This window comes from Scomber japonicus, chromosome 1 (genome assembly GCF_027409825.1).
Source record: "Scomber japonicus isolate fScoJap1 chromosome 1, fScoJap1.pri, whole genome shotgun sequence".
Lineage (NCBI taxonomy): Eukaryota > Metazoa > Chordata > Actinopteri > Scombriformes > Scombridae > Scomber > Scomber japonicus.
The window spans coordinates 43,318,664-43,390,752 of record NC_070578.1 but is presented as its reverse complement, the minus strand read 5'-3'; the positions used below and the strand labels follow the sequence as shown (position 1 = coordinate 43,390,752).

General features: G+C 43.7%; 1 protein-coding gene across 1 annotated transcript; it reads left to right on the top strand.

Moving 5' to 3' along the window:
- Window positions 1-14,663: 14,663 nt before the first annotated feature.
- On the top strand, window positions 14,664-50,202 carry LOC128372965 (NLR family CARD domain-containing protein 3-like; the record flags this gene model as incomplete). The annotated part of the gene is made up of 15 exons (XM_053333214.1): window positions 14,664-14,762; window positions 15,114-15,224; window positions 16,200-16,278; window positions 16,470-16,698; window positions 16,949-18,749; window positions 18,848-19,021; window positions 19,296-19,387; window positions 35,492-35,582; window positions 35,683-35,856; window positions 35,952-36,125; window positions 36,944-37,117; window positions 37,574-37,620; window positions 38,263-38,456; window positions 39,390-39,477; window positions 50,045-50,202. Coding segments are annotated over exons 1-15 (3,675 nt in total), but the record flags the coding sequence as incomplete, so codon positions are not given.
- Between the last annotated feature and the right edge of the window lie 21,887 nt (window positions 50,203-72,089).

Sequence of the window (72,089 nt, the reverse complement as noted above, 5' to 3'; positions counted from 1 at the left end):
CCTTGTCTACCCAAATACTTATTTCCTCATTATGCTAAGTTGACACATGGGGGATCATGTGTCAAAAGGGGGAATGATGAGTGAAATACAGAGGTATTGGTTCACAAAGGGTTTCTCTAATTTCTCCCAAAAATTTTGTCAAAGTTGTGTGATCTGTGCTACTAACAATGCAGGCAGAGGCGTCCAGGTGCAACAGAGTGCGCATCCACCACCACAAAAACCTTTTGATCACTTACAAATGGATTTCATTGAGCTAACGCCTAGTGAGGGAAAGAAATACTGTTTGGTTTTTGTTGACATGTTTTCCAAATGGGTAGAAGCTTTTCCCACTTCTAAGCAGGACTCAGCAGCAGTAGCCAAGGCTCTAATCAGAGAAATAATTCCCAGATGGGGAATTCCAGGTAAAATCTCATCCGACAATGGTACACCTTTCGTGAGCGCAGTCCTTAAGAGCGTGGGTGAGTATTTTGGCATTGAAATGAAGCAACATTGTGCTTATCACCCAGCCAGTGGGGGGGCTGTTGAAAGAGAGAATGGTACATTGAAAGGAAAATTGGCTAAATGTTGTGAGGAAACTGGTTTAACTTGGACAAAAGCACTACCGATTGTTTTGATGCACATGAGAGCTAGGGTCAGAAGCAGAAATGGCCTTAGCCCATTTGAAATCCTCTTTGCACGACCTATGAATACAGGAATTGGACCGGTCAAAAGGCAACTCCCCCACACCAGCCAGTGTGAGGATGAAATGTTATGTTATTGTGCAAACCTGTCCTCTGTGCTTACTGATATTCACAAACAGGCTAAGGACAACCTACCAACTGCCACGGAGCGAAAACTACATGACCTGGAATATGGAGACTGGGTCGTAGTGAGGGATCTGAGGAGAAAGAGCTGGAAAGCACGCAGGTGGAACGGACCTTTCCAAATCCTCCTCACCACGGAAACAGCAGTGAAGGTCGCAGAACGGGTCACCTGGATACACGCCAGCCACTGCAAACGGGTTCCTGAACCCACGGAGGAGACACCATCAAGCGTGCAGAGCATCAGTAAGTGAACCAACACTTTCCCCCGCCTTGTACTGACCAACAGGAGGGGTGTGGTTTAAAGTAGGACCACACGTCTCTAGTACACTGATTACGGGGGTAAGCTGAGGCACCACGGCTGATGCAATGACGCCAACGAATATACAGTGGCGCTGGAGGGGTGACAGATGTAGAGGAATTTGCAGCATATTCCTGCTCACTGTCATCATCGTCCTGCTACTGCTCCTGCAACAAGACACATCTCAGCCTGAACAACAACAGGGGGGAAAAAACTCAAACAGCAGCTGCAGAGCATCCAACTGCAGAAAGAGGAGAGAATTGCTGCCTGAGTTTACTCATCCCCTACTGAAGCCTGAGGAAAATTCTTGGTACGCTGTAGTACTATCGACAGCCAGAAGGATTACAAATGACAGCTGCTATGTCTGCACACAACTTCCTCACAGGGTGGGAGACGCTATACCTGTGACGCCAACCCCATTGAATGTTTCGGAGACACTAGGCGTCATGGTAGCTTTCACCCTGGGGTTTCCCTGGAGGACCGGACTGTGAAGGACATGGCTGAGAACATCGACATGTGCAACATCAGCATCGTCAACTACGGGGGTTCAACGGCGAGATTCTGGAACATGACACAGGTGAAACAACCAGGAGTTCACCAATCTGTCATGACTGCAAACCCCACCCAATAACAAGGAACTGTTTGTTTCACTAGGAAGTGCTTCACTGAACAAGAGCACTTCCTGGGGATATCACCGTGCAAGCAGGTGGTTACGGCTACCTGTGGGACATTACGGACAATATGACTCATATTGTCTCACACCTGAATGACCTGTTGTATGAACAAAAGATCAAAGACTCTGTGAATCAAAATCCATGGTTATGGCTGACCCAGGGAGGATGGAAAATTACATTACTGAGAACATTGACACCTTTGCTTGTTACCCTGACAGTGTTTATGGTTGTGATCTGTTGTGCTATACCTTGCATTAAAGCTTTGGTCACTTCATTGGTTAAAACCCCTGTTGGGCAATTCATGATTCAATCTGAAGGTGGTTCCTCTCTGAACTGGGTTCCACCCTATGCTGACTTACATGATTTTGACAGTACTGTTTAATCTAGTATTGCTCAATCTAGCAATATTGTTTGCTTTGATTACTTGAGAAAAAAAAAAGATGTTGTTAATCAGATTTTTTTGATCATTAGTTTTGAATTTCAATGATTAATGTTTGTTTGATTAATGTTAATTTGTGAGCGTAATACGCTCAAATGGGGGAATGTAATGGAAATTCTTATTATTCATCTTGTCTGAGCAAATGAGTAGTTATGTTATTTGATTAGACATATGTGTGTGTGTCATAATCTGTTGACCATGCCATGAAATGCTGATTTAAGGAATATCATTGACCTTTGATGGAACATCATGTATGTTATAGTCTACTGATTAACTATTGTCCTGATTGTATACACGTGATGACGTGCCTATTGTGATGACATTGGTCTGTTGATAGAACAATGTCTCCCTTTCTATGATAATGTATTGTATATAATCTGACTGTTTTCTCTGCTCCGGGCTCGCTTTTTCATCTCACGCCTGAGACAGAAGGAGTCCGTCTGCAGACGACTGAATAAACTAGAGAAAGACAACGTTACCGGCTTTGTGCTTATTGATAAATAAATATTGCCAGAACAGGATGAGGAGGTGTTGGACGGTGAGGAGGAAGAGCAGAGGAAGAGCAGCAGAGACGCATTTCTGAAGATCACACTGTACTTCCTGAGGAGAATGAATCAGGAGGAGCTGGCTGACTGTCTGCAGAGCAGTAAGAGGATTTTAACAGATTTAACATGATGGAGAGGAAATGGAGGCAACATGGGAGAGGTTTATATTTCAAACTGTGCTGTAAATATACTGCACACATCTGCATCAGATCAGAGGCTGTTTGTCCTCCACTGATGAGCTGAATAAAACTGATGGAGGAGGACAAACTACAGAGACACACTTACATGTTCAGATTTCTAGACTTTCTGTAGGATCCACTCACTGATTTCATTTGTTGTTTGTTCATTCAGGAACTGGTGCTGCAAAGTGTCGACGTAAACTCAAGTCTAACCTGGAGAAGAAGTTCCAGTGTGTGTTTGAGGGGATCGCTAAAGCAGGAAACCCAACCCTTCTGAATCAGATCTACACACCGCTCTACATCACAGAGGGAGGGACTGCAGAGGTCAATGATGAACATGAGGTCAGACAGATTGAAACAGCATCCAGGAAACCAGACAGACCAGAAACAACAATCAGACAAGAAGACATCTTTAAAGCCTCATCTGGAAGAGATGAACCAATCAGAACAGTGATGACAAAGGGAGTGGCTGGCATTGGGAAAACAGTCTTAACACAGAAGTTCACTCTGGACTGGGCTGAAGACAAAGCCAACCAGGACATACACTTCACATTTCCATTCACTTTCAGAGAGCTGAATGTGGTGAAAGAGAAAAAGTACAGCTTGGTGGAACTTGTTCATCACTTCTTTACTGAAACCAAAGAAGCAGGAATCTGCAGGTTTGAAGAGTTCCAGGTTGTGTTCATCTTTGACGGTCTGGATGAGTGTCGACTTCCTCTGGACTTCCACAACACTGAGATCCTGACTGATGTTACAGAGTCCACCTCAGTGGATGTGCTGCTGACAAATCTCATCAGGGGGAAACTGCTTCCCTCTGCTCGCCTCTGGATAACCACACGACCTGCAGCAGCCAATCAGATCCCTCCTTGGTGTGTTGACATGGTGACAGAGGTCAGAGGGTTCACTGACCCACAGAAGGAGGAGTACTTCAGGAAGAGATTCAGAGATGAGGAGCAGGCCAGCACCATCATCTCCCACATCAAGACATCACGAAGCCTCCACATCATGTGCCACATCCCAGTCTTCTGCTGGATCACTGCTACAGTTCTGGAGCATGTGTTGAAAAGCAGAGAGAGAGGAGAGCTGCCCAAGACACTGACTGAGATGTACATCCACTTCCTGGTGGTTCAGTCCAAACTGAAGAAGGTCAAGTATGATGGAGGAGCTGAGACTGATCCACATTGGAGTCCAGAGAGCTGGAAGATGATTAAGTCCCTGGGAAAACTGGCTTTTGAGCAGCTGCAGAAAGGCAACCTGATCTTCTATGAATCAGACCTGACAGAGTGTGGCATTGATATCAGAGCAGCCTCAGTGTACTCAGGAGTGTTCACACAGGTCTTTAAAGAGGAGAGAGGGCTGTACCAGGACAAGGTATTCTGCTTCGTCCATCTGAGTGTTCAGGAGTTTCTGGCTGCTCTTCATGTCCATCTGACATTCATCAAGTCTGGAGTCAATCTGCTGGCAGCAAAACAAACAACATCACAGCGGTCTGAAGTGATCAGAGGCAAATCAACACGTTTCTACCAGAGTGCTGTGGACGAGGCCTTAAAGAGTCCAAATGGACACCTGGACTTGTTCCTCCGCTTCCTCCTGGGTCTTTCACTGCAGACCACTAAGACTTTTCTACAAGGTCTGATGACACAGACAGGAAGTAGCTCAAAGACCAATCCAAAAGCAGTCGAGTACATTAAGGAGAAGATCAGTGAGAATGTGTCTGCAGAGAGAAGCATCAATCTGTTCCACTGTCTGAATGAACTGAATGATCGTTCTCTAGTGGAGGAGATCCAACAGTCCCTGAGATCAGGAAGTCTCTCCACAGATAAACTGTCTCCTGCTCAGTGGTCAGCTCTGGTCTTCATCTTGATGTCATCACGAAAAGATCTGGACGTGTTTGACCTGAAGAAATACTCTGCTTCAGAGGAGGCTCTCGTGAGGCTGCTGCCAGTGGTCAAAGCCTCCAACAAAGCTCTGTAGGTGCACACAGAACTATCCAGATTAATGGAGTTTCATCTTTGCTCAATGAAGAAAAGCAATGTTTGCAATTCTTTTGTTCTGCTGATTCTTCTCCAGGTTGACTGACTGTAACCTCTCAGAGAGAAGCTGTACAGCTCTGTCCTCAGTTCTCAGCTCCCAGTCCTCTAGTCTGAGAGATCTGGACCTGAGTAACAACAACCTGCAGGATTCAGGAGTGAAGCAGCTTTCTGCTGGACTGGAGAGTCCACACTGCGGACTGGAAACTCTCAGGTCAGTTTTATTTACAAGTATAGAGTTTCACTAACTCTTTTGACATGTGAGTCAGGATATATGTTTGGAGACAATAAAGTATCTATCTATCTATCTATCTATCTATCTATCTATCTATAAAAGTCTAGTATAATGGAAAGAATAACAGAAAATATACAATATATATCCTCCAGCAGCAACATGTGCTTTCTCTCCTTCTACTAACGTAAAATGTATCTGCATGACACCAACATACAGCAAGGGGGGCTCAGTGTCAACATAAAGGCCTGAAGAACAAAATCCTGTTTATTGAGTTGAGAATGTTTTTAAACTCATTAGATGAAGTGTTGTGTGTGTTCAGTCTGTCAGGATGTCTGATCACAGAGGAAGGCTGTGCTTCCCTGGCCTCAGCTCTGAGCTACAACCCCTCCCATCTGAGAGAGCTGGACCTGAGCTTCAATCATCCAGGAGACTCAGGAAAGAAGATCCTGTCTGCTGGACTGGAGGATCCACACTGGAGACTGGACACTCTCAGGTATGGACAGACAGGTGGACACTCTCAGGTATGGACAGACAGGTGGACACTCTCAGGTATGGACAGACAGGTGGACACTCTCAGGTATGGACAGACAGGTGGACACTCTCAGGTATGGACAGATGGACACTCTCAGGTATGGACAGACAGATGGACACTCTCAGGTATGGATAGACAGGTGGACACTCTCAGGTATGGACAGACAGATGGACATTCTCAGTCATGGACAGACAGGTGGACACTCTCAGGTATGGACAGACAGGTGGACACTCTCAGGTATGGACAGACAGATGGACACTCTCAGGTATGGACAGATGGACACTCAGGTACGGACAGACAGATGGACACTCTCAGGTGTGGACACTCTCAGGTATGGACAGACTGGTGGACACTCTCAGGTATGGAGAGACAGATGGACACTCTCAGGTAAGGACAGATGGACAGACACTCTGACTAACTGAGGGACTGTGGTTCATGTTTAATGGTGGATATGAGTGAAGGTGTATGAAGCTGATTGTGTCTTTGTCTCTTCCTCCAGGATGGACCATGGTGGACCGCAGAGGCTGAAACCTGGTGTGAGGAAGTGTGAGTGTGTTTTCAGTTTGATTCATGAGAACTTTGAGAAAAACTGGATGAAATATGTAAAAGAAGTGAAAAAAGATCAAAATGATGGAAAATGTGTTTAGTCAGAAATGGGCGTGGCCTAAACTGACATTTATCTGGAACCAATGAATCCATGAAACAGAAGTTTCCTTCTGTTGTTCACAGTTCAGGAGTTAAAAGAGAAATGTTTTATAAATGTCCACATGGTGGCGCTACCTGCTCCAAAATGTCCCTCATGTCTCTCCTGCAGATAAAGTTCATTCATTCATACTGACTTCAGCTGTTTGGAGCATTTGGACTAAAATGTGTTTGTAACAGACGACAGTTTGAGATGAAAATAACAGACTTGATGTGCAAAGACCTTCACTTTACACCAAACCTGATGAACAAACATGAATATTACTGAATATCACTGTCATGTTGACTGTTCATGTTCTAACTGAACTGTTAAAGGTTCACTTACTCTGTATGTCCAAAGCTTTCAGTCACATCTCATGGTCTTCCTCAGTGATGGAGTGTCTCAGTTGTCATGGAGATGGTTTAAGTTTAAATGGTTTCAGTAAAGTAGTTAACAAATCAACAGATGATAAACTGCAGCTGTATTGTGTCTCGTTCTCTCCATCAGATGCCTGTGAACTGGAACTGGATCCAAACACAATGAACACAAACCTCAAACTGTCTGATAACAACAGGACGGTGACACATGTGGGGGAGGTTCAGTCATATCCTGATCATCCAGACAGATTTGACTACTTGACTCAGCTGTTGTGTAGAAATGTTCTGACTGGTCGCTGTTACTGGGAGGTCGAGTGGAGAGGAAGAGTTGATATATCAGTGAGTTACAGAAGAATCAGCAGGAAAGGATACAGTTATGACTGTGAGTTTGGAAGGAATGATCAGTCCTGGAGTCTGATCTGCTCTGATGATGATGGTCGTTACTATGTCCGTCACAATAAGAGAGGAACATCCATCTCCTCCTCCTCCTCCTCCTCCTCCTCCTCCTCCTCTGACTCTAACAGAGTAGCAGTGTATGTGGACTGTCCTGCTGGCACTCTGTCCTTCTACAGAGTCTCCTCTGACACACTGATCCACCTCCACACCTTCAACACCACATTCACTCAACCTCTGTATGCTGGGTTTAGAGTCAGGCGTGGTGCCTCAGTCTCTCTGGTTCCTCTGTAGGAGGGAGAGTCTCTCTGTGTCCTCTGTAGGAGGGAGAGTCTCTCTGGTTCCTCTGTAGGAGGGAGAGTCTCTCTGGTTCCTCTGTAGGAGGGAGAGTCTCTCTCTGATTCCTCTGTAGGAGGGAGAGTGTCTCTGGTTCCTCTGTAGGAGGGAGAGTGTCTCTGGTTCCTCTGTAGGAGGGAGAGTCTCTCTGGTTCCTCTGTAGGAGGGAGAGTCTCTCTGTGTCCTCTGTAGGAGGGAGAGTCTCTCTGGTTCCTCTGTAGGAGGGAGCGTCTCTCTGTGTCCTCTGTAGGAGGGAGAGTCTCTCTGTGTCCTCTGTAGGAGGGAGAGTCTCTCTCTGTCCTCTGTAGGAGGGAGAGTCTCTCTGGTTCCTCTGTAGGAGGGAGAGTCTCTCTGTCCTCTGTAGGAGGGAGAGTCTCTCTGTCCTCTGTAGGAGGGAGAGTCTCTCTGTGTAGCAAACCCATTTTGTTTTTGTGCTTGCTGTTTCTTGTTTTATCCACCAGAGGGCAGCTTGCATTGTTTGCAGGTTTATTGGGAAAAACAAATATCTGCTTTAGATGTTTTTTGACATGATTTATCAATCTTTACATTTAATGATTTGTGTTCTAAGAAAATGTAATTTCATCCGCTTTTATTTGTATATTTTGCTCATTTTAGAGATAATGGTTCTGTTTTTAAATAGTAAGATTTTATTTTGAAAACCACTACTTCCTACTTCCTTCCTGTGTTGTATGGCCAAACAAAACAAAAAGTTAAAGCTAAAGCTAAAGGTAAAACATAAAAAGGTTAAGGTAACTAAAGGAAAATAAGGCAAAAAGCAGAAAACGGCAACTTAAGGATGTGAACATCTAAGGCTAATGTATTTGGCAACCCCCCGAGGAGGCACAAGGTTGGTGTGTTATACTTACAGTGGTTATTTGATTGTTATTATTTGATTGAAAACATGCTAACTCTTTTCCCGCCTGTCTATTGAATTAGCAATATATTGCTTGGCTGAGTTGTATAAGGAAATTCTGTGATCATTAGTTATTTATTATGGACAGAAGTGGTGACTGCTTTGTTTTCTTTATTTTGTCAGTTCTCACATTGGTTTATGGAGCTGATTTTGTTTACCGCATATTGAAACCATCAGTCGAGTCTTACCATCTTTCGGAGGGTATGCTACACTCTGGTTCCTCTGTAGGTTGATTGATTGATTTTTATTTACGTGTCTTGCACCAGAAGTGCTCAGCCCAAATGGGCTTACCAGACACTGAAACAAAAGCAGAAACTCAAAGCACAACTAAACATATAGATTGTCCTGATGCTTTTTCCAGGCTTCAGTTACATATTTAGCCAACTTAAAAATATTAGAGTTAAACAACCAGTCCATTTGGATATAATCACGGCCCCAAAACATTTCAGGGTTTTTAACAGACATTTCAGTAAATAAAGGAGTTCTCAGTTCATCATACAGAGGACAGTATAAAAGAAAATGTGATTCATTTTCAACTTCATTGAGTTCACATAATTCACATAACCTTTCATCTTCCAACATATTTTTAAATCTACCGACTTCAAGTTTCAGAGGGAGGATTCCTGTTCTCAGCTGAGCCATAAAGGACCTTTGATTTCTTGATAAGTTTGCTTTAACATCAGGTTCAGGGCCATAATTATGCTTAATTTGGATATATGTTCGTAATTTGGGCTTTAGTGAAATATCATTTAACCATTTTGTCTCAAATAAAGCAAATAGTTTCTCACTAAATGAGGCTATTGAACAAGTTAAATTCTTACTATACATAAACTGTAAATCAACCTCTTCAAATAAAGCTAATATTTCTTTAGCCCACAGAGAGCCGTTTAATTCACTCCAAATAAAAACTTTCTTATTGACCCTGTCTTCTGACATATTGAGTAAACGATTCCATAATCTAATCACCTCACATTTACATCTTATAGAACCAGGAAGCCAGCCCATGTCCCCTTGAACAGCCAAAATCAGAGCAAACTTATGAAAATCTAAAAAGCAGCGAGCAGCTCTGCTCTCTATAGAATCTGCAGTTTTAGATTCCTTAAATCCCCCCAGACCCCTGACCTGTCTGTCTGACCTCTGACCACTGAACCATCATTTAATATAGGAGAAACACAAGCATCATAAAGTTCTGAATAGGTAGAATATCCAAGAGTTTTACTACTGAATTTACTACTATATTACTGAATTTGCTAACAACTTAATTCCTACTTCCATCATCATGAACTCATCAAAAGTAAATCCTAAATATTTATATGTAGATGTATATTCCAATCTTACTTCCCCAAAGGTAATCTTTTTATTACTTCTTGGAGTGCCTTTTTTCCTAAAATGAATAATCTGGGGTTTACTTTGGTTTATTACTAATCTCCATCTGTGACATCATGTCATGAGAAGATTCAACATTTTCTGTAAATCATCCTCTGATTCAGCGAGGAGAGCAATATCATCTGCATACAACAGAATTCCAACAGTTAGATTGTCCATGTGTATACCCAGATCTGATTCTTTGATGTTGTGGGCCAAATCATTAACATAAATAGCAAATAGATTAGGAGAAAGAATATCACCCTGTTTAACACCAAATGGGGTACTAAACCAACCTGTCTGCATATTATTTATCTCTATACAAGCAACAGGACAACTAGAATGAAACTCATTAGAATGAAAACGGCCTTCCTTCTTCTTCTGTTGATTCATGACCAAAAAAAAAGAAAGAATAACAGCCTGTACTAAACCAACCTGTCTGCATATTATTTATCTATTATTTTATAGCATAAATATATTATTTACAGGCAACAGGACAACTTTACTGCAGTACTTTTACTGTAATACTGCATACTACATCACTATAATACTGCAGTACTTTTACTGTAATACTGCATACTACATCACTATAATACTGCAGTACTTTTACTGTGATACTGCATACTACATCACTATAATACTGCAGTACTTTTACTGTGATACTGCATACTACATCACTATAATACTGTAGTACTTTTACTGTAATACTACATACTACATCACTATAATACTGTAGTACTTTTACTGTAATACTACATACTACATCACTATAATACTGCAGTACTTTTACTGTAATACTACATACTACATCACCCATAATACTGCAGTACTAATGATGGTGGTGATAGTGATGGTGATGATGGTGATGATGGTGAAGATGGTGGTGATGATGATGATGATGGTGATGGTGATGAAGATGGTGGTGATGATGATGATGAAGATGGTGGTGATGATGATGATGGTGGTGATGGTGATGATGATGATGGTGATGAAGATGGTGGTGATGATGATGATGAAGATGGTGGTGATGATGATGATGGTGGTGATGGTGATGAAGATGGTGATGATGATGATGGTGATGGTGATGATGACAACGTTGATGACGATGAAGATGATGACGAAGATGACGACGGTGATCCACAACAAATCTCACATCAGTTGCTTTTTTTAAATTGAAAGATCATAAAACCACAGTATAAGTACAGCACACATCACTGACCTGCTCCAATAAATCAGCCTGTTGGAAAGTGTCTGCAGCTGGTAGACAACAAGTTATCTGAACATGTAAAAGACTGATCTCTGAACAGTTTAGCTGTTCATGTGTGAACTCTGTCATACTATTAATTTTAATGGACAACATGTAGAGGTGAAGATTTAATGGACAGAGTACCCATCATCATGTTTTTACACATTTAAATCTATTAGCAGCTAATGACTCTAATGATGTAATGTCTGATGTCTTCAGTCACACTAAGATCGACCAATGAGGGCAGAGTGTTAATCTGCAGTGTGTTTGATGACAGTGAGGTTTTAGCGGCATTAAAGAGGACAGTATGTTTATGAGGACACATGATTCAATCAATCAATCTTTATTTGTATAGCGCCAAATCACAACAAGGCTCTTTCCACATAGAGCAGTTCTAATCCGAACTCTTCAGGTGTTAACTTTAAAGAGACCCAACATTCCCACATGAGCAACAGCTGATAAATATTTATCCTGTCTGTTAACGTTTGACTTCAGTTGTTCCAAAGTTCAGAGCTGCTGTTCTGTGATCAGATTTCCTTAAAGAAGACTTCAGATTAAAGATGAACACAGAGAGATGAGACTGTTTGTGAATCAACAGACCTTAAAAACCTCCTGCTGTGAGTTACATGTTTCTTCTTCTTCTGCTTGTTTAAATGTTGATGGCGCTATCGCTGGCTGGTTGAAGCTGCTGATATATTTCACACAGCTGTTACGTTGCTTTGTTTACTCACTGCTGGAAGAAATGAGAAAAGCTTCATTTTGCCAAAGCTGGAATTCAACCTGAAGCGCCAGAAAAATGGAAACACCAGCGTGATGCAACTCAACTCTGCTGTTTGTTTAATTACAGGATGTGTTCATATTGAGGCTCTGCTGTCTACCTATACATGAAAACATAGAATAAATTACATCCATAAAATAATACAAACTATTAGAAACATCTGTACAATGAAATTCACAGCAGGACATCAACACTGTGAACCTAAAACAATACCTTAAAACAGTTTTTAAACATGTTATATTTATTACAGGACTGTTTTTTTCTGTCACTTTATTTAACTTAAGAAATAATAATGTGCATTGATATTAATATAACTACTGTACTCCTCATTGTTCCACTATGACTTTCACTGACTGCTAATACTATAAACTGAGTTATATGAGTATGAACATGGAATATACAGCCAACACCTGAACCTGGCTGTTTAAGGCTTTGTGTACGATGACATTCATTGTACTAAACTTTAGATAAACAGGCTAAAGTGACTGTTGGTTTTTTTCACAAAATATTAATAAGTAATATAATTAATAAATAATCCACAGTTTCCACAAAGAGACTTTGTTTCACAGGTGGGTGAGTGATTAACAGCCATGACAGCAAACAGCAGCAGAGGTGGAGCTGATCCTCGGTACAGACAGACGGGTGGAGCTGATCCTCGTACAGACAGACAGGTGGAGCTGATCCTCGTACAGACAGACAGACAGACAGGTGGAGCTCATCCTCCGTACAGACAGACAGGTGGAGCTGATCCTCGGTACAGACAGACAGGTGGAGCTGATCCTCATACAGACAGACAGGTGGAGCTGATCCTCCGTACAGACAGACAGGTGGAGCTGATCCTCCGTACAGACAGACACACAGGTGGAGCTGATCCTCGTACAGACAGACAGGTGGAGCTGATCCTCCGTACAGACAGACAGGTGGAGCTGATCCTCGTACAGACAGACAGGTGGAGCTGATCCTCGTACAGACAGACAGACAGGTGGAGCTGATCCTCCGTACAGACAGACAGACAGGTGGAGCTGATCCTCTCTACAGACAGACAGGTGGAGCTGATCCTCCGTAAAGACAGACAGACAGGTGGAGCTGATCCTCCAACAGACAGACAGGCGGAGCTGATCCTCGTACAGACAGACAGGTGGAGCTGATCCTCGTACAGACAGACAGGTGGAGCTGATCCTCTTACAGACAGACAGGTGGAGCTGATCCTCGTACAGACAGACAGGTGGAGCTGATCCTCCGTACAGACAGACAGGCGGAGCTGATCCTCCGTACAGACAGACAGGTGGAGCTGATCCTCGTACAGACAGACAGGTGGAGCTGATTCTCCGTACAGACAGACAGGCGGAGCTGATCCTCCGTACAGACAGACAGGTGGAGCTGATCCTCGTACAGACAGACAGGTGGAGCTGATCCTCGTACAGACAGACAGACAGGTGGAGCTGATCCTCCGTACAGACAGACAGACAGGTGGAGCTGATCCTCTCTACAGACAGACAGGCGGAGCTGATCCTCCGTAAAGACAGACAGACAGGTGGAGCTGATCCTCCGTACAGACAGACAGACAGGTGGAGCTGATCCTCGTACAGACAGACAGACAGGTGGAGCTGATCCTCCGTACAGACAGACAGACAGGTGGAGCTGATCCTCTCTACAGACAGACAGGTGGAGCTGATCCTCCGTACAGACAGACAGACAGGTGGAGCTGATCCTCCGTACAGACAGACAGACAGGTGGAGCTGATCCTCGTACAGACAGACAGGTGGAGCTGATCCTCCGTACAGACAGACAGACAGGTGGAGCTGATCCTCTCTACAGACAGACAGGTGGAGCTGATCCTCCGTACAGACAGACAGACAGGTGGAGCTGATCCTCGTACAGACAGACAGGTGGAGCTGATCCTCCGTACAGACAGACAGACAGGTGGAGCTGATCCTCCGTACAGACAGACAGACAGGTGGAGCTGATCCTCTCTACAGACAGACAGGTGGAGCTGATCCTCCGTACAGACAGACAGACAGGTGGAGCTGATCCTCCGTACAGACAGACAGACAGGTGGAGCTGATCCTCCGTACAGACAGACAGGTGGAGCTGATCCTCCGTACAGACAGACAGACAGGTGGAGCTGATCCTCTTACAGACAGACAGGTGGAGCTGTTCCTCCGTACAGACAGACAGGCGGAGCTGTTCCTCCGTACAGACAGACAGGTGGAACTGATCCTCCGTACAGACAGACAGGTGGAGCTGATCCTCCGTACAGACAGACAGACAGGTGGAGCTGATCCTCCATACAGACAGACAGACAGGTGGAGCTGATCCTCGTACAGACAGACAGGTGGACTTAATGAAACCTCAGTAATAAACATAAAGTAGAATTATCTCTTTTTTGACAATGTTAACAAAAACTGAAAAAAGTAGGATTTATTGTATTGCACTATATCTATACCGTGTTCTGCTCATGCCAAAAATAGAAAAGGATTTCTTTAATTATCCTGACTCTCACACACCCAGGTGAACATTATATACAAAGATTAACACACAGCTTGTTCATCACCACATTCCTGCTCTTCAGCTGAATCTCTCTTGGTATTCTCTGGTCTTGGTCTTGACTACAACATGATATTCAGTTATTTAATCAGGCAAATGAAAAGTCAGTGGAACATTCAGAAACTAAGTTATTAAACATTAAAGCTGAGTGAAAGTCTTTAAATAGTTTGTTACTGTGGCTCCATCTGGTGGTGGAATGAATAATGACAGGATGTTAGACAGCAGTGCAGACCTGTGTGATGTGCAGCTGGTTGTAATGAATGAGCATGTTGTTGTGTTTGTGTGAAGGTGTTTCTCTGCTATGGATCAGTGTGAGGACAGAGAGGAGGGAGTCCCTCCCTCTAAAAGCTCTCTGTGTGGGGAACATGACAGCCAGACCAAAGCTCAGAGGTGAGATGAGGATCTCTAACTGTCCATCACTGTTCTCCACTCACATCACTCCACCATCATTATTCACACTCACTGTCACATCTGACACTCAACTACTGAATAATAAGTCACAATAACTCAGAATGAACTACTAACTTTGTGAGTTAACAAAGAGCTCAACCACTGATTAGTCAACTAATCAACTAAGATGAGACAGCATCTTTCATCAGATGACATTTTGATGAACAGGAGAACGTTTCTCATCCACTGTCTTCTTACTGATTTTCATTCTGCTTCTAAAACTTCAGCTGCTGACAGTCTGCTCAAAATTCATCTTTTTAAACTCTTTGATTTGTTCATTGTTTGTGTCAGGATGCAGCAGCAGAGAGCAGACTCTCCTGAACCCAGCTGTGTGTCCATGAAAAGTGACCGGTCTAAGCATCGTCCTATTTGGTTTAAAGACGGACAACCTGCTGATGGAAGGTAAGAATTTAAAAATGGTTGGTTGGCTGTTTGGGCTGAATAACCCTCCTGTGTTATGTGGGGTGGAGCAGGTGAACCAGGCACAAACACCACAGACAGGTTCAATGGAAACAGCTTTAATGCTCAGAAACCAACAGACAGGCTTACAGACCATAAAGGGAAAGCAGTTCAAATAAGGTTGAAACCAGCAAGAACAGGAAACAAGAGGAACAGGAACAGACAAGAACAGCATCACAATCTAGTGTCTAGAATGAAACACCTTTTTTCATTTCTTCTTCTTCTTCCAACTCTCTTCTAAAAAAATACAAAAATAAATTGTCCCATTAAATTCAGAAAATGTTTTTAATGTTATGATCAGAATCTTTATGGATCAGATGGGAAAATGGACAGAAGATAATTCTCATAATTTACAGAAAGTCTGTCTTTTACAGAGTTAAAGCTGCTGTGTTGAAGGTGAACTGGGATGTTTATACTTCCATCTTTAGTTATTGAGGTTAACACAGATTGTTACTGAGCCAAAGAACTGCTGTAGAACATCCTCACTTCCTTCTTCTTCTGTTGACTCATGACCAAGTCGCTGCCATCCTCTTTTCATCACTGCAGCAATATGAACTCATCAGTCACTCTGTTCTGAAACATTTCTTCTATTTAATCTGACATTTAAACTGATGATTCATCCTTCATTTCTTTGGTTTTAAACTTCATGCTTTTGTCTGTTTTATTAGTATCAGGATGCAGCAGCAGAAAGCAGGCTCTCCTGAACCCAGCTGTGTGTCCATGAAGAGTGACTGGTCTATGGGTCGTGTTATTAAGTTTAAAGATGGACAAACTGTTGTTAGAAGGTAAGAATTTAACATCCAGTAATCAGAGCAGCATTTACAGGAGTTCATTTAGTCATCATGACAGAACATCTCTAATAAGCTGAGTGCAGATTTGAGTCATTAAATGTCCTTAAACGTGATGTTTTCTCCACAGAGTTCAGCAGCAGAGCTCAGAGGTTCCCAGTGATCAGTCTGCACAGCAGCATCAAACACAGCTGGACTCCATATTTATGGTGTGTACATGTACAAACACACCTTTTACTATTAACTCCATCAACCACAGATGAAATACTAAAGTAGCATTCAGGTCCTAACAGTGTCCATGCTGCTCTGTTTAGACCAGCAGGCCTTCAGACTGACACATGAATCACATGTTGTGTTCTACCAGTTTAAATGAAATGTTCACTTTATCTTTCTGTTCCAGCTGCTGGAGGAGAACATCGTCACTTTTGTGAAGAACGAGCTGAAGAGAGTCCAGAGGGGTCTGAGTCCAGATGACCCAGAATGCTTAGAGAGTCAGAGTGAGGATGAGGAGGTGTTGGACGGTGAGGAGGAAGAGCAGAGGAGGAGCAGCAGAGAGGCATTTCTGAAGATCACACTGCACTTCCTGAGGAGAATGAAGCAGGAGGAGCTGGCTGAGCGTCTGCAGATCAGTAAGAGGATTTTAACAGATTTAACATGATGGAGAGGAAATGGAGGCAACATGGGAGAGGTTTATATTTCAAACTCTGCTGTAAATATGCTGCACACATCTGCATCAGATCAGAGGCTGTTTGTCCTCCACTGATGAGCTGAATAAAACTGATGGAGGAGGAAAAACTACACAGACACACTTACATGTTCAGATTTCTAGACTTTCTGTAGGACCCACTCACTGATTTCATTTGTTGTTTGTTCATTCAGGAGCTCGTGCTGCAAAGTGTCGACGTAAACTCAAGTCTAACCTGCAGAAGAAGTTCCAGTGTGTGTTTGAGGGGATCGCAAAAGCAGGAAACCCAACCCTTCTGAATCAGATCTACACACCGCTCTACATCACAGAGGGAGGGACTGCAGAGGTCAATGATGAACATGAGGTCAGACAGATTGAAACAGCATCCAGGAAACCAGACAGACCAGAAACAACAATCAGACAAGAAGACATCTTTAAAGCCTCACCTGGAAGAGATGAACCAATCAGAACAGTGATGACAAAGGGAGTGGCTGGCATTGGGAAAACAGTCTTAACACAGAAGTTCACTCTGGACTGGGCTGAAGACAAAGCCAACCAGGACATACACTTCACATTTCCATTCACTTTCAGACATCTGAATGTGCTGAAAGAGAAAAAGTACAGCTTGGTGGAACTTGTGCATCACTTCTTTACTGAAACCAAAGAAGCAGGAATCTGCAGGTTTGAAGAGTTCCAGGTTGTGTTCATCTTTGACGGTCTGGATGAGTGTCGACTTCCTTTGGACTTCCACAACACTGAGATCCTGACTGATGTTACAGAGTCCACCTCAGTGGATGTGCTGCTGACAAACCTCATCAGGGGGAAACTGCTTCCCTCTGCTCGCCTCTGGATAACCACACGACCTGCAGCAGCCAATCAGATCCCTCCTGAGTGTGTTGGCATGCTGACAGAGGTCAGAGGGTTCACTGACCCACAGAAGGAGGAGTACTTCAGGAAGAGATTCAGAGATAAGAAGCAGGCCAGCACCATCATCTCCCACATCAAGACATCCCGAAGCCTCCACATCATGTGCCACATCCCAGTCTTCTGCTGGATCACTGCTACAGTTCTGAAGACCATGAAAAGCAGAGAGAGACGAGAGCTGCCCAAGACCCTGACTGAGATGTACATCCACTTCCTGGTGGTTCAGTCCAAACTGAAGAACATCAAGTATGATGGAGGAGTTGAGACAGATCCACACTGGAGTCCAGAGAGCTGGAAGATGATTGAGTCTCTGGGAAAACTGGCTTTTGAGCAGCTGCAGAAAGGCAACCTGATCTTCTATGAATCAGACCTGACAGAGTGTGGCATCGATATCAGAGCAGCCTCAGTGTACTCAGGAGTGTTCACACAGGTCTTTAAAGAGGAGAGAGGGCTGTACCAGGACAAGGTGTTCTGCTTCGTCCATCTGAGTGTTCAGGAGTTCCTGGCTGCTCTTCATGTCCATCTGACATTCATCAAGTCTGGAGTCAATCTGCTGAAAGCAAAACAAACAACTTCCTGGTGGTCTGAAGTGTTCAAAGAGAAACCTAAACTAAAACAACTCTACCAGAGTGCTGTGGACGAGGCCTTAAAGAGTCCAAATGGACACCTGGACTTGTTCCTCCGCTTCCTCCTGGGTCTTTCACTGCAGACCAATCAGACTCTCCTACGAGGTCTGCTGGCACAGACAGGAAGTAGCTCACAGACCTATCAGAAAACAGTCGAGTACATCAAGAAGAAGATCAGTGAGAATGTGTCTGCAGAGAGAAGCATCAATCTGTTCCACTGTCTGAATGAACTGAATGATCGTTCTCTAGTGGAGGAGATCCAACAGTACCTGAGATCAGGAAGTCTCTCCACAGATAAACTGTCTCCTGCTCAGTGGTCAGCTCTGGGATTCATCTTACTGTCATCAGAAAAAGATCTGGACGTGTTTGACCTGAAGAAATACTCTGCTTCAGAGGAGGCTCTTCTGAGGCTGCTGCCAGTGGTCAAAGCCTCCAACAAAGCTCTGTAGGTGCACACAGAACTATCCAGATTAATGTAGTGTCATCTTTGCTCAATGAAGAAAAGTAATGTTTGCAATTCTTTTATTCTAATCAACTCTTCAGGTTGACTGACTGTAACCTCTCAGAGAGAAGCTGTGCAGCTCTGTCCTCAGTTCTCAGCTCCCGGTCCTCTAGTCTGAGAGATCTGGACCTGAGTAACAACAACTTGCAGGATTCAGGAGTGAAGCAGCTTTCTGCTGGACTGGAGAGTCCACACTGTGGACTGGAAACTCTCAGGTCAGATTTTTTTTTAGATATGCTGATAAAGCTTCAAAGTTATTTCTTCTGTCAAAGTAAAAACAGAATCAGATTAAACTCTGAGCTTCAGCAGTTGCAGCCTACAGCAGCAACATGTGCTTTCTCTCCTTCTACTAACCTAAAATGTATCTGCATGACACCAACATACAGCAGGGGGTGCTGAGTGTCAACATAAAGGCCTGAAGGACAAAATCCTGTTTATTGAGTTGAGAATGTTTTTAAGCTCATTAGATGAAGTGTTGTGTGTTTTCAGTCTGTCAGCATGTCTGATCACAGAGGAAGGCTGTGCTTCTCTGGCCTCAGCTCTGAGGTGCAACCCCTCCCATCTGAGAGAGCTGGACCTGAGCTACAATCATCCAGGAGACTCAGGAGGGGAGTTACTGTATGCTGGACTGGAGGATCCACACTGGAGACTGGACACTCTCAGGTATGGACAGACAGGTGGACACTCTCAGGTATGGACAGATAGATGGACACTCTCAGGTATGGACAGACAGACAGACACTCTCAGGTATGGACAGACAGGTGGACACTCTCAGGTATGGACAGACAGGTGGACACTCTCAGGTCAGGTATGGACAGATGGACAGACACTCACTAACTGAGGGACTGTGGTTCATGTTTAATGGTGGATATGAGTGAAGGTGTATGAAGCTGATTGTGTCTTTGTCTCTTCCTCCAGGATGGACCATGGTGGACCGCAGAGACTGAAACCTGGTCTGAGGAAGTGTGAGTGTGTTTTCAGTTTGATTCATGAGAACTTTGAGAAAAACTGGATGAAATATGTAAAAGAAGTGAAAAAAGTTCAAAATGATGGAAAATGTGTTTAGTCAGAAATGGGCGTGGCCTAAACTGACATTTATCTTGAACCAATGAATCCATGAAACAGAAATTTCCTTCTGTTGGTCACAGTTCAGGAGTTAAAAGAGAAATGTTTTATAAATGTCCACATGGTGGCGCTACCTGCTCCAAAATGTCCCTCATGTCTCTCCTGCAGATAAAGTTCATTCATTCATACTGACTTCAGCTGTTTGGAGCATTTGGACTAAAATGTGTTTGTAACAGACGACAGTTTGAGATGAAAATAACAGACTTGATGTGCAAAGACCTTCAATTTACACCAAACCTGATGAACAAACATGAATATTACTGAATATCACTGTCATGTTGACTGTTCATGTTCTAACTGAACTGTTAAAGGTTCACTTACTCTGTATGTCCAAAGCTTTCAGTCAAATCTCATGGTCTTCCTCAGTGATGGAGTGTCTCAGTTGTCATGGAGATGGTTTAAGTTTGAATGGTTTCAGTAAAGTAGTTAATAAATCAACAGATGATAAACTGCAGCTGTATTGTGTCTCGTTCTCTCCATCAGATGCCTGTGAACTGGAACTGGATCCAAACTCAATGAATAGAAACCTCAAACTGTCTGACAACAACAGGAAGGTGACAGATGTGTATGAGGTTCAGTCATATCCTGATCATCCAGACAGATTTGAATCCTGTCCTCAGCTGCTGTGTAGAAATGTTCTGACTGGTCGCTGTTACTGGGAGGTTGAGAGGAGAGGAGACATTTATATATCAGTGAGTTACAGAAGAATCAAAAGGAGAGGAAACAGTTATGACTGTGAGTTTGGAATGAATGATCAGTCCTGGAGTCTGAAGTGCTCTGATGATGGTTACTCTGTCTGTCACAATAACATAGCAACACCCATCACTTCCTCCTCCTCCTCCTCCTCTGTCTCTAACAGAGTAGCAGTGTATGTGGACTGTCCTGCTGGCACTCTGTCCTTCTACAGAGTCTCCTCTGACACACTGATCCACCTCCACACCTTCAACACCACATTCACTGAACCTCTGTATGCTGGGTTTGGGCTCTGGTCTGGTTCAGTCTCTCTGGTTCCTCTGTAGGAGGGAGAGTCTCTCTGGTTCCTCTGTAGGAGGGAGAGTCTCTCTGGTTTCTCTGTAGGAGGGAGAGTCTCTCTGGTTCCTCTGTAGGAGGGAGAGTCTCTCTGGTTCCTCTGTAGGAGGGAGAGTCTCTCTGGTTCCTGTGTAGGAGGGAGAGTCTCTGGTTCCTCTGTAGGAGGGAGAGTCTCTCTGGTTCCTGTGTAGGAGGGAGAGTCTCTGGTTCCTCTGTAGGAGGGAGAGTCTCTGGTTCCTCTGTAGGAGGGAGAGTCTCTCTGTGTCCTCTGTAGGAGGGAGAGTCTCTGTGTCCTCTGTAGGAGGGAGAGTCTCTCTGTGTCCTCTGTAGGAGGGAGAGTCTCTGTGTCCTCTGTAGGAGGGAGAGTCTCTCCTGTGGACAGAAACTCTGCTGACTGAAGATCAGCTGCTGAAATCAAACATCACACACTCTGCACTGTGAAGCAGATCTGTCTCAGACTCAAACACTCAGTTATTTTTCCTTCTACATGATTCATTGATTAGTCTCAGTTGACTCTGCTGTTGTTACTGTCAGGATCCAATGGGCAGCATGCAGCTCTATTCATGTTTCAATCTAATAACATCTGTCCACAGTGTTTTTGTGCTTCTCACATGTATTTGATCTGATCATCAATAAAAACTATTCATGACATTATTGTTGAAAGCATCCTCACTTTACTGACATAATATATATATATATATATATATATATATATATATATATATATATATATATACTCCTGAAATGATGTAATTCCAACTTGGTCATGTGCGTTTGTCCATTTGATGTTGGATAGCCTTCATTGTCACCAAGATTTCCTTCATGATTGTAAACTGACCAGTAGTCACAGGATCAGAATGGTGCAGAATGCTGGAAGACCACAGAAAGCGACATACGCAAACTATCCACCTTCCACACATCATGCCTGCGAAAAATCCTGCATATATTCTGGCCCAACACCATCTCAAACAATAAACTTCTCAACATTACCAAACAAGACAACATGTACAATATGATCACAAAGCGAAGATGGTCCTGGATTGGCCACGTCCTCAGGATGGACACCGACGCTATCCCAAGAATCGCACTCCATTGGACCCCAGAAGGCAAAAGAAAGAAAGGGAGGCCTAAAACGACGTGGCGTAGGACCATAGAGAAGGAACTCCAACAGCACCACCAGAGCTGGGGAACCATTTCAAAGACAGCTAAAGACAGACAGAAGTGGAGGGACTTTGTTGCTGCCCTATGCGCCAACCGGCGCGATGGGGATAAGTAAGTAAGTAAGTAAGTCACAGGATCATCAAATTCAATCATGTCCTCTTCTTTTTATTGTCATCCACACGTCCATCACCCTTTAACCCATGTATATCTGTATGTTTGGCGTGCAGCATCTCTAATTCCAGGATATTGGACTTCATAATCTTTCAGATGAGGAGGGGGTCAGGTTTCCCTTCTAATGTCTGTGAATCCATGACAATAGTCAGCTCGAGCTCGAAGGACCAAGTTAAGTAGGAGGTTCAGAAAAGGTTGATTATCATGATGAGTATCTGTCAGGATGTGGTGCTACAATAAATGGAGGGGAAAAAAAGGCACACACTTGTCTCCAAGTCTGAAAGAAACAACTGGTCCAGTCTAAGAGAGGAGTACAGTGCTCCAAAGTAAGGTAGGAAATGACATTGACTGATATGTCGCCCAAACAGTTGCTACCACGGTAACTGGAAGTAAGTGGACCCCAGCTGTTGCTATCCAGCAGGCAAAGGCAGCCCTCAAGCATCAGAACATTTTTGGTCAGGTTCAGCAAGGGAGAGGAGGCCTTGACCTCGGAGAGAGCCGACCATCTTGGCACAAAGCAACCCCATCGCAGCACTGAGGTCTGGTGGTTGTAGCGGTACACCAACAAAAGCAGGCTATGAGGCGTGCAAAGGTGGTTTCTCAGAGCAGAGCAGGGCCAGTGGATGTGATGGGAGGAGGTTGAGAAGAGAAAGTTCTCTTGGAAGGAGTTGTGCGATATGAAATCACATCGAACCTGCTTCGTCATTCGAGCCACCTATGACATCCTGCCTCAACCAGTGGTACAGAGAACCCTCTTCATGCCCCTTTTGTGAATCTCCAGCCAGCTTGAAGCACATTCTGGTGGACAAGCCTGATGATGCCATACCTCCTCTCGCATCCCATCCCATAGGTGCAATGGCGTTCATCTGAGGGCAGTGTGTATGATGATAGTGAGGTTTTTGCAGCATTAATGAAGACAGTATGTTTATGAGGACACATGTTAGTCTTTTCATTAGTTTAACAAAAAAGTAAAAAAGTAAAAGTAGAAAACCAAACCATCATACAGACATCTGATAAACTACTCATCATACAGCTGAGCATATTTATTCAGATTATATCAATGATCATTTATTATTTTCAGCTGCTCCACTAAATGAATAATAATAATATTAAAACTACATAAGCTAGTGTTGAGAAAAGCTCCCAGTAGAACCAGTGTGTGAAATAAAGTGGTGGAACTGGAGGAAAATCACCAACATTTGTGCGGTGAGTCTTCCAGTCTGCCATCTTCCCACTTTTTGTGTTGTTGGAATATAAAAGACACAACTAATAAAACTATGATTAGACTTTATGGTTCAGCTGATAAATATTTATCCTGTCTGTTAATATATGACTTCAGTTGTTCCAAAGTTCAGAGCTGCTGTTCTGTGCTCAGATTTCCTTAAAGAAGATTTCAGATTAAAGATGAACACAGAGAGATGAGACTGTTTGTGAATCAACAGACCTTAAAAACCTCCTGCTGTGAGTTACATGTTTCTTCTTCTTCTGCTTGTTTAAATGTTGATGGCACTATCGCTGGCTGGTTGAAGCTGCTGATATATTTCACCTTCACTCAGCTTCATTCAGATGATTTTCAGCATCTAAAGGAAACGTAGCCGACAGTTTTCATCATGTTTGTGTCAGCAGCTGTTAAAATGATCTGATAACAGTAGAGATGGTAGTTATAGTGATATATATATATGTAATGATGAAATGAGTTATATGAGTATGAACATGTAATATACAGTATGTACTCCATATAATATAAAGATTAGACTCATCTGTTATGGTTCAGCACCCTGCCAACAACTGAACCTGGCTGTTAAAGGGTTTGGGTACGATGACATTCATTGTACTAAACTTTAGATAAATAGACTAAAGTGACTGACTGTTGTTTTTGTAAAACTGTTTCTTGAAGTCAGTAATTGTGTGTTTGACTCATTTAATTGGTCGTATCAAAGGTCACCTCATTGCGGCTGTGGCTCAGGAGGTAGAGCGGTTCGATTACCGGCTCCTCCAATCTAAACTGCATTGAATGTGTGTGACTGATTAGTTTCCTCCTGATGAGCAGCTCCCTGTGTGGTAGCTCCTCTCATCAGTGTGTGAATATGTGAATGATACATGTAGTGTAAAAACGCTTTGAGTGGTACTAACTACTAGAAAATCACTAGATAAGTACAGTACAGTCTATTACCTCTGTCATTCACTTTGAACCTGACAAACATTATGACAGTTATTGTAATAATTAATCCACAGTTACAACAGTCCACAGTCCAACAAAAAGAGTTTGTTTCACAGGTGGGACGGTTAATGATGAACAGGTAATAAAAGCCATATAATAATATAAAGTATGATTAATGATATTCAGTTATTTAATCAGGCAAATGAAAAGTCAGTGGAACATTCAGAAACTAAGTTATTAAACATTAAAGCTGAGTGAAAGTCTTTAAATAGTTTGTTACTTTGGCTCCATCTGGTGGTGGAATGAATAATGACAGGATGTTAGACAGCAGTGCAGACCTGTGTGATGTGCAGCTGGTTGTAATGAATGAGCATGTTGTTGTGTTTGTGTGAAGGTGTTTCTCTGCTATGGATCAGTGTGAGGACAGAGAGGAGAGAGTCCCTCCCTCTAAAAGCTCTCTGTGTGGGGAACATGACAGCCAGACCAAAGCTCAGAGGTGAGATGAGGATCTCTAACTGTCCATCACTGTTCTCCACTCACATCACTCCACCATCATTATTCACACTCACTGTCACATCTGACACTCAACTACTGAATAATAAGTCACAATAACTCAGAATGAACTACTAACTTTGTGAGTTAACAAAGAGCTCAACCACTGATTAGTCAACTAATCAACTAAGATGAGACAGCATCTTTCATCAGATGACATTTTGATGAACAGGAGAACGTTTCTCATCCACTGTCTTCTTACTGATTTTCATTCTGCTTCTAAAACTTCAGCTGCTGACAGTCTGCTCAAAATTCATCTTTTTAAACTCTTTGATTTGTTGTTTGTTTGTATCAGGATGCAGCAGCAGAGAGCAGACTCTCCTGAACCCAGCTGTGTGTCCATGAAGAGTGACCGGTCTATGTCTCGTCATATTGTGTTTAAAGATGGACAACCTGCTGATGGAAGGTAAGAAGTTAAAAATGGTTGGTTGGCTGTTTGGGCTGAATAAACCTCCTGTGTTATGTGGGGCGGAGCAGGTGAACCAGGCACAAACACCACAGACAGGTTAAATGGAAACAGCTTTAATGCTCAGAAACCAACAGACAGGCTTACAGACCATAAAGGGAAAGCAGTTCAAATAAGGTTGAAACCAACAGGAACAGGTAACAAGAGGAACAGGAACAGACAGGAACTGCATCACAATCTAGTGTCTAGAATGAAAGAAAATGAGTGAGAGCAATATATGAAGTGAGGAGCTGATGAGGGAATTACACAGTGGCAGCAGGTGAGCAGGTGGGTTTGAAACTGAAGGCAGGGACAGAAACAGACAGGGCAACACAAACAGAGCTTAAACAGGAATCATGACAGTCGCCCCTCAAGGGACAGCTCCCAAATGTCCCTCCAGGCTGGTCAGGAGGGAGAAAACAAAGAGGAGAAAGAAGGCAGGACAGATGGACAGGACCACTCTGGAGGCTGGAAGAGCTGCTCAGGACAGAAACTTTGGAGACCAAGGTGTCAACAAAACCACGTAGAAAGGGGGTCAAGATGCACGAGGACCTCAGCAGAGGGGCTGATGTTTTGGGAGCTGGCTGTGTGTCTGTGGAGGCACTGGGCAGCAGAGAAAATCAGGATCGTGGCTAAGCCTGACCCGGTATGAGATTCTGATGGTATGATAACCTTAGGCAAAAATATCACGGTTTTATGATTACAGCTATAAAATGTGATATTTTGAAATGTCTGTATTTAAAAAAACAAAACAAACCCTTTTCCATTGAACAGTCTTTTATTTTTAAACAATATATAGACCATGATGGAACATTAGTAAATATGTATTTGAAGTAAATAATGATAAAAAATGAATTATTTCTAAATAATAAAATAATAAAAAAATAAGTGCAATCCTTAATGCAGTCCTTTAACTGAGGCTAAACCTGCAGCTCAAGTCACGACATAAATTCATTATTTTCAGTGAAAAGAAAACAACACAAAATGCAAATACATGCAATCACTTAACCTGCGTCTCAAGATCAGAACATAAATAATTGAAAACTTCTAAGATAAATATAAATAAATAAATGCAGGCAGGAGCTTAAAACTGAATCTCAACAGTTTTTGGAGACTTGCTCTCGATCATATTGGATGTATTTCCTCCTCGGACCTTCTTCCTCCGAGCCGCGGCCGTCTGTCTTTTTACGGTAGCCCAAGTATAAATACAGCCGACTTGGTCCTTTTAGACGGGGGGAAAAGTTCGGGGGGCTCGCGTCCTTCAGCCATCATACAGCCTGCAGAGCTACCTGCATGTAACAGCAACCGGAGTACGGGAGGGGTTGGACTTTACGCTGCAGCTGCACATGACCTGAGGGACCTCCACTCTCTCTCTGACCAGACGTCACATTGAGAACCCACTCATACCGCAGGAACGGTGTGACGGAACATTTTAGTGGTTTTGAAACCGTGACTTTTTCATACCGTGGTATACCTTGAAACCGGTAACCGGCCCATGTCTAATTGTGGCTGTCCTCAGTTAATAATTTAGGGGTTTAGGCTGCTTTCTCCTCCATTAGACCAAATCTGTCTCTTCACTTTGATTCTGATGATTCAACTGGTGGTCAGCAGTTCTTTGATGTTAACGACATGCTTTTTATCACTCCTTCATTAGTATCAGGACGCAGCAGAAGAGAGCAGACTCTCCAGAACCCAGCTGTGTGTCCATGAAGAGTGACCGGTCTATGCCTCGTCATATTGTGTTTAAAGATGGACAACCTGCTGATGGAAGGTAAGAAGTTAAAAATGGTTGGTTGGCTCTTTGGGCTGAATAAACCTCCTGTGTTATGTGGGGTGCAGCATGTGAACCAGGCACAAACACCACAGACAGGTTAAATGGAAACAGATTTAATGCTCAGAAACCAACAGACAGGCTTACAGACCATAAAGAGAAAGCAGTTCAAATAAGGTTGAAACCAACAGGAACAGGTAACAAGAGGAACAGGAACAGACAGGAACAGCATCACAATCTAGTGTCTAGAATGAAAGAAAATGAGTGAGAGCAGTAAATGTAGTGAGGAGCTGATGAGGGAATTACACAGCAGGTGACAGGTGAGCAGGTGGGTTTGAAACTGAAGGCAGGGACAGAAACAGACAGGACAACACAAACAGAGCTTAAACAGGAATCATGACAGTCGCCCCTCAAGGGACAGCTCCCAAATGTCCCTCCAGGCTGGTCAGGAGGGAGAAGACAAAGAGGAGAAAGAAGGCAGGACAGATGGACAGGACCACTCTGGAGGCTGAAAGAGCTGCTCAGGACAGAAACTTTGGAGACCAAGGTGTCAAAACCACGTAGAAAGGGGGTCAAGATGCACGAGGACCTCAGCAGGGGGACTGATGTTTTGGGAGCTGGCTGTGTGTCTGTGGAGGCACTGGGCAGCAGAGAAAATCAGGATCGTGGCTAAGCCTGACCCGGTATGAGATTCTGACGGTATGATAACCTTAGGCAAAAATATCACGGTTTTATGATTACAGCTATAAAATGTGATATTTTGAAATGTCTGTATTTAAAAAACAAAAACCCTTTTCCATTGAACAGTCTTTTATTTTTAAACAATATATAGACCATGATGGAACATTAGTAAATATTTATTTGAAGTAAATAATAATAAAAAATGAATTCTTTCTAAATAATAAAATAATAAAAAAATAAGTGCAATCCTTAATGCAGTCCTTTAACTGAGGCTAAACCTGCAGCTCAAGTCACGACATAAATTCATTATTTTCAGTGAAAAGAAAACAACACAAAATGCAAATACATGCAATCACTTAACCTGCGTCTCAAGATCAGAACATAAATAATTGAAAACTTCTAAGATAAATATAAATAAATAAATGCAGCAGGAGCTTAAAACTGAATCTCAACAGTTTTTGGAGACTTGCTCTCGATCATATTGGATGTATTTCCTCCTCGGACCTTCTTCCTCCGAGCCGCGGCCGTCTGTCTTTTTACGGTAGCCCAAGTATAAATACAGCCGACTTGGTCCTTTTAGACGGGGGGAAAAGTTCGGGGGGCTCGCGTCCTTCAGCCATCATACAGCCTGCAGAGCTACCTGCTTGTAACAGCAACCGGAGTACGGGAGGGGTTGGACTTTACGCTGCAGCTGCACATGACCTGAGGGACCTCCACTCTCTCTCTGACGAGACGTCACATTAAAAAAGAACCCGCTCATACCGCAAGAACGGTGTGACGGAACATTTTAGTGGTTTTGAAACTGTGACTTTTTCATACCGTGGTATACCTTGAAACCGGTAACCGGCCCATGTCTAATTGTGGCTGTCCTCAGTTAATAATTTAGGGGTTTAGGCTGCTTTCTCCTCCATTAGACCAAATCTGTCTCTTCACTTTGATTCTGATGATTCAACTGGTGGTCAGCAGTTCTTTGATGTTAACGACATGCTTTTTATCACTCCTTCATTAGTATCAGGACGCAGCAGAAGAGAACAGACTCTCCAGAACCCAGCTGTGTGTCCATGAAGAGTGACCGGTCTATGCCTCGTCATATTGTGTTTAAAGATGGACAACCTGCTGATGGAAGGTAAGAAGTTAAAAATGGTTGGTTGGCTGTTTGGGCTGAATAAACCTCCTGTGTTATGTGGGGCGGAGCAGGTGAACCAGGCACAAACACCACAGACAGGTTAAATGGAAACAGCTTTAATGCTCAGAAACCAACAGACAGGCTTACAGACCATAAAGGGAAAGCAGTTCAAATAAGGTTGAAACCAACAGGAACAGGTAACAAGAGGAACAGGAACAGACAGGAACAGCATCACAATCTAGTGTCTAGAATGAAAGAAAATGAGTGAGAGCAGTATATGTAGTGAGGAGCTGATGAGGGAATTACACAGTGGCAGCAGGTGGGTTTGAAACTGAAGGCAGGGACAGAAACAGACAGGACAACACAAACAGAGCTTAAACAGGAATCATGACAGTCGCCCCCTCAAGGGACAGCTCCCAAATGTCCCTCCAGGCTGGTCAGGAGGGAGAAAACAAAGAGGAGAAAGAAGGCAGGACAGATGGACAGGACCACTCTGGAGGCTGGAAGAGCTGCTCAGGACAGAAACTTTGGAGACCAAGGTGTCAACAAAACCACGTAGGAAGGGGGTCAAGATGTACGAGGACCTAGGGAGGGGGACTGATGTTTTGGGAGCTGGCTGTGTGTCTGTGGAGGCACTGGGCAGCAGAGAAAGTCAGGATCATGGCTAAGCCTGACCCGGTATGAGATTCTGATGGTATGATAACCTTAGGCAAAAATATCACGGTTTTATGATTACAGCTATAAAATGTGATATTTTGAAATGTCTGTATTTAAAAAAACAAAACAAACCCTTTTCCATTGAACAGTCTTTTATTTTTAAACAATATATAGACCATGATGGAACATTAGTAAATATTTATTTGAAGTAAATAATAATAAAAAATGAATTCTTTCTAAATAATAAAATAATAAAAAAATAAGTGCAGTCCTTAATGCAGTCCTTTAACTGAGGCTAAACCTGCAGCTCAAGTCACGACATAAATTCATTATTTTCAGTGAAAAGAAAACAACACAAAATGCAAATACATGCAATCACTTAACCTGCGTCTCAAGATCAGAACATAAATAATTGAAAACTTCTAAGATAAATATAAATAAATAAATGCAGGCAGGAGCTTAAAAGTGAATCTCAACAGTTTTTGGAGACTTGCTCTCGATCATATTGGATGTATTTCCTCCTCGGACCTTCTTCCTCCGAGCCGCGGCCGTCTGTCTTTTTACGGTAGCCCAAGTATAAATACAGCCGACCTGGTCCTTTTAGACGAGGGGAAAAGTTCGGGGGGCTCGCGTCCTTCAGCCATCATACAGCCTGCAGAGCTACCTGCATGTAACAGCAACCGGAGTACGGGAGGGGTTGGACTTTACGCTGCAGCTGCACATGACCTGAGGGACCTCCACTCTCTCTCTGACCAGACGTCACATTGAGAACCCGCTCATACCGCAGGAACGTTGTGACGGAACATTTTAGTGGTTTTGAAACCGTGACTTTTTCATACCGTGGTATACCTTGAAACCGGTAACCGGCCCATGTCTAATTGTGGCTGTCCTCAGTTAATAATTTAGGGGTTTAGGCTGCTTTCTCCTCCATTAGACCAAATCTGTCTCTTCACTTTGATTCTGATGATTCAACTGGTGGTCAGCAGTTCTTTGATGTTAACGACATGCTTTTTATCACTCCTTCATTAGTATCAGGACGCAGCAGCAGAGAGCAGACTCTCCAGAACCCAGCTGTGTGTCCATGAAGAGTGACCGGTCTATGCCTCGTCATATTGTGTTTAAAGATGGACCACCTGCTGATGGAAGGTAAGAAGTTAAAAATGGTTGGTTGGCTGTTTGGGCTGAATAAACCTCCTGTGTTATGTGGGGCGGAGCAGGTGAACCAGGCACAAACACCACAGACAGGTTAAATGGAAACAGCTTTAATGCTCAGAAACCAACAGACAGGCTTACAGACCATAAAGGGAAAGCAGTTCAAATAAGGTTGAAACCAGCAGGAACAGGTAACAAGAGGAACAGGAACAGACAGGAACAGCATCACAATCTAGTGTCTAGAATGAAAGACAATGAGTGAGAGCAGTATATGTAGTGAGGAGCTGATGAGGGAATTACACAGTGGCAGCAGGTGAGCAGGTGGGTTTGAAACTGAAGGCAGGGACAGAAACAGACAGGACAACACAAACAGAGCTTAAACAGGAATCATGACAGTCACCCCTCAAGGGACAGCTCCCAAATGTCCCTCCAGGCTGGTCAGGAGGGAGAAAACAAAGAGGAGAAAGAAGGCAGGACAGATGGACAGGACCACTCTGGAGGCTGAAAGAGCTGCTCAGGACAGAAACTTTGGGGATCAAGGTGTCAACAAAACGACGTAGAAAGGGGGTCAAGATGCACGAGGACCTCAGCAGAGGGGCTGATGTTTTGGGAGCTGGCTGGGTGTCTGTGGAGGCACTGGGCAGCAGAGAAAGTCAGGATCATGGCTAAGCCTGACCCGGTATGAGATTCTGATGGTATGATAACCTTAGGCAAAAATATCACGGTTTTATGATTACAGCTATAAAATGTGATATTTTGAAATGTCTGTATTTAAAAAAAAAAAACAAACCCTTTTCCATTGAACAGTCTTTTATTTTTAAACAATATATAGACCATGATGGAACATTAGTAAATATTTATTTGAAGTAAATAATAATAAAAAATGAATTCTTTCTAAATAATAAAATAATAAAAAAATAAGTGCAGTCCTTAATGCAGTCCTTTAACTGAGGCTAAACCTGCAGCTCAAGTCACGACATAAATTCATTATTTTCAGTGAAAAGAAAACAACACAAAATGCAAATACATGCAATCACTTAACCTGCGTCTCAAGATCAGAACATAAATAATTGAAAACTTCTAAGATAAATATAAATAAATAAATGCAGCAGGAGCTTAAAACTGAATCTCAACAGTTTTTGGAGACTTGCTCTCGATCATATTGGATGTATTTCCTCCTCGGACCTTCTTCCTCCGAGCCGCGGCCGTCTGTCTTTTTACGGTAGCCTTATAAGTATAAATACAGCCGACTTGGTCCTTTTAGACGGGGGGAAAAGTTCGGGGGGCTCGCCTCCTTCAGCCATCATACAGCCTGCAGAGCTACCTGCATGTAACAGCAACCGGAGTACGGGAGGGGTTGGACTTTACGCTGCAGCTGCACATGACCTGAGGGACCTCCACTCTCTCTCTGACCAGACGTCACATTGAGAACCCACTCATACCGCAGGAACGGTGTGACGGAACATTTTAGTGATTTTGAAATCGTGACTTTTTCATACCGTGGTATACCTTGAAACTGCTCCAATCTAGTGTCTAGAATGAAAGACAATGAGTGAGAGCAGTATATGTAGTGAGGAGCTGATGAGGGAATTACACAGTGGCAGCAGGTGAGCAGGTGGGTTTGAAACTGAAGGCAGGGACAGAAACAGACAGGACAACACAAACAGAGCTTAAACAGGAATCATGACAGTCGCCCCTCAAGGGACAGCTCCCAAATGTTTTCCGCAGACTGGAACACCCCCTTCTTCTTCTTTCTTCTCTTTCTTGCTGTTCTGTAACTTTCACTGTCAAGACCGGCCTCCTTCGCACGGCTGTCAACATCTGGTGTCATTTGACTCGTTAGTGTTACAAGGTTTCAAAACAGGAAAATGACAGAAATACTAAGGCAAGTATTTTTAGGTTTAGCAAAGCTGAACCACATGGGTAAACTGACCATCTGGCGATGAATGGGATGAAGCCAAGTGTGGTAAAAAAACAGGCAAGGGAGGAACCAGGGAGGCCATACCCAGCACACACAAACAAACAAACACAAAAAGTTAGCTTCAATATTGAACATCCTGCTGATGGAAGGTAAGAATTTAACATCCAGTAATCAGAGCAGCATTTACAGGAGTTCATTTAGTCATCATGACAGAACATCTTTAATAAGCTGAGTGCAGATTTGAATCATTAAATGTCCTTAAATGTTTTTTTTTCCACAGAGTTCAGCAGCAGAGCTCAGAGGTTCCCAGTGATCAGTCTGCACAGCAGCATCAAACACAGCTGGACTCCATATTTATGGTGTGTACATGCACAAACACACCTTTTACTATTAACTCCATCAACCACAGATGAAATAGTAAAGTAGCATTGAGGTCCTAACAGTGTCCATGCTGCTCTGTTTAGACCAGCAGGCCTTCAGACTGACACATGAATCACATGTTGTGTTCTACCAGTTTAAATGAAATGTTCACTTTATCTTTCTGTTCCAGCTGCTGGAGGAGAACATCGTCACTTTTGTGAAGAACGAGCTGAAGAGAGTCCAGAGGAGTCTGAGTCCAGATGACCCAGAATGCTTAGAGAGTCAGAGTGAGGATGAGGAGGTGTTGGACGGTGAGGAGAAAGAGCAGAGGAGGAGCAGCAGAGAGGCATTTCTGAAGATCACAGTGCACTTCCTGAGGAGAATGAAGCAGGAGGACCTGGCTGAGCGTCTGCAGGGTAAGAGGATTTTAACAGATTTAACATGATGGAGAGGAAATGGAGGCAACATGGAAGAGGTTTATATTTCAAACTCTGCTGTAAATATGCTGCACACATCTGCATCAGATCAGAGGCTGTTTGTCCTCCACTGATGAGCTGAATGAAACTGATGGAGGAGGAAAAACTACACAGACACACTTACATGTTCAGATTTCTAGACGTTCTGTAGGATCCACTCACTGATTTCATTTGTTGTTTGTTCATTCAGGAAGTGGTACTGCAGAGTGTCGACGTAAACTCAAGTCTAACCTGCAGAAGAAGTTCCAGTGTCTGTTTGAGGGGATCGCTAAAGCAGGAAACCCAACCCTTCTGAATCAGATCTACACACCGCTCTACATCACAGAGGGAGGGGCTGCAGAAGTCAATGATGAACATGAAGTCAGACAGATTGAAACAGCATCCAGGAATCCAGACAGACCAGAAACAACAATCAGACAAGAAGACATCTTTAAAGCCTCACCTGGAAGAGATGAACCAATCAGAACAGTGATGACAAAGGGAGTGGCTGGCATTGGGAAAACAGTCTTAACACAGAAGTTCACTCTGGACTGGGCTGAAGACAAAGCCAACCAGGACATACACTTCACATTTCCATTCACTTTCAGACAGCTGAATGTGGTGAAAGAGAAAAAGTACAGCTTGGTGGAACTTGTTCATCACTTCTTTACTGAAACCAAAGAAGCAGGAATCTGCAGGTTTGAAGAGTTCCAGGTTGTGTTCATCTTTGATGGTCTGGATGAGTGTCGACTTCCTCTGGACTTCCACAACACTGAGATCCTGACTGATGTTACAGAGTCCACCTCAGTGGATGTGCTGCTGACTAACCTCATCAGGGGGAAACTGCTTCCCTCTGCTCGCCTCTGGATAACCACACGACCTGCAGCAGCCAATCAGATCCCTCCTGAGTGTGTCAGCATGGTGACAGAGGTCAGAGGGTTCACTGACCCACAGAAGGAGGAGTACTTCAGGAAGAGATTCAGAGATGAGGAGCAGGCCAGCACCATCATCTCCCACATCAAGACATCACGAAGCCTCCACATCATGTGCCACATCCCAGTCTTCTGCTGGATCACTGCTACAGTTCTGGAGGATATGTTGAAAAGCAGAGAGGGAGGAGAGCTGCCCAAGACCCTGACTGAGATGTACATCCACTTCCTGGTGCTTCAGTCCAAACTGAAGAACATCAAGTATGATGGAGGAGCTGAAACTGATCCACACTGGAGTCCAGAGAGCAGGAAGATGATGAAGTATCTGGCAAAACTGGCTTTTGAGCAGCTGCAGAAAGGCAACCTGATCTTCTATGAATCAGACCTGACAGAGTGTGGCATCAATATCAGAGCAGCCTCAGTGTACTCAGGAGTGTTCACACAGGTCTTTAAAGAGGAGAGAGGGCTGTACCAGGACAAGGTGTTCTGCTTCGTCCATCTGAGCCTTCAGGAGTTTCTGGCTGCTCTTCATGTCCATCTGACATTCATCAAGTCTGGAGTCAATCTGCTGGCAGCAAAACAAACAACATCACAGCGGTCTGAAGAGATCAGAGGCAAATCTACAAGTTTCTACCAGAGTGCTGTGGACGAGGCCTTGAAGAGTCCTAATGGAAACCTGGACTTGTTCCTCCGCTTCCTCCTGGGTCTTTCACTGCAGACCAATCAGACTCTCCTACGAGGTCTGCTGACACAGACAGGAAGTAGCTCAAAGACCAATCAGAAAACAGTCAAGTACATCAAGAAGAAGATCAGTGAGAATATGTCTGCAGAGAGAAGCATCAATCTGTTCCACTGTCTGAATGAACTGAATGATCGTTCTCTAGTGGAGGAGATCCAACGATACCTGAGATCAGGAAGTCTCTCCACAGATAAACTGTCTCCTGCTCAGTGGTCAGCTCTGGGTTTCATCTTACTGTCATCAGGAAAAGATCTGGACGTGTTTGACCTGAAGAAATACTCTGCTTCAGAGGAGGCTCTTCTGAGGCTGCTGCCAGTGGTCAAAGCCTCCAACAAAGCTCTGTAGGTGCACACAGAACTATCCAGATTAATGTAGTTTCATCTTTGCTCAATGAAGAAAAGTAATGTTTGCAATTCTTTTGTTTTGCTGATTCTTCTCCAGGTTGAGTGACTGTAACCTCTCAGAGAGAAGCTGTGCAGCTCTGTCCTCAGTTCTCAGCTGCCAGTCCTCTAGTCTGAGAGATCTGGACCTGAGTAACAACGACCTGCAGGATTCAGGAGTTAAGCAGCTTTCTGCTGGACTGGAGAGTCCACACTGTGGACTGGAAACCCTCAGGTCAGGATTCAACTGTCTGTGAACGTTTACCCACCAAGCTTTTACTGTTTTCATATTTTGGATCTGTGAATTGACTTATTAAAATGCTTCTCCAGGTTGAGTGACTGTAACCTCTCAGAGAGAAGCTGTGCAGCTCTGTCCTCAGTTCTCAGCTCCCAGTCCTCTAGTCTGAGAGATCTGGACCTGAGTAACAACAACCTGCAGGATTCAGGAGTGAAGCAGCTTTCTGCTGGACTGGAGAGTCCACACTGTGGACTGGAAACCCTCAGGTCAGGATTCAACTGTCTGTGAACGTTTACCCACCAAGCTTTTACTGTTTTCATATTTTGGATCTGTGAATTGACTTATTAAAATGCTTCTCCAGGTTGAATGTCTGTAACATCTCAGAGAGAAGCTGTGCAACTCTGTCCTCAGTTCTCAGCTCCCAGTCCTCTAGTTTGAGAGATCTGGACCTGAGTAACAACAACCTGCAGGATTCAGGAGTGAAGCAGATTTCTGCTGGACTGGAGAGTCCACACTGTGGACTGGAAACTCTCAGGTCAGGATTCAGCTGTCTGTGAATGTTTACCCACCAAGCTTTTACTGTTTTTATATTTTGGATCTGTGAATTGACTTATTAAAATTCTTCTCCAGGTTGAGTGACTGTAACTTCTCAGAGGGAAGCTGTGCAGCTCTGTCCTCAGTTCTCAGCTCCCAGTCCTCTAGTCTGAGAGATCTGGACCTGAGTAACAACAACCTGCAGGATTCAGGAGTGAAGCAGCTTTCTGCTGGACTGGAGAGTCCACACTGTGGACTGGAAACACTCAGGTCAGATTTCTTTTTTTTTCAGATATGCTGATAATGCTTCAAAGGTATTTCTTCTACCAAAGTAAAAACAGAATCAGATTAAACTCTGAGCTTCAGGAGTTTCATCCTCCAGCAGCAACATGTGCTTTCTCTCCTTCTACTAACCTAAAATGTATCTGCATGACACCAACATACAGCAGGGGGCGCTGAGTGTCAACATAAAGGCCTGAAGGACAAAAATCCTGTTTATTGAGTTGAGAATGTTTTTAAGCTCACTAGATGAACTGTTATTTGTGTTCAGTCTGTCAGGATGTCTGATCACAAAGGAAGGTTGTGCTTCTCTGGCCTCAGCTCTGAGGTCCAACCCCTCCCATCTGAGAGAGCTGGACCTGAGCTATAATCATCCAGGAGCCTCAGGAGAGAAGCTTCTGTCTGCTGGACTGAAGGATCCACACTGGAGACTGGACACTCTCAGGTATGGACAGACAGACGGACACTCTCAGGTATGGACAGACAGGTGGACACTCTCAGGTATGGACAGACAGATGGATATTCTCAGGTATGGACAGACAGATGGACACTCTCAGGTATGGACAGACAGGTGGACACTCTCAGGTATGGACAGACAGATGGATATTCTCAGGTATGGACAGAAAGATGGACACTCTCAGGTATTGACAGATAGATGGACACTCTCAGGTATGGACAGACAGATGGACACTCTCAGGTATGGACAGGTGGACACTCAGGTATGGACAGACAGATGGACACTCAGGTATGGACAGACAGATGGACAGACAGATGGAGACTCTCAGGTATGGACAGACAGATGGACAGACACTCTGACTAACTGAGGGACTGTGGTCCATGTTTAATGGTGGATATGAGTGAAGGTGTATGAAGCTGATTGTGTCTTTGTCTCTTCCTCCAGGATGGACCATGGTGGACTGCAGAGACTGAAACCTGGTCTGAGGAAGTGTGAGTGTGTTTTCAGTTTGATTCATGAGAACTTTGAGAAAAACTGGATGAAATATTAAAAGAAGTGAAAAAAGATCAAAATGATGGAAAATGTGTTTAGTCAGAAATGGGCGTGGCCTAAACTGACATTTATCTTGAACCAATGAATCCATGAAACAGAAATTTCCTTCTGTTCGTCACAGTTCAGTAGTTAAAAGAGAAGTGTTTTATAAATGTCCACATGGTGGCCCTACCTGCTCCAAAATGTCCCTCATGTCTCTCCTGCAGATAAAGTTCATTCATTCATACAGACTTCAGCTGTTTGGAGCATTTGGACTAAAATGTGTTTGTAACAGACGACAGTTTGAGATGAAAATAACAGACTTGATGTGCAAAGACCTTCACTTTACACCAAACCTGATGAACAAACATGAATATTACTGAATATCACGGTCATGTTGACTGTTCATGTTCTAACTGAACTGTTAAAGGTTCACTTACTCTGGATGTCCAAAGCTTTCAGTCACATCTCATGGTCTTCCTCAGTGATGGAGTGTCTCAGTTGTCATGGAGATGGTTTAAGTTTGAATGGTTTCAGTAAAGTAGTTAATAAATCAACAGATGATAAACTGCAGCTGTATTGTGTCTCATTCTCTCCATCAGATGCCTGTGAACTGGAACTGGATCCAAACACAATACACAGAAAACTCAAACTGTCTGATAACAACAGGAAGGTGACATATGTGAAGGAGGATCAGTCATTTCCTGATCATCCAGACAGATTTGACTCCTGGCTTCAGCTGCTGTGTAGAAATGATCTGACTGGTCGCTGTTACTGGGAGGTTGAGTGGAGAGGAGGAGTTTATATATCAGTGAGTTACAGAGGAATCAGAAGGAAAGGAGGCAGAGAAGACTGTTGGTTTGGAGGGAACGATCAGTCCTGGAGTCTGAGCTGCTCTGGTGATGACTGCTACTCTGTCCGTCACAATAAGAGAGAAACAACCATCTCCTCCTCCTCCTCCTCCTCCTCCTCCTCCTCCTCCCCCTCCTCCTCTGTCTCTAACAGAGTAGCAGTGTATGTGGACTGTCCTGCTGGCACTCTGTCCTTCTACAGAGTCTCCTCTGACACACTGATCCACCTCCACACCTTCTACACCACATTCACTGAACCTCTGTGTGCTGGGTTTACAGTCTGGTCCAGGTCTAGTTGCTCAGTCTCTCTGTGTCCTCTGTAGGAGGGAGAGTCTCTCTGTGTCCTCTGTAGGAGGGAGAGTCTCTCTGTGTCCTCTGTAGGAGGGAGAGTCTCTCTGGTTCCTCTGTAGGAGGGAGAGTCTCTCTGTGTCCTCTGTAGGAGGGAGAGTCTCTCTGGTTCCTCTGTAGGAGGGAGAGTCTCTTTCTGTCCTCTGTAGGAGGGAGAGTCTCTCTGGTTCCTCTGTAGGAGGGAGAGTCTCTCCTGTGGACAGAAACTCTGCTGACTGAAGATCAGCTGCTGAAATCAAACATCACACACACTCTGCACTGTGAAGCAGATCTGTCTCAGACTCAAACACTCAGTTATTTTTCCTTCTACATGATTCATTGATTAGTCTCAGTTGACTCTGCTGTTGTTACTGTCAGGATCCAAAGAGCAGCATGCAGCTCTATTCAGTGCTTTTGTATAAATACTCTATGTTCATGATCTAATCTTCATTCCATAATTTAATGCAATAAGTAAAGAAATAGTTTGTAAAGTTGTAAAAAAATAATGTACACAGATGACTTAAAAGTTAAAGTTCTAATTATTTATGTAGAAGCAAAGGCAGACAGTCAAAAGGACTTTCAAAGACTTTACGGACTGTCCAGCTGTGGAAGCCCACAGTGTTTTTGTGCTTCTCACAAGTATTTGATCTGATCATCAATAAAAACTATTCATAACATTATTGTTGACCAGGTTGGTCAGCTTGACCAGCCTGACCAGCCTGGTCAAGCTGGTCTAAGCTGGTTTGGTTAGCTGGTCTAGAGGGGTTTTGGACACTTTCGCTGGTCAGACCAGCCTGACCAGCCTTGTTGACCAGCCTGTTCAAGCTGGTTTGATTAGCTGGTCTAGAGGGGTTTTGGACACATTGGCTGGTCAGGGTTGCTGGTCAAGCTGGTCTAGCTGGTTGACCAGCCTGACCAACTGACCAGCCAATGTGTCCAAAACCCCTCTAGACCAGCTAATCAAACCAGCTTGAACAGGCTGGTCAACAAGGCTGGTCACAGCTGGTCAGACTGGTCTTGAGTATATTTTAGGTGGGATACCTTAACTGATTAAGCTGGTCATAGATGATGATGCAGTGTTTCCCACAGATCTGAAGGCAATGTGTGGCGACCGGCGAGGGGGGGGGGGGGGGGGGGGGTTGGTTGGTTGGTCGGTTTCGGTAAACCGGCCGACGGGGGGGGGGGGGGATCTCGCTGATGGAGACACACGCGGTGTGCACGGAGGGGTGGGGCTTTGTGTGTGAGCTATGTGAGAGAGACGCAGGGAGAGCAGAGAAAGGAAAAAGGAAATGCAGCTTAACGAATACGATGCGTATTTTTTAATTAGCGTTAAAAAAAAAAATGTATAACGAAACGCAATATGTGGCGGCCGGTGTTGAATCTGTGGCGCACCGCCACAAATTAGTCTATGTGTGGGAAACACTGTGATGATGATGATGCACATACACTGACAGTAAACTCTGACATCTGTGACATTCGTTTTGACAGGTTGCTGTTGTACAATTAGTGTAAACTAAACTAGTAATGCATCTCAGAAGCCAGTAATGCCGTGTAGTGTAAATTTACAGCATATTACTGGCTACTGAGAGCCGTTAACGTCCGTTATCTCTGTAGCAAACTCCTCACTTCAGCTACAAAAAACAAACAAATGATAACAGCACTTAAAACTAACACTGTTTGGTCCGTGTGGTTAAATAATATTGACTACATATCGAAAAAGTAATTCTTAATTGACAAAATTTGGCATATTAACACTTACCGTTACTGAGCGAGTGGCACACTTCAGAGTGACGTAGCTCTAACGGCAGCTTCCTGTGTTTCAGTAATTTCGCAATAAAATTCTGAATACATTATGATATTGTAAAACTTCACAGTAAAAGCATGTAAAGTGATAATACATCTTGTGAAATGCCAGAAATAATTTACAGTGTGGTCATATCTATCTATCCATCATCTATTAACTGGTCAAACTGTTATGGTCTTGAGTACACTTTAGCTTTGATACTTTTTTGGTTAGATGATGATAGAATAGAAGTTTATTGTCCACCATGGTGGAAAATTGTCTTTGGCTTACCAATAACAGACATGCAGTTTACATAAATTAGATAAGATCCAAAGAATCCATAAACTCCATAAAACCATGCATAAAATACATACTTATGTAAAGTATAAAATATAATTACATTTCATTTCCTGTGTGCCAATTTGTGCTGTAAAAAAAACAACTTGATTGTCTTGTGAAATTATTCTAATTATTATTACTATTATTGATATTATTATTATTGCTGTTGTCATTACCAAAATCACAATGTGTAAGTTTAAATATAAATGTGTCACCATCACAAGAAAATGGTGAACTAATCGTATCTCATATAAAATAAAATGTATGAAATTATTAATTTTTGTATATTACATGGGGCAGTCCATGTAAGTTCTCTAAAAATTTAATTCATTCCTTTTTTTTAACTTGCTGGTCTGACTGGCAAAGCCCAGCTGGCTATTCAACTTGACCAGCTGGCCAACTATACTGACAAACCAGCTTGTCCAGCCTGGTAGACCAGCTAAACCAGCTATCATCTTAAGCTGGTTTGAGCTGTTTTTTTCAGCAGGGATATGTCTATGAGTTGTTAACAGCTCCACAAAATAGTGATTTTTCCCTCTAAACTTCTCACATGCTTTCATTTCAATAAATGTTCAAATGATCCAATATTTCAGCAAAAATCAAAGATTAGAGAAAAAGTCCAAAAACTATGCTTCCCAGCTGAGATCACTACAACAAATCTCACATCAGTTGCTTTTTTTAAATTGAAAGATCATAAAACAGTATAACTACAGCACACATCACTGACCTGCTCCAATAAATCAGCCTGTTGGAAAGTGTCTGCAGCTGGTAGACAACAAGTTATCTGAACATGTAAAAGACTGATCTCTGAACAGTTTAGCTGTTCATGTGTGAACTCTGTCATACTATTAATTTTAATGGACAACATGTAGAGGTGAAGATTTAATGGACAGAGTAACCATCATCATGTTTTTACACATTTAAATCTATTAGCAGCTAATGACTCTAATAGTGTGTTAATCTGCAGTGTGTTTGATGACAGTGAGGTTTTATCAGCATTAATGAGGACAATATGTTTATGAGGACACATGATTCAATCAATCAATCAATCAATCTTTATTTGTATAGCGCCAAATCACAACAAGGCTCTTTCCACATAGAGCAGTTCTAATCCGAACTCTTCAGGTGTTAACTTTAAAGAGACCCAACATTCCCACATGAGCAACAGCTGATAAATATTTATCCTGTCTGTTAATGTTTGACTTCAGTTGCTCCAAAGTTCAGAGCTGCTGTTCTGTGATCAGATTTCCTTAAAGAAGACTTCAGATTAAAGATGAACACAGAGAGATGAGACTGTTTGTGAACCAACAGACCTTAAAAACCTCCTGCTGTGAGTTACATGTTTCTTCTTCTTCTGCTTGTTTAAATGTTGATGGCACTATCGCTGGCTGGTTGAAGCTGCTGATATATTTCACACAGCTGTTACGTTGCTTTGTTTACTCACTGCTGGAAGAAATGAGAAAAGCTTCATTTAGCCAAAGCTGGAATTCAACCTGAAGTGGCCAGAAAAATAGAAACACCAGTGTGATGCAACTCAACTCTGCTGTTTGTTTAATTACAGGATGTGTTCATATTGAGGCTCTGCTGTCTACCTATACATGAAAACATAGAAGATATTACATCCATAAAATAATACAAACTATTAGAAACATCTGTACAATGAAATTCACAGCAGGACATCAACACTGTGAACCTAAAACAATACCTTAAAACTGTTTTTAAACATTTCATATTTATTACAGGACTGTTATTTTCTGTCACTTTATTTAACTTAAGAAATAATAATGTGCATTGATATTAATATAACTACTGTACTGCTCATTGTTCCACTATGACTTTCACTGACTGCTAATACTATAAACTGAGTTATATGAGTATGAACATGGAATATACAGCCAACACCTGAACCTGGCTGTTTAAGGCTTTGGGTACAATGACATTCATTGTACTAAACTTTAGATAAACAGGCTAAAGTGACTGTTGGTTTTTTTCACAAAATATTAATAAGTAATATAATTAATAAATAATCCACAGTTACCACGAAGAGACTTTGTTTCACAGATGGGTGAGTGATTAACAGCCATGACAGCAAACAGCAGCAGAGGTGGAGCTGATCCTCCGTACAGACAGACAGACAGACAGGTGGAGCTGATCCTCGTATAGACAGACAGACAGGTGGAGCTGATCCTCGTACAGACAGACAGGTGGAGCTGATCCTCGTACAGACAGACAGGTGGAGCTGATCCTCCGTACAGACAGACAGGTGGAGCTGATCCTCCCTATAGACAGACAGGTGGAGCTGATCCTCCATACAGACAGACAGGTGGAGCTGATCCTCCATACAGACAGACAGGTGGAGCTGATCCTCCGTACAGACAGTTTATAATTCTGCTTTATGTTCATTCCTGAGGTTTTATGAAGTGATGATGTTTTAGGCTTCATTATATTCACTGGTGTTCCTGATAGTTTGTCCATCCCATTAACATCCATGATTCACCCTGATACATCATCACTTAATGAAACCTCAGGAATAAACATAAAGTAGAATTACCTCTTTTTTGACAATGTTAACAAAAACTGAAAAAAGTAGGATTTATTGTATTGCACTATATCTATACCGTGTTCTGCTCATGCCAAAAATAGAAAAGGATTTCTTTAATTATCCTGACTCTCACACACCCAGGTGAACATTATATACAAAGATTAACACACAGCTTGTTCATCACCACATTCCTGCTCTTTTGCTGAATCTCTCTTGGTATTCTCTGGTCTTGGTCTTGACTACAACATGATATTCAGTTATTTAATCAGGCAAATGAAAAGTCAGTGGAACATTCAGAAACTTAGTTATTAAACATTAAAGCTGAGTGAAAGTCTTTAAATAGTTTGTTACTGTGGCTCCATCTGGTGGTGGAATGAATAATGACAGGATGTTAGACAGCAGTGCAGACCTGTGTGATGTGCAGCTGGTTGTAATGAATGAGCATGTTGTTGTGTTTGTGTGAAGGTGTTTCTCTGCTATGGATCAGTGTGAGGACAGAGAGGAGGGAGTCCCTCCCTCTAAAAGCTCTCTGTGTGGGGAACATGACAGCCAGACCAAAGCTCAGAGGTGAGATGAGGATCTCTAACTGTCCATCACTGTTCTCCACTCACATCACTCCACCATCATTATTCACACTCACTGTCACATCTGACACTCAACTACTGAATAATAAGTCACAATAACTCAGAATGAACTACTAACTTTGTGAGTTAACAAAGAGCTCAACCACTGATTAGTCAACTAATCAACTAAGATGAGACAGCATCTTTCATCAGATGACATTTTGATGAACAGGAAAACGTTTCTCATCCACTGTCTTCTTACTGATTTTCATTCTGCTTCTAAAACTTCAGCTGCTGACAGTCTGCTCAAAATTCATCTTTTTAAACTCTTTGATTTGTTCATTGTTTGTATCAGGATGCAGCAGCAGAGAGCAGACTCTCCTGAACCCAGCTGTGTGTCCATGAAGAGTGACCGGTCTAAGCATCGTCCTATTAGGTTTAAAGACGGACAACCTGCTGATGGAAGGTAAGAAGTTAAAAATGTTTGGTTGGCTATTTGGGCTGAATAAACCTCCTGTGTTATGTGGGGTGGAGCAGGTGAACCAGGCACAAACACCACAGACAGGTTAAATGGAAACAGCTTTAATGCTCAGAAACCAACAGACAGGCTTACAGACCATAAAGGGAAAGCAGTTCAAATAAGGTTGAAACCAGCAAGAACAGGAAACAAGAGGAACAGGAACAGACAAGAACAGCATCACAATCTAGTGTCTAGAATGAAACACCTTTTTTCATTTCTTCTTCTTCTTCCAACTCTCTTCTAAAAAAATACAAAAATAAATTGTCCCATTAAATTCAGAAAATGTTTTTAATGTTATGATCAGAATCTTTATGGATCAGATGGGAAAATGGACAGAAGATAATTCTCATAATTTACAGAAAGTCTGTCTTTTACAGAGTTAAAGCTGCTGTGTTGAAGGTGAACTGGGATGTTTATACTTCCATCTTTAGTTATTGAGGTTAACACAGATTGTTACTGAGCCAAAGAACTGCTGTAGAACATCCTCACTTCCTTCTTCTTCTGTTGACTCATGACCAAGTCGCTGCCATCCTCTTTTCATCACTGCAGCAATATGAACTCATCAGTCACTCTGTTCTGAAACATTTCTTCTATTTAATCTGACATTTAAACTGATGATTCATCCTTCATTTCTTTGGTTTTAAACTTCATGCTTTTGTCTGTTTTATTAGTATCAGGATGCAGCAGCAGAAAGCAGGCTCTCCTGAACCCAGCTGTGTGTCCATGAAGAGTGACTGGTCTATGGGTCGTGTTATTAAGTTTAAAGATGGACAAACTGTTGTTAGAAGGTAAGAATTTAACATCCAGTAATCAGAGCAGCATTTACAGGAGTTCATTTAGTCATCATGACAGAACATCTTTAATAAGCTGAGTGCAGATTTGAGTCATTAAATGTCCTTAAACGTGATGTTTTCTCCACAGAGTTCAGCAGCAGAGCTCAGAGGTTCCCAGTGATCAGTCTGCACAGCAGCATCAAACACAGCTGGACTCCATATTTATGGTGTGTACATGTACAAACACACCTTTTACTATTAACTCCATCAACCACAGATGAAATAGTAAAGTAGCATTCAGGTCCTAATAGTGTCCATGCTGCTCTGTTTAGACCAGCAGGCCTTCAGACTGACACATGAATCACATGTTGTGTTCTACCAGTTTAAATGAAATGTTCACTTTATCTTTCTGTTCCAGCTGCTGGAGGAGAACATCGTCACTTTTGTGAAGAACGAGCTGAAGAGAGTCCAGAGGGGTCTGAGTCCAGATGACCCAGAATGCTTAGAGAGTCAGAGTGAGGATGAGGAGGTGTTGGACGGTGAGGAGGAAGAGCAGAGGAGGAGCAGCAGAGAGGCATTTCTGAAGATCACACTGCACTTCCTGAGGAGAATGAAGCAGGAGGAGCTGGCTGAGCGTCTGCAGAGCAGTAAGAGGATTTTAACAGATTTAACATGACGGAGAGGAAATGGAGGCAGCATGGGAGAGGTTTATATTTCAAACTGAGGTTGTTTGTCCTCCACTGATGAGCTGAATAAAACTGATGGAGGAGGAAAAACTACACAGACACACTTACATGTTCAGATTTCTAGACTTTCTGTAGGACCCACTCACTGATTTCATTTGTTGTTTGTTCATTCAGGAGCTCGTGCTGCAAAGTGTCGACGTAAACTCAAGTCTAACCTGCAGAAGAAGTTCCAGTGTGTGTTTGAGGGGATCGCAAAAGCAGGAAACCCAACCCTTCTGAATCAGATCTACACACCGCTCTACATCACAGAGGGAGGGACTGCAGAGGTCAATGATGAACATGAGGTCAGACAGATTGAAACAGCATCCAGGAAACCAGACAGACCAGAAACAACAATCAGACAAGAAGACATCTTTAAAGCCTCACCTGGAAGAGATGAACCAATCAGAACAGTGATGACAAAGGGAGTGGCTGGCATTGGGAAAACAGTCTTAACACAGAAGTTCACTCTGGACTGGGCTGAAGACAAAGCCAACCAGGACATACACTTCACATTTCCATTCACTTTCAGAGAGCTGAATGTGCTGAAAGAGAAAAAGTACAGCTTGGTGGAACTTGTGCATCACTTCTTTACTGAAACCAAAGAAGCAGGAATCTGCAGGTTTGAAGAGTTCCAGGTTGTGTTCATCTTTGACGGTCTGGATGAGTGTCGACTTCCTCTGGACTTCCACAACACTGAGATCCTGACTGATGTTACAGAGTCCACCTCAGTGGATGTGCTGCTGACAAACCTCATCAGGGGGAAACTGCTTCCCTCTGCTCGCCTCTGGATAACCACACGACCTGCAGCAGCCAATCAGATCCCTCCTGAGTGTGTTGGCATGCTGACAGAGGTCAGAGGGTTCACTGACCCACAGAAGGAGGAGTACTTCAGGAAGAGATTCAGAGATAAGAAGCAGGCCAGCACCATCATCTCCCACATCAAGACATCCCGAAGCCTCCACATCATGTGCCACATCCCAGTCTTCTGCTGGATCACTGCTACAGTTCTGAAGACCATGAAAAGCAGAGAGAGACGAGAGCTGCCCAAGACCCTGACTGAGATGTACATCCACTTCCTGGTGGTTCAGTCCAAACTGAAGAACATCAAGTATGATGGAGGAGTTGAGACAGATCCACACTGGAGTCCAGAGAGCTGGAAGATGATTGAGTCTCTGGGAAAACTGGCTTTTGAGCAGCTGCAGAAAGGCAACCTGATCTTCTATGAATCAGACCTGACAGAGTGTGGCATCGATATCAGAGCAGCCTCAGTGTACTCAGGAGTGTTCACACAGGTCTTTAAAGAGGAGAGAGGGCTGTACCAGGACAAGGTGTTCTGCTTCGTCCATCTGAGCGTTCAGGAGTTTCTGGCTGCTCTTCATGTCCATCTGACATTCATCAAGTCTGGAGTCAATCTGCTGAAAGCAAAACAAACAACATCCTGGTGGTCTGAAGTGTTCAAAGAGAAACCTAAACTAAAACAACTCTACCAGAGTGCTGTGGACGAGGCCTTAAAGAGTCCAAATGGACACCTGGACTTGTTCCTCCGCTTCCTCCTGGGTCTTTCACTGCAGACCAATCAGACTCTCCTGCGAAGTCTGCTGACACAGACAGGAAGTAGCTCACAGACCTATCAGAAAACAGTCGAGTACATCAAGAAGAAGATCAGTGAGAATGTGTCTGCAGAGAGAAGCATCAATCTGTTCCACTGTCTGAATGAACTGAATGATCGTTCTCTAGTGGAGGAGATCCAACAGTACCTGAGATCAGGAAGTCTCTCCACAGATAAACTGTCTCCTGCTCAGTGGTCAGCTCTGGGATTCATCTTACTGTCATCAGAAAAAGATCTGGACGTGTTTGACCTGAAGAAATACTCTGCTTCAGAGGAGGCTCTTCTGAGGCTGCTGCCAGTGGTCAAAGCCTCCAACAAAGCTCTGTAGGTGCACACAGAACTATCCAGATTAATGTAGTGTCATCTTTGCTCAATGAAGAAAAGTAATGTTTGCAATTCTTTTATTCTAATCAACTCTTCAGGTTGACTGACTGTAACCTCTCGGAGAGAAGCTGTGCAGCTCTGTCCTCAGTTCTCAGCTCCCGGTCCTCTAGTCTGAGAGATCTGGACCTGAGTAACAACAACTTGCAGGATTCAGGAGTGAAGCAGCTTTCTGCTGGACTGGAGAGTCCACACTGTGGACTGGAAACTCTCAGGTCAGATTTTTTTTTAGATATGCTGATAAAGCTTCAAAGTTATTTCTTCTGTCAAAGTAAAAACAGAATCAGATTAAACTCTGAGCTTCAGCAGTTGCAGCCTACAGCAGCAACATGTGCTTTCTCTCCTTCTACTAACCTAAAATGTATCTGCATGACACCAACATACAGCAGGGGGTGCTGAGTGTCAACATAAAGGCCTGAAGGACAAAATCCTGTTTATTGAGTTGAGAATGTTTTTAAGCTCATTAGATGAAGTGTTGTGTGTTTTCAGTCTGTCAGCATGTCTGATCACAGAGGAAGGCTGTGCTTCTCTGGCCTCAGCTCTGAGGTGCAACCCCTCCCATCTGAGAGAGCTGGACCTGAGCTACAATCATCCAGGAGACTCAGGAGGGGAGTTACTGTATGCTGGACTGGAGGATCCACACTGGAGACTGGACACTCTCAGGTATGGACAGACAGGTGGACACTCTCAGGTATGGACAGACAGGTGGACACTCTCAGGTATGGACAGATAGATGGACACTCTCAGGTATGGACAGACAGACAGACACTCTCAGGTATGGACAGACAGGTGGACACTCTCAGGTATGGACAGACAGGTGGACACTCTCAGGTCAGGTATGGACAGATGGACAGACACTCTGACTAACTGAGGGACTGTGGTTCATGTTTAATGGTGGATATGAGTGAAGGTGTATGAAGCTGATTGTGTCTTTGTCTCTTCCTCCAGGATGGACCATGGTGGACCGCAGAGAGTGAAACCTGGTCTGAGGAAGTGTGAGTGTGTTTTCAGTTTGATTCATGAGAACTTTGAGAAAAACTGGATGAAATATGTAAAAGAAGTGAAAAAAGTTCAAAATGATGGAAAATGTGTTTAGTCAGAAATGGGCGTGGCCTAAACTGACATTTATCTTGAACCAATGAATCCATGAAACAGACATTTCCTTCTGTTGGTCACAGTTCAGGAGTTAAAAGAGAAATGTTTTATAAATGTCCACATGGTGGCGCTACCTGCTCCAAAATGTCCCTCATGTCTCTCCTGCAGATAAAGTTCATTCATTCATACTGACTTCAGCTGTTTGGAGCATTTGGACTAAAATGTGTTTGTAACAGACGACAGTTTGAGATGAAAATAACAGACTTGATGTGCAAAGACCTTCAATTTACACCAAACCTGATGAACAAACATGAATATTACTGAATATCACTGTCATGTTGACTGTTCATGTTCTAACTGAACTGTTAAAGGTTCACTTACTCTGTATGTCCAAAGCTTTCAGTCACATCTCATGGTCTTCCTCAGTGATGGAGTGTCTCAGTTGTCATGGAGATGGTTTAAGTTTGAATGGTTTCAGTAAAGTAGTTAATAAATCAACAGATGATAAACTGCAGCTGTATTGTGTCTCGTTCTCTCCATCAGATGCCTGTGAACTGGAACTGGATCCAAACACAATGAATAGAAACCTCAAACTGTCTGACAACAACAGGAAGGTGACAGATGTGTATGAGGTTCAGTCATATCCTGATCATCCAGACAGATTTGAATCCTGTCCTCAGCTGCTGTGTAGAAATGTTCTGACTGGTCGCTGTTACTGGGAGGTTGAGAGGAGAGGAGACATTTATATATCAGTGAGTTACAGAAGAATCAAAAGGAGAGGAAACAGTTATGACTGTGAGTTTGGAATGAATGATCAGTCCTGGAGTCTGAAGTGCTCTGATGATGGTTACTCTGTCTGTCACAATAACATAGCAACACCCATCACTTCCTCCTCCTCCTCCTCTGTCTCTAACAGAGTAGCAGTGTATGTGGACTGTCCTGCTGGCACTCTGTCCTTCTACAGAGGCTCCTCTGATACACTGATCCACCTCCATACCTTCAACACCACATTCACTGAACCTCTGTATGCTGGGTTTGGGCTCTGGTCTGGTTCAGTCTCTCTGGTTCCTCTGTAGGAGGGAGAGTCTCTCTGGTTCCTCTGTAGGAGGGAGAGTCTCTCTGGTTTCTCTGTAGGAGGGAGAGTCTCTCTGGTTCCTCTGTAGGAGGGAGAGTCTCTCTGGTTCCTCTGTAGGAGGGAGAGTCTCTCTGGTTCCTGTGTAGGAGGGAGAGTCTCTGGTTCCTCTGTAGGAGGGAGAGTCTCTCTGGTTCCTGTGTAGGAGGGAGAGTCTCTGGTTCCTCTGTAGGAGGGAGAGTCTCTCTGGTTCCTGTGTAGGAGGGAGAGTCTCTGGTTCCTCTGTAGGAGGGAGAGTCTCTCTGTGTCCTCTGTAGGAGGGAGAGTCTCTGTGTCCTCTGTAGGAGGGAGAGTCTCTCTGGTTCCTCTGTAGGAGGGAGAGTCTCTCTGTGTCCTCTGTAGGAGGGAGAGTCTCTCTGGTTCCTCTGTAGGAGGGAGAGTCTCTCTGTGTCCTCTGTAGGAGGGAGAGTCTCTGTGTTCTCTGTAGGAGGGAGAGTCTCTCCTGTGGACAGAAACTCTGCTGACTGAAGATCAGCTGCTGAAATCAAACATCACACACTCTGCACTGTGAAGCAGATCTGTCTCAGACTCAAACACTCAGTTATTTTTCCTTCTACATGATTCATTGATTAGTCTCAGTTGACTCTGCTGTTGTTACTGTCAGGATCCAATGGGCAGCATGCAGCTCTATTCATGTTTCAATCTAATAACATCTGTCCACAGTGTTTTTGTGCTTCTCACATGTATTTGATCTGATCATCAATAAAAACTATTCATGACATTATTGTTGAAAGCATCCTCACTTTACTGACATAATATATATATATATATATATATATATATATATATATATACTCCTGAAATGATGTAATTCCAACTTGGTCATGTGCGTTTGTCCATTTGATGTTGGATAGCCTTCATTGTCACCAAGATTTCCTTCATGATTGTAAACTGACCAGTAGTCACAGGATCATCAAATTCAATCATGTCCTCTTCTTTTTATTGTCATCCACACGTCCATCACCCTTTAACCCATGTATATCTGTATGTTTGGCGTGCAGCATCTCTAATTCCAGGATATTGGACTTCATAATCTTTCAGATGAGGAGGGGGTCAGGTTTCCCTTCTAATGTCTGTGAATCCATGACAATAGTCAGCTCGAGCTCGAAGGACCAAGTTAAGTAGGAGGTTCAGAAAAGGTTGATTATCATGATGAGTATCTGTCAGGATGTGGTGCTACAATAAATGGAGAGAAAAAAAGGCACACACTTGTCTCCAAGTCTGAAAGAAACAACTGGTCCAGTCTAAGAGAGGAGTACAGTGCTCCAAAGTAAGGTAGGAAATGACATTGACTGATATGTCGCCCAAACAGTTGCTACCACGGTAACTGGAAGTAAGTGGACCCCAGCTGTTGCTATCCAGCAGGCAAAGGCAGCCCTCAAGCATCAGAACATTTTTGGTCAGGTTCAGCAAGGGAGAGGAGGCCTTGACCTCGGAGAGAGCCGACCATCTTGGCACAAAGCAACCCCATCGCAGCGCTGAGGTCTGGTGGTTGTAGCGGTACACCAACAAAAGCAGGCTATGAGGCGTGCAAAGGTGGTTTCTCAGAGCAGAGCAGGGCCAGTGGATGTGATGGGAGGAGGTTGAGAAGAGAAAGTTCTCTTGGAAGGAGTTGTGCGATATGAAATCACATCGAACCTGCTTCGTCATTCGAGCCACCTATGACATCCTGCCTCAACCAGTGGTACAGAGAACCCTCTTCATGCCCCTTTTGTGAATCTCCAGCCAGCTTGAAGCACATTCTGGTGGACAAGCCTGATGATGCCATACCTCCTCTCGCATCCCATCCCATAGGTGCAATGGCGTTCATCTGAGGGCAGTGTGTATGATGATAGTGAGGTTTTTGCAGCATTAATGAAGACAGTATGTTTATGAGGACACATGTTAGTCTTTTCATTAGTTTAACAAAAAAGTAAAAAAGTAAAAGTAGAAAACCAAACCATCATACAGACATCTGATAAACTACTCATCATACAGCTGAGCATATTTATTCAGATTATATCAATGATCATTTATTATTTTCAGCTGCTCCACTAAATGAATAATAATAATATTAAAACTACATAAGCTAGTGTTGAGAAAAGCTCCCAGTAGAACCAGTGTGTGAAATAAAGTGGTGGAACTGGAGGAAAATCACCAACATTTGTGCGGTGAGTCTTCCAGTCTGCCATCTTCCCACTTTTTGTGTTGTTGGAATATAAAAGACACAACTAATAAAACTATGATTAGACTTTATGATTCAGCTGATATAGATTTATACTGTCTGTTAATGTTTGACTTCAGTTGTTCCAAAGTTCAGAGCTGCTGTTCTGTGATCAGATTTCCTTAAAGAAGATTTCAGATTAAAGATGAACACAGAGAGATGAGACTGTTTGTGAACCAACAGACCTTAAAAACCTCCTGCTGTGAGTTACATGTTTCTTCTTCTGCTGCTTGTTTAAATGTTGATGGCACTATCGCTGGCTGGTTGAAGCTGCTGATATATTTCACCTTCACTCATCAGCTTCATTCAGATGATTTTCAGCATCTAAAGGAAACGTAGCCGACAGTTCTCATCATGTTTGTGTCAGCAGCTGTTAAAATGATCTGATAACAGTAGAGATGGTAGTTATAGTGATATATATATATATATAATGATGAAATGAGTTGTATGAGTATGAACATGTAATATACAGTATGTACTCCATATAATATAAAGATTAGACTCATCTTTTGGGTCATTTTCAAATGGTACAGGACCCTGCCCAACAACTGAACCTGGCTGTTAAAGGGTTTGGGTACGATGACATTCATTGTACTAAACTTTAGATAAATAGGCTAAAGTGATTGACTGTTGTTTTTGTAAAACTGTTTCTTAAAGTCAGTAATTGTGTGTTTGATTCATTTAATTGGTCGTATCAAAGGTCACCTCATTGCGGCTGTGGCTCAGGAGGTAGAGCGGTTTGATTACCGGCTCCTCCAATCTAAACTGCATTGAATGTGTGTGACTGATTAGTTTCCTCCTGATGAGCAGCTCCCTATGTGGTAGCTCCTCTCATCAGTGTGTGAATATGTGAATTAGTGAATGATACATGTCGTGTAAAAACGCTTTGAGTGGTACTAACTACTAGAAAATCACTATATAAGTACAGTACAGTCTATTACCTCTGTTTTTCACTTTGAACCTGACAAATATTATGACAGTTATTATAATAATTAATCCACAGTTACAACAGTCCACAGTCCAACAGAAAGAGTTTGTTTCACAGGTGGGACGGTTAATAATGAACAGGTAATAAAAGCCATATAATAATATAAAGTATGATTAATGATATTCAGTTATTTAATCAGGCAAATGAAAAGTCAGTGGAACATTCAGAAACTAAGTTATTAAACATTAAAGCTGAGTGAAAGTCTTTAAATAGTTTGTTACTTTGGCTCCATCTGGTGGTGGAATGAATAATGACAGGATGTTAGACAGCAGTGCAGACCTGTGTGATGTGCAGCTGGTTGTAATGAATGAGCATGTTGTTGTGTTTGTGTGAAGGTGTTTCTCTGCTATGGATCAGTGTGAGGACAGAGAGGAGGGAGTCCCTCCCTCTAAAAGCTCTCTGTGTGGGGAACATGACAGCCAGACCAAAGCTCAGAGGTGAGATGAGGATCTCTAACTGTCCATCACTGTTCTCCACTCACATCACTCCACCATCATTATTCACACTCACTGTCACATCTGACACTCAACTACTGAATAATAAGTCACAATAACTCAGAATGAACTACTAACTTTGTGAGTTAACAAAGAGCTCAACCACTGATTAGTCAACTAATCAACTAAGATGAGACAGCATCTTTCATCAGATGACATTTTGATGAACAGGAGAACATTTCTCATCCACTGTCTTCTTACTGATTTTCATTCTGCTTCTAAAACTTCAGCTGTTGACAGTCTGCTCAACATTCATCTTTTTAAACTCTTTGATTTGTTGTTTGTTTGTGTCAGGATGCAGCAGCAGAGAGCAGACTCTCCTGAACCCAGCTGTGTGTCCATGAAGAGTGACCGGTCTAAGCATCGTCCTATTAGGTTTAAAGATGGACAACCTGCTGATGGAAGGTAAGAAGTTAAAAATCGCTGTATGGATTAGGGTTACCACAGACATTCCGTCCGTCTTCTTGCCACTTATCCTGGTCGGGTCTCGGGGGCAGCAGCCTCAGGAAGCCCAGACTTCCCTCTCCCCAGCCACTTCGTCCAGCTCTTCCCGGGGGATCCCGAGGTGTTCCCAGGCCAGCCGAGAGACATAGTCTCTCTAGCGTGTCCTGGGTCTCCTACCGGTGGGACAGGCCTGAACACCTCACCAGGGAGGCATCCTGACTAGATGCCCGAGTCTCCTCATCTGGCTCCTCTCAACGCGGAGGAGCAGCGGGTCTACTCCGAGCTCCTCCCGGATGACTGAGCTTCTCACCCTATCTCGAAGGGAGAGCCCAGCCAGCCTACGGAGGAAGCTCATTTTGGCCACTTGTACCCGTGATCTTGTTCTTTGGATCACTACCCAGACTGCTCAACATTCATCTTTTTAAACTCTTTGATTTGTTGTTTGTTTGTATCAGGATGCTGCAGCAGAGAAAAGACTCTCCTGAACCTGACTGTGTGTCCATGAAGAGTGACCGGTCTATTGAGCCTCCTCTTGTGTTTAAAGATGGACAACCTGTTGATGGAAGGTAAGAAGTTAAAAATGGTTGGTTGGCTGTTTGGGCTGAATAAACCTCCTGTGTTATGTGGGGCGGAGCAGGTGAACCAGGCACAAACACCACAGACAGGTTCAATGGAAACAGCTTTAATGCTCAGAAACCAACAGACAGGCTTACAGACCATAAAGGGAAAGCAGTTCAAATAAGGTTGAAACCAGCAGGAACAGGTAACAAGAGGAACAGGAACAGACAGGAACAGCATCACAATCTAGTGTCTAGAATGAAAGAAAATGAGTGAGAGCAGTAAATGTAGTGAGGAGCTGATGAGGGAATTACACAGTGGCAGCAGGTGAGCAGGTGGGTTTGAAACTGAAGGCAGGGACAGAAACAGACAGGACAAGACAAACAGAGCTTAAACAGGAATCATGACAGTCGCCCCTCAAGGGACAGCTCCCAAATGTCCCTCCAGGCTGGTCAGGAGGGAGAAAACAAAGAGGAGAAAGAAGGCAGGACAGATGGGCAGGACCACTCTGGAGACTGGAAGAGCTGCTCAGGACTGAAACTTTGGGGACCAAGGTATCAACAAAACCACGTAGAAAGGGGGTCAAGATGTACGAGGACCTCGGAAGGGGCAGCCAACATTTTGGGAGACTCAGTGAAGCTGAGCAGCAGAGAAAGTCTGGATCGTGGCTGTCCTCAGTTCATAATTTAGGGGTTTAGGCTGCTTTCTCCTCTATTAGACCAAATCTGTTTGATTGATGATTCAACTGGTGGTCAGTCCTGCATTTCTTCATTTCATTTTATTAAACTTTATTGTCCACAATGTGGAAAATTGTCTTTGGCTTCACTGTAGTCGACATCAATTACAAATTAGAACAATATTAAAAAATAGACCTAAGAATTAAGAAAACAATTAATGTATTGGATTAAAACAACAAACAATAGTTAGTGTCAAAGGCATGGATTACTTTTTGTACTATACCTAACCCTTCCTTCTTCTTCTGTTGATTCAAGACCACTTTTCATCACTGCAGCAATATGAACTCATCAGTCACTCTGTCCTGAAACATTTCCTTTTAATTCTGGGACTTAAACTGGTGTTTAATCCTTCACTTCATTGGTTTAACTTCATGTTTTTATCACTGTTTTCTTTGTATCAGGATGCAGCAGCGGAAAGCAGACTCTCCTGAACCCAGCTGTGTGTCCATGAAGAGTGACCGGTCTAAGCATCGTCCTATTAGGTTTAAAGATGGACAACCTGCTGATGGAAGGTAAGAAGTTAAAAATGGTTTGTTGGCTGTTTGGGCTGAATAAACCTCCTGTGTTATGTGGGGCGGAGCAGGTGAACCAGGCACAAACACCACAGACAGTCCGTCCGTCTTCTTGCCACTTATCCTGGTCGGGTCTCGGGGGCAGCAGCCTCAGGAAGCCCAGACTTCCCTCTCCCCAGCCACTTCGTCCAGCTCTTCCCGGGGGATCCCGAGGCGTTCCCAGGCCAGCCGAGAGACATAGTCTCTCTAGCGTGTCCTGGGTCTCCTACTGGTGGGACAGGCCTGAACACCTCACCAGGGAGGCATCCTGACTAGATGCCCGAGTCTCCTCATCTGGCTCCTCTCAACGCGGAGGAGCAGCGGGTCTACTCCGAGCTCCTCCCGGATGACTGAGCTTCTCACCCTATCTCGAAGGGAGAGCCCAGCCAGCCTACGGAGGAAGCTCATTTTGGCCACTTGTACCCGTGATCTTGTTCTTTGGATCACTACCCAGACTGCTCAACATTCATCTTTTTAAACTCTTTGATTTGTTGTTTGTTTGTATCAGGATGCTGCAGCAGAGAAAAGACTCTCCTGAACCTGACTGTGTGTCCATGAAGAGTGACCGGTCTATTGAGCTTCCTCTTGTGTTTAAAGATGGACAACCTGCTGATGGAAGGTAAGAAGTTAAAAATGGTTGGTTGGCTCTTTGGGCTGAATAAACCTCCTGTGTTATGTAGGGCGGAGCAGGTGAACCAGGCACAAACACCACAGACAGGTTCAATGGAAACAGCTTTAATGCTCAGAAACCAACAGACAGGCTTACAGACCATAAAGGGAAAGCAGTTCAAATAAGGTTGAAACCAGCAGGAACAGGTAACAAGAGGAACAGGAACAGACAGGAACAGCATCACAATCTAGTGTCTAGAATGAAAGAAAATGAGTGAGAGCAGTATATGTAGTGAGGAGCTGATGAGGGAATTACACAGTGGCAGCAGGTGAGCAGGTGGGTTTGAAACTGAAGGCAGGGACAGAAACAGACAGGACAAGACAAACAGAGCTTAAACAGGAATCATGACAGTCGCCCCTCAAGGAACAGCTCCCAAATGTCCCTCCAGGCTGGTCAGGAGGGAGAAAACAAAGAGGAGAAAGAAGGCAGGACAGATGGACAGGACCACTCTGGAGGCTGAAAGAGCTGCTCAGGACAGAAACTTTGGGGACCAAGGTATCAACAAAACCACGTAGAAAGGGGGTCAAGATGTACGAGGACCTCGGAAGGGGCAGCCAACATTTTGGGAGAGTCAGTGAAGCTGAGCAGCAGAGAAAGTCTGGATCGTGGCTGTCCTCAGTTCATAATTTAGGGGTTTAGGCTGCTTTCTCCTCTATTAGACCAAATCTGTTTGATTGATGATTCAACTGGTGGTCAGTCCTGCATTTCTTCATTTCATTTTATTAAACTTTATTGTCCACAATGTGGAAAATTGTCTTTGGCTTCACTGTAGTCGACATCAATTACAAATTAGAACAATATTAAAAAATAGACCTAAGATTTAAGAAAACAATTAATGTATTGGATTAAAACAACAAACAATAGTTAATGTCAAAGTCATGGGTTACTTTTTGTACTATACCTAACCCTTCCTTCTTCTTCTGTTGATTCAAGACCACTTTTCATTACTGCAGCAATATGAACTCATCAGTCACTCTGTCCTGAAACATTTCTGTCACAGCTGGCTCAAGGCCATGACAAAACAAGGGAGACGCACCGTCTTTAAAGTAATAACAAATTATATTTATTTAACAAAAGCATAAAGACAACTTAGGACATACAATAACATGAGGTGTGGAAGTCAGTAAGATCAGTGGTGTAGGATGTGCATGCATGGTAAATGTGGTGTGTGGATGTTGTATGGTGCACAAAAGGAAACCATAAGAACACAAACAAGACAAACTAAAGCTGCCGCATCACTCGGTATAACAGGCCTCTGTCTGTAAGGGGGGAGAGAGAGAGAGTGAATGAGATGGTGCTTATATATAGGAAACCAGATCACTGGCCCAGGTGCCTCCAGTTACCCGATTACCTTATTACCTGCTGGCCCAACCCCCTGCCAACCAGCCATTTGCACAAGACCATACTGGCAACACCAGTAGGGGTCGCCACATTTCCTTTTAATTCTGGGACTTAAACTGGTTTTTAATCCTTCACTTCATTGGTTTTAACTTCATGTTTTTATCACTGTTTTCTTTGTATCAGGATGCAGCAGCAGAGAGCAGACTCTCCTGAACCTGACTGTGTGTCCATGAAGAGTGACCGGTCTAAGCATCGTCCTATTAGGTTTAAAGATGGACAACCTGCTGATGGAAGGTAAGAAGTTAAAAATGGTTGTTAGGCTCTTTGGGCTGAATAAACCTCCTGTGTTATGTGGGGCGGAGCAGGTGAACCAGGCACAAACACCACAGACAGGTTCAATGGAAACAGCTTTAATGCTCAGAAACCAACAGACAGGCTTACAGACCATAAAGGGAAAGCAGTTCAAATAAGGTTGAAACCAGCAGGAACAGGTAACAAGAGGAACAGGAACAGACAGGAACAGCATCACAATCTAGTGTCTAGAATGAAAGAAAATGAGTGAGAGCAGTAAATGTAGTGAGGAGCTGATGAGGGAATTACACAGTGGCAGCAGGTGAGCAGGTGGGTTTGAAACTGAAGGCAGGGACAGAAACAGACAGGACAAGACAAACAGAGCTTAAACAGGAATCATGACAGTCGCCCCTCAAGGGACAGCTCCCAAATGTCCCTCCAGGCTGGTCAGGAGGGAGAAAACAAAGAGGAGAAAGAAGGCAGGACAGATGGGCAGGACCACTCTGGAGACTGGAAGAGCTGCTCAGGGCAGAAACTTTGGAGACCAAGGTATCAACAAAACCACGTAGAAAGGGGGTCAAGATGTACGAGGACCTCGGAAGGGGCAGCCAACATTTTGGGAGAGTCAGTGAAGCTGAGCAGCAGAGAAAGTCTGGATCGTGGCTGTCCTCAGTTCATAATTTAGGGGTTTAGGCTGCTTTCTCCTCTATTAGACCAAATCTGTTTGATTGATGATTCAACTGGTGGTCAGTCCTGCATTTCTTCATTTCATTTTATTAAACTTTATTGTCCACAATGTGGAAAATTGTCTTTGGCTTCACTGTAGTCGACATCAATTACAAATTAGAACAATATTAAAAAATAGACCTAAGAATTAAGAAACAATTAATGTATTGGATTAAAACAACAAACAATAGTTAGTGTCAAAGTCATGGATTACTTTTTGTACTATACCTAACCCTTCCTTCTTCTTCTGTTGATTCATGACCACTTTTCATCACTGCAGCAATATGAACTCATCAGTCACTCTGTCCTGAAACATTTCCTTTTAATTCTGGGACTTAAACTGGTGTTTAATCCTTCACTTCATTGGTTTTAACTTCATGTTTTTATCACTGTTTTCTTTGTATCAGGATGCAGCAGCGGAAAGCAGACTCTCCTGAACCCAGCTGTGTGTCCATGAAGAGTGACCGGTCTAAGCATCGTCCTATTAGGTTTAAAGATGGACAACCTGCTGATGGAAGGTAAGAAGTTAAAAATGGTTTGTTGGCTGTTTGGGCTGAATAAACCTCCTGTGTTATGTGGGGCGGAGCAGGTGAACCAGGCACAAACACCACAGACAGTCCGTCCGTCTTCTTGCCACTTATCCTGGTCGGGTCTCGGGGGCAGCAGCCTAAGCAGGAAGCCCAGACTTCCCTCTCCCCAGCCACTTCGTCCAGCTCTTCCCGGGGGATCCCGAGGCGTTCCCAGGCCAGCCGAGAGACATAGTCTCTCTAGCGTGTCCTGGGTCTCCTACTGGTGGGACAGGCCTGAACACCTCACCAGGGAGGCATCCTGACTAGATGCCCGAGTCTCCTCATCTGGCTCCTCTCAACGCGGAGGAGCAGCGGGTCTACTCCGAGCTCCTCCCGGATGACTGAGCTTCTCACCCTATCTCGAAGGGAGAGCCCAGCCAGCCTACGGAGGAAGCTCATTTTGGCCACTTGTACCCGTGATCTTGTTCTTTGGATCACTACCCAGACTGCTCAACATTCATCTTTTTAAACTCTTTGATTTGTTGTTTGTTTGTATCAGGATGCTGCAGCAGAGAAAAGACTCTCCTGAACCTGACTGTGTGTCCATGAAGAGTGACCGGTCTATTGAGCTTCCTCTTGTGTTTAAAGATGGACAACCTGCTGATGGAAGGTAAGAAGTTAAAAATGGTTGGTTGGCTCTTTGGGCTGAATAAACCTCCTGTGTTATGTGGGGCGGAGCAGGTGAACCAGGCACAAACACCACAGACAGGTTCAATGGAAACAGCTTTAATGCTCAGAAACCAACAGACAGGCTTACAGACCATAAAGGGAAAGCAGTTCAAATAAGGTTGAAACCAGCAGGAACAGGTAACAAGAGGAACAGGAACAGACAGGAACAGCATCACAATCTAGTGTCTAGAATGAAAGAAAATGAGTGAGAGCAGTATATGTAGTGAGGAGCTGATGAGGGAATTACACAGTAGCAGCAGGTGAGCAGGTGGGTTTGAAACTGAAGGCAGGGACAGAAACAGACAGGACAAGACAAACAGAGCTTAAACAGGAATCATGACAGTCGCCCCTCAAGGAACAGCTCCCAAATGTCCCTCCAGGCTGGTCAGGAGGGAGAAAACAAAGAGGAGAAAGAAGGCAGGACAGATGGACAGGACCACTCTGGAGGCTGAAAGAGCTGCTCAGGACAGAAACTTTGGGGACCAAGGTATCAACAAAACCACGTAGAAAGGGGGTCAAGATGTACGAGGACCTCGGAAGGGGCAGCCAACATTTTGGGAGAGTCAGTGAAGCTGAGCAGCAGAGAAAGTCTGGATCGTGGCTGTCCTCAGTTCATAATTTAGGGGTTTAGGCTGCTTTCTCCTCTATTAGACCAAATCTGTTTGATTGATGATTCAACTGGTGGTCAGTCCTGCATTTCTTCATTTCATTTTATTAAACTTTATTGTCCACAATGTGGAAAATTGTCTTTGGCTTCACTGTAGTCGACATCAATTACAAATTAGAACAATATTAAAAAATAGACCTAAGATTTAAGAAAACAATTAATGTATTGGATTAAAACAACAAACAATAGTTAATGTCAAAGTCATGGGTTACTTTTTGTACTATACCTAACCCTTCCTTCTTCTTCTGTTGATTCAAGACCACTTTTCATTACTGCAGCAATATGAACTCATCAGTCACTCTGTCCTGAAACATTTCTGTCACAGCTGGCTCAAGGCCATGACAAAACAAGGGAGACGCACCGTCTTTAAAGTAATAACAAATTATATTTATTTAACAAAAGCATAAAGACAACTTAGGACATACAATAACATGAGGTGTGGAAGTCAGTAAGATCAGTGGTGTAGGATGTGCATGCATGGTAAATGTGGTGTGTGGATGTTGTATGGTGCACAAAAGGAAACCATAAGAACACAAACAAGACAAACTAAAGCTGCCGCATCACTCGGTATAACAGGCCTCTGTCTGTAAGGGGGGAGAGAGAGAGAGTGAATGAGATGGTGCTTATATATAGGAAACCAGATCACTGGCCCAGGTGCCTCCAGTTACCCGATTACCTTATTACCTGCTGGCCCAACCCCCTGCCAACCAGCCATTTGCACAAGACCATACTGGCAACACCAGTAGGGGTCGCCACATTTCCTTTTAATTCTGGGACTTAAACTGGTTTTTAATCCTTCACTTCATTGGTTTTAACTTCATGTTTTTATCACTGTTTTCTTTGTATCAGGATGCAGCAGCAGAGAGCAGACTCTCCTGAACCTGACTGTGTGTCCATGAAGAGTGACCGGTCTAAGCATCGTCCTATTAGGTTTAAAGATGGACAACCTGCTGATGGAAGGTAAGAAGTTAAAAATGGTTGTTAGGCTCTTTGGGCTGAATAAACCTCCTGTGTTATGTGGGGCGGAGCAGGTGAACCAGGCACAAACACCACAGACAGGTTCAATGGAAACAGCTTTAATGCTCAGAAACCAACAGACAGGCTTACAGACCATAAAGGGAAAGCAGTTCAAATAAGGTTGAAACCAGCAGGAACAGGTAACAAGAGGAACAGGAACAGACAGGAACAGCATCACAATCTAGTGTCTAGAATGAAAGAAAATGAGTGAGAGCAGTAAATGTAGTGAGGAGCTGATGAGGGAATTACACAGTGGCAGCAGGTGAGCAGGTGGGTTTGAAACTGAAGGCAGGGACAGAAACAGACAGGACAAGACAAACAGAGCTTAAACAGGAATCATGACAGTCGCCCCTCAAGGGACAGCTCCCAAATGTCCCTCCAGGCTGGTCAGGAGGGAGAAAACAAAGAGGAGAAAGAAGGCAGGACAGATGGGCAGGACCACTCTGGAGACTGGAAGAGCTGCTCAGGGCAGAAACTTTGGAGACCAAGGTATCAACAAAACCACGTAGAAAGGGGGTCAAGATGTACGAGGACCTCGGAAGGGGCAGCCAACATTTTGGGAGAGTCAGTGAAGCTGAGCAGCAGAGAAAGTCTGGATCGTGGCTGTCCTCAGTTCATAATTTAGGGGTTTAGGCTGCTTTCTCCTCTATTAGACCAAATCTGTTTGATTGATGATTCAACTGGTGGTCAGTCCTGCATTTCTTCATTTCATTTTATTAAACTTTATTGTCCACAATGTGGAAAATTGTCTTTGGCTTCACTGTAGTCGACATCAATTACAAATTAGAACAATATTAAAAAATAGACCTAAGAATTAAGAAACAATTAATGTATTGGATTAAAACAACAAACAATAGTTAGTGTCAAAGTCATGGATTACTTTTTGTACTATACCTAACCCTTCCTTCTTCTTCTGTTGATTCATGACCACTTTTCATCACTGCAGCAATATGAACTCATCAGTCACTCTGTCCTGAAACATTTCCTTTTAATTCTGGGACTTAAACTGGTGTTTAATCCTTCACTTCATTGGTTTTAACTTCATGTTTTTATCACTGTTTTCTTTGTATCAGGATGCAGCAGCGGAAAGCAGACTCTCCTGAACCCAGCTGTGTGTCCATGAAGAGTGACCGGTCTAAGCATCGTCCTATTAGGTTTAAAGATGGACAACCTGCTGATGGAAGGTAAGAAGTTAAAAATGGTTTGTTGGCTGTTTGGGCTGAATAAACCTCCTGTGTTATGTGGGGCGGAGCAGGTGAACCAGGCACAAACACCACAGACAGTCCGTCCGTCTTCTTGCCACTTATCCTGGTCGGGTCTCGGGGGCAGCAGCCTAAGCAGGAAGCCCAGACTTCCCTCTCCCCAGCCACTTCGTCCAGCTCTTCCCGGGGGATCCCGAGGTGTTCCCAGGCCAGCCGAGAGACATAGTCTCTCTAGCGTGTCCTGGGTCTCCTACTGGTGGGACAGGCCTGAACACCTCACCAGGGAGGCATCCTGACTAGATGCCCGAGTCTCCTCATCTGGCTCCTCTCAACGCGGAGGAGCAGCGGGTCTACTCCGAGCTCCTCCCGGATGACTGAGCTTCTCACCCTATCTCGAAGGGAGAGCCCAGCCAGCCTACGGAGGAAGCTCATTTTGGCCACTTGTACCCGTGATCTTGTTCTTTGGATCACTACCCAGACTGCTCAACATTCATCTTTTTAAACTCTTTGATTTGTTGTTTGTTTGTATCAGGATGCTGCAGCAGAGAAAAGACTCTCCTGAACCTGACTGTGTGTCCATGAAGAGTGACCGGTCTATTGAGCTTCCTCTTGTGTTTAAAGATGGACAACCTGCTGATGGAAGGTAAGAAGTTAAAAATGGTTTGTTGGCTGTTTGGGCTGAATAAACCTCCTGTGTTATGTGGGGCGGAGCAGGTGAACCAGGCACAAACACCACAGACAGGTTCAATGGAAACAGCTTTAATGCTCAGAAACCAACAGACAGGCTTACAGACCATAAAGGGAAAGCAGTTCAAATAAGGTTGAAACCAGCAGGAACAGGTAACAAGAGGAACAGGAACAGACAGGAACAGCATCACAATCTAGTGTCTAGAATGAAAGAAAATGAGTGAGAGCAGTATATGTAGTGAGGAGCTGATGAGGGAATTACACAGTAGCAGCAGGTGAGCAGGTGGGTTTGAAACTGAAGGCAGGGACAGAAACAGACAGGACAACACAAACAGAGCTTAAACAGGAATCATGACAGTCGCCCCTCAAGGGACAGCTCCCAAATGTCCCTCCAGGCTGGTCAGGAGAGAGAAAACAAAGAGGAGAAAGAAGGCAGGACAGATGGGCAGGACCACTCTGGAGGCTGGAAGAGCTGCTCAGGACAGAAACTTTGGAGACCAAGGTGTCAACAAAACCACGTAGAAAGTTGACCAAGTTGGGCAGTTCATTTGTTCACAATGTGAAAAATAGTCTTTGGCGTCACCACAGTCAACAGAAAAAAACATCTCTCTTCATTTGGTTCTGACACTTCACTAACATAGACCACGCCAACTTAGATATGAGTTTAAATATTTGTTATGTGGAAGGAAAAGGGGTTGAGGGAGGAGTGAGGGTCGTGAGGATGGGAGAAGGCGTGAGTCGTGAGGGAGGAGTAGGAAAAAAAGAGAGATGAAGCCGGGTGTCGGGTCGATGAGGAGGTGCAGGATGCTGTACACGTCTTCTAGTTGGGTGTGTGGAGGGAACCGGGGCGGTATGAGTCTCTGGGTGGGGGAGCTGTCTCCATGTCTGGTCCGAGTTGCAGATCCCCAAAAAGTCTTCCAGAGGACTGAAGCACGTGAGCGTTTATAATGTCAGTAGTGCTGTAGTGGACCTAAGTTTAAGCAGGTGCCAATGGGGAATGAATGACCTGAGTATGATTCTGGGGATACACTGGATTTGATTATGATTTGCCCCAGGTGGAAGTGGAACCAAAAACGTGTGGTTACTGTACCTGTTTCAGTGATGAATAGTGGATCAAATGGGCAGGCACGGCTGGTTTGTCTTAATCGGATGTAGTCCTGGATGGGTTCTTAAGCTCAGGAATGGATGCGAGCGGAATAGGAAAACGGGTTGTGACTGGCCGGATTGATTATTTTTGCTTTCTCTGAGGTGGAAGATGAGTGCTGGAGGAGCAGGTGTGGAGGAAGTGACAACAACAAGGTCTTTGTGAAGCTAGCACACGAGGCAAAGAAGTGGCGAGTGTGCAAGCTGTAGTAGGGTGGGATGGGGTTGCAGTTTAGTGGACAGCGGGCCGCAAACACGTAGCGGTACAAGTTGAATGAAGTGCTTCAGTGTGTCCCTTAATTGAATTGTTGAAGTCTTCCGGCAGCTTGGGACGCAAAGAAAAGACGAGGAGGAGACAGTGAAATCAGCTGGTGTAAGTTCAGGTCGGTAGTTGCTGTCTAAGGTCGACTGGGCCAAATGACGGATGCGGTTCCCTGAGGAATTACGTGTGGACGGATGGATAAGAAGGGCGAGGTGGACATAATTACCGGTTAAGATTATCATTGTCATTGTCATTGTCATTATCATTATTATTATTATTATCATTGCTAGGTCAAGGTCATTAGTTTTGGAGCTGCAGTAGCCGCTGGACATGGAACGATAAAAGTAAGAATCAGAGAAGAAGAAAAGATGCGGGATGGAGGGATGCATGTGCACGGGACGATAGAGAATATTGAACAAACAAACAAATAAATTGAAAAGTGCTGTTCAACGGGTTGAGTCCGTGCTTCGGACAGGCAATGGTCCGGTCGGATATTTTCGAAGCTGGTTGACGGTCAGAAAGTTGGCAGCAGATTGGCACCGGGTTGCATTTCGCCAGTGGCCTTGGCTGTTGGACCTCGAGCGGGACAGAGAGGGGGGTGGGCGGGGAGGAGCGTCGGCTCAGGTTCTTCCCCTGGAGACGTAGAGAGGTGATTGCCTGTTGACGTTGAAAGGGGGCCGAGGACTCCGGGAAGCTGGGATGACTGTGCATGACTGTGATTTGTTCGAAATGAGACGAACTGACAAAGGGGGAAGAGCGGATAGGGTGAGACTTAAATACTGCTAGTGCGGAAATTGAGAAGGTAAGAGGCAAGGTCTCCGTTCCTGAACTTTGTTATAAAACTAGTAATCAGTAATCAGAGCAGCATTTACAGGAGTTCATTTAGTCATCATGACAGAACATCTTTAATCAGCTGAGTGCAGATTTGAGTCATTAAATGTCCTTAAACGTGATGTTTTCTCCACAGAGTTCAGCAGCAGAGCTCAGAGGTTCCCAGTGATCAGTCTGCACAGCAGCATCAAACACAGCCGGACTCCATATTTATGGTGTGTACATGTACAAACACACCTTTTACTATTAACTCCATCAACCACAGATGAAATAGTAAAGTAGCATTCAGGTCCTAACAGTGTCCATGCTGCTCTGTTTAGACCAGCAGGCCTTCAGACTGACACATGAATCACATGTTGTGTTCTACCAGTTTAAATGAAATGTTTACTTTATCTTTCTGTTCCAGCTGCTGGAGGAGAACATCCTCACTTTTGTGAAGAACGAGCTGAAGAGAGTCCAGAGGGGTCTGAGTCCAGATGACCCAGAATGCTTAGAGAGTCAGAGTGAGGATGAGGAGGTGTTGGAGGGTGAGGAGGAAGAGCAGAGGAGGAGCAGCAGAGAGGCATTTCTGAAGATCACAGTGCACTTCCTGAGGAGAATGAAGCAGGAGGAGCTGGCTGAGCGTCTGCAGATCAGTAAGAGGATTTTAACAGATTTAACATGATGGAGAGGAAATGGAGGCAACATGGGAGAGGTTTATATTTCAAACTCTGCTGTAAATATGCTGCACACATCTGCATCAGATCAGAGGCTGTTTGTCCTCCACTGATGAGCTGAATAAAACTGATGGAGGAGGAAAAACTACACAGACACACTTACATGTTCAGATTTCTAGACTTTCTGTAGGATCCACTCACTGATTTCATTTGTTGTTTGTTCATTCAGGAAGTCGTGCTGCAAAGTGTCGACGTAAACTCAAGTCTAACCTGGAGAAGAAGTTCCAGTGTGTGTTTGAGGGGATTGCTAAAGCAGGAAACCCAACCCTTCTGAATCAGATCTACACACCGCTCTACATCACAGAGGGAGGGACTGCAGAGGTCAATGATGAACATGAGGTCAGACAGATTGAAACAGCATCCAGGAAACCAGACAGACCAGAAACAACAATCAGACAAGAAGACATCTTTAAAGCCTCACCTGGAAGAGATGAACCAATCAGAACAGTGATGACAAAGGGAGTGGCTGGCATTGGGAAAACAGTCTTAACACAGAAGTTCACTCTGGACTGGGCTGAAGACAAAGCCAACCAGGACATACACTTCACATTTCCATTCACTTTCAGAGAGCTGAATGTGCTGAAAGAGAAAAAGTACAGCTTGGTGGAACTTGTTCATCACTTCTTTACTGAAACCAAAGAAGCAGGAATCTGCAGGTTTGAAGAGTTCCAGGTTGTGTTCATCTTTGACGGTCTGGATGAGTGTCGACTTCCTCTGGACTTCCACAACACTGAGATCCTGACTGATGTTACAGAGTCCACCTCAGTGGATGTGCTGCTGACAAACCTCATCAGGGGGAAACTGCTTCCCTCTGCTCGCCTCTGGATAACCACACGCCCTGCAGCAGCCAATCAGATCCCTCCTGAGTGCGTCGGCATGGTGACAGAGGTCAGAGGGTTCACTGATCCACAGAAGGAGGAGTACTTCAGGAAGAGATTCAGAGATAAGGAGCAGGACAGAACCATCATCTCCCACATCAAGACATCCCGAAGCCTCCACATCATGTGCCACATCCCAGTCTTCTGCTGGATCACTGCTACAGTTCTGGAGCATGTGTTGAAAAGCAGAGAGGGAAGAGAGCTGCCCAAGACCCTGACTGAGATGTACATCCACTTCCTGGTGGTTCAGTCCAAAATGAAGAACATCAAGTATGATGGAGGAGCTGAGACAGATCCACACTGGAGTCCAGAGAGCTGGAAGATGATTAAGTCCCTGGGAAAACTGGCTTTTGAGCAGCTGCAGAAAGGCAACCTGATCTTCTATGAATCAGACCTGACAGAGTGTGGCATCGATATCAGAGCAGCCTCAGTGTACTCAGGAGTGTTCACACAGGTCTTTAAAGAGGAGAGAGGGTTGTACCAGGACAAGGTGTTCTGCTTCGTCCATCTGAGTGTTCAGGAGTTTCTGGCTGCTCTTCATGTCCATCTGACATTCATCAAGTCTGGAGTCAATCTGCTGGAAGAAGACCAAACAACATCACAGCGGTCTGAAGTGTTCAGAGACAAATCAACATGTTTCTACCAGAGTGCTGTGGACGAGGCCTTAAAGAGTCCAAATGGACACCTGGACTTGTTCCTCCGCTTCCTCCTGGGTCTTTCACTGCAGACCAATCAGACTCTCCTACGAGGTCTGATGACACAGACAGGAAGTAGCTCAAAGACCAATCAGAAAACAGTCAAGTACATCAAGAAAAAGATGAGTGAGAATGTGTCTGCAGAGAGAAGCATCAATCTGTTCCACTGTCTGAATGAACTGAATGATCGTTCTCTAGTGGAGGAGATCCAACAGTACCTGAGATCAGGAAGTCTCTCTACATATAAACTGTCTCCTGCTCAGTGGTCAGCTCTGGTCTTCATCTTACTGTCATCAGAAAAAGATCTGGACGTGTTTGACCTGAAGAAATACTCTGCTTCAGAGGAGGCTCTTCTGAGGCTGCTGCCAGTGGTCAAAGCCTCCAACAAAGCTCTGTAGGTGCACACAGAACTAAGATTCCAGATTAATGGAGTTCCATCTTTGCTCAATGAAGAAAAGAAATGTTTGAAATTCTTTTGTTCCACTAATTCTTCTCCAGGTTGAGTGGCTGTAACCTCTCAGAGAGAAGCTGTGCAGCTCTGTCCTCAGTTCTCAGCTCCCAGTCCTCTAGTATGAGATATCTGGACCTGAGTAACAACAACCTGCTGGATTCAGGAGTGAAGCAGCTTTCTGCTGGACTGGAGAGTCCACACTGCGGACTGGAAACTCTCAGGTCAGGATTCAATCAATCAATCAATCTTTATTTATAAAGCACCAAATCACAACAAAGTCATGTGAAGGCTCTTTCCACATAGAGCAGGTCTAAACCCAACTCTTCAGGTTTAATTTAAAGAGACCCAACATTCCCACATGAGCAGCACTTGGTGAAAAAGAAATTCAATGATTTTAGAGCAGACTTTGGTGATGCTAAGTATCCAATCTTGCAGGCTGATGAAATAAAACCAGGAGATGAATGAAAATGTTAGCACGCTCTGGTTGAAGGAGTGGTAAAAGGTCAGGAGAATGACTTTATTCACGCCAAACGATCTCAGCTTCCTGAGTAGATATTGTCTCTGGTGGCACTTTTTCAGGATCTCCTCAGTGTTCGCGGAAAACCTCAGAAGGCCGTCAAAAATTGTGCCCAATTACCTGTATTCCTCCACCACTTCCACAGGTTCCCCCCGGATGGTGGTAGTGATGGCCTCTGCCAGCTTTCTATGCTTGCTGGAGAATGTAACAATCACCTCTTTAGTCTTTGTTGAGTTCAGCTGGAGACAGGCGTCCTCACATCAGGTGATAAAGTCCTGAAGAACAGAGCTGTGGTGAAGGTTTAGGTTAGAGAGCAGAGATAGCAGGACTGTGTCGTCAGCGAATTTAACCAGGTGACAGTTTGGCTGGATGTAAAGCAGAGGTGATAGGACACAGCCCTGCAGGGAGCTGGTGGAGGTGTGGAAGATGTCAGAGTAGGAGCCATTAACAAACACCCTCTGTGACCAGTTGGTTAAAAAGTAAGTAATCCACATGGTGAGCTGGTGATCCAAATTGAACCGGGTTATTAACTTCTCGGCAAGGATGTGTCGGTGCATGGTATTGAATGCAGAAGAGAAGTCCGCAAACAGGAGCCTGGTGGTGGTGTTGGGGGTCTCCAGATGTTTGTGGATGGTCTCCAAGATGAATATCTTGGCGTCATCCACTCCCCTGCCGGCCCTGTATGCGAACTGCAGTGGGTCCATTAATGGCTCAACAGACTTGGTGATTGTTTTTGACAATCCTCTCCATCGTCTTCATCACCAAGGAGGTCAGAGCCACAAGCCTCAGGTCATCTAGTACCTTGGTGGGGCCCTTCTTGGGGATGGGAATGACCGTGGAATGTTTCCACTTCAGGGCACTGTGCTGCAGTTCATGGACATCTGGAACAGCTGCTGGAATACCTCCCCCAGCTGCCCAGCACAGTGCTTAGGGGTCCGCCCACAGATGTTGTCAGGTCCAGTTGCAGTGTTGGATTTGGTCCTCTTGAGGGCTCTCACCACCTCTTCCCTGCTGAAGGTAAAAGTTGAATCATCAGGATGGAGTGTGGAGATGATGCTCTTTAGCTCTGCGCTACTGTCTTTTTCTAATCTTGAAAAGAATGAGTTGAGGTCTAGTAGGTTCATAAGGTTCTATGAGCTGGGAGCACAGTGTTGTAGTAGTTTGGTTAACTGGTTGCTTTTGTCTGGCTTTATTGATAGATATAATTGAGATTTGTTTTATGTGGGAATTAAAGGACAGATCCTGATCAAATATAACTCCAAGTTTCCTTACAGTGGTGCTGGAGGGAGAGAAATGCCATCCAGAGTAGGCATGTCATTTGGTAGTGTGTTTCTAAGGTGTTTAGGGCCGAAATATTCTTTCTCATTTTCGTCTGAGAGATCTTGATTCAACTGTAATCTGTAAAAGTTTATCTTTCAAGGTTTTACTGTGTTTATATATTGGATCTGTGAATTAACGTATTAAAATTCTTCTCCAGGTTGAGTGTCTGTAACCTCTCAGAGAGAAGCTGTGCAGCTCTGTCCTCAGTTCTCAGCTCCCAGTCCTCTAGTCTGAGAGATCTGGACCTGAGTAACAACAACCTGCAGGATTCAGGAGTGAAGCAGCTTTCTACTGGACTGAAGAGGTCACACTGTGGACTGGAAACTCTCAAGTCAGTTTTATTTACAAGTATACAGTTTCACTAACTCTTTTGACATGTGAGTCAGGATATACGTTTCTGTCATTTAATCTTTAATGAAGACTCAATGTGCATTAAGTAATAAGTCCAAGACAAATTTCCCTTCGGGGACAATAAAGTATCTATCTATCTATCTATCTATCTATCTATCTATCTATCTATCTATCTATCTATCTATCTATCTATCTGTCTGTCTATAAAAGTCTAGTATAATGGAAAGAATAACAGAAAATATACAACACAGAAATACTGGTTAGAGCGCAAGCCATATATGCAGCGGATCCCAGTTCAAGTCCCAGCCAGCGGACCCTTCTGCATGTCCCCTCTCCCATAATGTTCTGTCTCTCTACTGTCAAATAAAGTTGTCTATGCCAGAAAAAATCTTTAAGAAAAAAGAAGTGAACATATAAAGCAAATTTGAATGAAATTAAATCAGAAATATGATGGAAGATATTAAGTTGGTTAAATTACTGAAATCACACAGTGATTGTCATTTAAAATTAAGAATATTAACGATCATCAAACATCAATACATTTCTATTAAATCTTCTTACTGTCTTCAGAAATTCTGTCAGACAATATTTAACTTTAAAGAACTTTCTTCTATCAAAGTAAAAACAGAATCAGATTAAACTCTGAGCTTCAGCTGTTTCATCCTCCAGCAGCAACATGTGCTTTCTCTCCTTCTACTAACCTAAAATGTATCTGCATGACACCAACATACAGCAGGGGGCGCTGAGTGTCAACATAAAGGCCTGAAGGACAAAATCCTGTTTATTGAGTTGAGAATGTTTTTAAGCT